The sequence below is a fragment of the Leptosomus discolor genome, chromosome 1, assembly GCF_034619465.1.
Source record: "Leptosomus discolor isolate bLepDis1 chromosome 1, bLepDis1.hap2, whole genome shotgun sequence".
NCBI lineage: Eukaryota > Metazoa > Chordata > Aves > Leptosomiformes > Leptosomidae > Leptosomus > Leptosomus discolor.
Genome location: NC_141391.1, coordinates 110,729,038 through 110,801,126, shown reverse-complemented (window position 1 = coordinate 110,801,126; position 72,089 = coordinate 110,729,038). Strand labels below are relative to the sequence as shown.

The 72,089-nt window shown below is 40.5% G+C and overlaps 1 protein-coding gene across 1 annotated transcript; it reads right to left on the bottom strand.

Moving 5' to 3' along the window:
* Positions 1-23,609: 23,609 nt before the first annotated feature.
* Positions 23,610-57,631, bottom strand: SAMSN1 (SAM domain, SH3 domain and nuclear localization signals 1). Its single transcript, XM_009961802.2, has 8 exons — positions 57,575-57,631; positions 39,603-39,674; positions 38,875-39,030; positions 36,709-36,829; positions 35,143-35,294; positions 32,624-32,830; positions 31,441-31,591; positions 23,610-24,108 (listed from the first exon to the last, which is right to left on the bottom strand). The coding sequence occupies exons 1-8, from the start codon at positions 57,629-57,631 to the stop codon at positions 23,903-23,905; spliced, it is 1,122 nt and encodes a 373-aa protein (XP_009960104.1). The 3' UTR covers positions 23,610-23,902.
* Positions 57,632-72,089: the final 14,458 nt, after the last annotated feature.

Here is a 72,089-nt window from a genome sequence, read left to right as displayed (position 1 = left end):
AATTGTAGGGACGGAGAATGCATCTCTTCATACATGCTGGAGAAGCCCCAAATGTTTCCCGCCTCAGTATAATAGCTCTTTTCTTGCTGTCAGTCAGTCCCAAAGTGAGCAGAGCTGACAGATGTCGATTCTTTCAGATTTTCCCTTTCCTCAGGATCTTGACAGCTTCAGCTGCAGGAACAACAAACTTACTGCTTTTTTCTTCCTTACCTGTTTATTTCTGCCGTAGTTGTCCTCTCTCTCACAAGGAGACAGATTCAGTTTGTATCATACGACATCAATACTTTACCCTCACTTTGTTGAAAAGGATCCAGGGAACAGTACAGCATGTTACCTGTCCTCTGTCTGCCGTATGCTGCGGTAACCATCTTCCATGCTTTCATTTCAGCAGCAGTTAGGTGTGACAGAAGAGCTGTAGGACAGATACAGGAATATAACATCTACAATACCTGCAATATGAATATCAGCAAAATAAAACGAAAACAAATGGTAAAGAAAGGGTTTGCAGTTTCAGTGGTAATAAATAATCCCAACTGAAAGATCTGTGTCCGCATCCTTGTTGCTGTTACATTCATTTAAAGCAAAACAATAGCTGTATGTCATTCTGCGTATGGACACAGTAACATGCAGATTTTGAAGTTGGATTACACATTCTTGCTCAATATGGGGAAAATATGGCATGTCCGGATAGTTCCAAGGGGTGTGTGATTGGAAGCCAAATAGTTAAACCTCTTTGGTGGTTTGATTTCGCACAGTAGATCTCCCATAAAAGAACATTGAGTTGACTGTTACCTGCAGTCACTGAGGGCTAGTAATTCATTGCCGTTCCATTTCTCCCTTCTGATTTCTGTGTGTGGGCTAGAATGCTATGGATAAGTCTGTTTCTGTGTGACTGGTTTATATATTTTAGTTTTGAATTGTGTGGCCCTAAAATCTGATCAGGACAAGCAAAGCCTATTTATTTTTTCTGGAAAGTTCATTAGACAAAAAGCTTTACTAGCTGAAACCTTTCCCTGGTTATCAGAAGAACTCTTTAATTTTTTTAGTGCAGATTGATAGACTTTAGCTCAAATGTGTGATAAACAGGCGCAGAGCTCTTCCTGTAAAAGGCAGTCCTAAGAAAAATGTAGTTTAGTTTGCAGCCTACGATAATCTCAACAAGATAATTCATGGAGGGCCTGTCAGGAAAATCAGCTTACCATCTCTCTGTCATTTTTAAACAACATATATTATATATCTTTTTTTCCTCTTTTGACAGAAACATGAAGCTTTCTCTGTCCTATACTAAAGGATGGCAAAAGAAATGTCTTTTTAGACACGAAACATTTTAAATGACTTGGGGGAAGTGATTGCTTCTGGGAAACTGATCCACCTCTCTGCTCCTCCTGCTGCTGGTCTCCATCCAGCTGGGTGCTTTGCAGCCTCCCTTGCACCCGCGCTGTGTGGCACTGCTGGCTTTTCCAGCTTGTGGAGCGTCAGAGGAGCCCTACACACAGAACATGGTGAATCACGTACCTTTCCCTTGGCGGGGAGCACGCAGTCCGATAATGCCGTCTGGTGACATAGTCTTCCTGATTCCTTTTCAGCAGTTAACCAAAAAATCCATTGCAAACCCATCTATGCAACAATATTGACAGCTAAACAAAATGGAGAAAGTCAGGATCGGGGAGAAAACTGTTCATGACGATAGAAGGCTGCATTTGTTGAATAGTGCTTTCACCAGCCGAACTGCCTGGTTCAACCTGCTCTCAAAACTGTTTGCATGTCTATTTTCCAGCCCTTATTTTTTGAATATAGAATAAATGTTCTGTCTGCCATTGCATTTAAGTTATTCTATGTGACTTTAACATTCTGCTTTTCCATCTGAGCAGGCTCTGTTCCATCTGAATGGCAAAATGGATAGAGATGTGCGGTAGTTAGAGAAGGAAAAGCCATATTAGACTGGAGTCCATCATCCTGTAAGGGTATGATATAATACCATGACAGAGGCCATATCAGATATTAAATTGATATAATACAGAAGTGTTTTACACTATCTGAAATTATAATGAGAGAGAGCAGCCCAGGAGTGGATTTCCTCTAGGTGCATTAGCCGGGTTACCCCAGGAGCCAGCGGTAATGCACAGACTATTAAAAGAAACCAGCAGCTGGGTTAGTTCATGCAGTTAAGTCTTCTCCAGCATCAGCCCTGTGCGTTTGGGACTCCGAGGTCTCCAGCGACATGCTCGTGCACCACCGACAGCATGCTGTGGTCCTGTCGGCTCTCGCTAGCCAAGTGGGAAGGGGCTGATGCAGTCCTTAGGGCTTGAAACAAAATCCGTCAAAGCCAAGGGGAGTCTTGCCTGTGATTTCAGAGCAAAGTGATGCCAGGCTCTGCAGAGCCTGGAGGGAAGGACGGGGCTCGGTGCCACGGTAGGTGGCACTCTGTCCCCAGTCAGCCCAGCCGCCGTCCCCGCACCCTCGCAGGAGGCACTGGGCAGCTGGAGGTGGTAGATTTTTGCTTAGTATCTGAAGGCAACTCTGATGTCTTGCTAGGAGGATGAAAAATCCCATGGCATGTTTGCCAAACAAGGGATATAAATGTTTTGGCTTCCTGGCTGGAGCCAAAATTAAATGCATCTATTCTGCTTAATTTCTCCTGCATTTTAACTGATGCAGCTGTAACTGATGCCTGGCTTCTCCCAGGCTGTAGCAGGCTTTGAAATAGCCCTTTAAATGTATATTCCCTCACCCACCTTCCCCCGAAATGTCAGATGAAACAGCATTTAACAGTGCTTGTTACATTTGTGCTGCACATTAATACAGTTGTGGAAACTGGCACTGTAGAAATATCCTCTTTCATAACTATTTTTTGTAGATTTTTCATCAGAATGTGAAACCGTGGAATAGAAATGCTTTTACACTCTTCTGCGGCTTGAGATATAATTGTGAGACAAGGAATGTCTTTAGTGCAGTGCTTTAAACTCTCACAACAGTTTTTTTCTCTCAAAATACTTGTAACAAAAATACATTGCACCAGGTGCCCTGGTTTCATTTCTGCCTGCTCTCTTCTCAGAGGTTTCACATAACTCAGAAATAAGTCAAACCACACAGCATGCATTTGCTGATGATGGGCACATACACAGGAGCAGACTAATAAAAATACCACATTTCTTCTCAATACAGCATACATTTCCAGTGCTGAGTAAATACTAAACACAATGCCTCAAAGATCCTGTTACTAAGGCAACCAACTCCCATGTTATCTTTAAATATATATACATGCTCCCTATGCTACTTGAAAAAAAATTCTTGTCGAGATTTGGTGAATTGAATCCTTGATGAGATCTGTCTTATAAAAGGCTAAATGTTGTGGGTGCCTCAGACTGAACTTTTGGGTTGACAATAAGAGTAAGAACAGAAGCTGATGGCAGGGACAGTGATTTTCAAGTTGCAGAGTGTTGGCCAACTTGTACAAAATAGGGGTTAGGACAAAACTTTTCTAAGGCCTATGTATGCTGTGAGTGCCTTCACAGAATTAATATATGTGGATATTTCAGAGCGCCTCCTTCTGAGACAGCTCTTTTTGCTTGCTATATTAGGCAGACCAATGTGTTGCTCTGATGTGGCAATTCTTGTTACTAATGAGCCTAAGCAAAGGAATGCCCAACAGCATGGAGTATGGTGTGTGTAGTCTCTACACCTTGCTGTATTTATTTCCACGTATGCATTTTCAGTATTAGAACACATCATATACTGTAGCAAGCAAGTGTGCATAACTCAGTGCTACTCCAAAAGTGAAGAGTGTAGCTGAGTCACTACTCGCACAGTAGTTCTCATCCAGCTATCTCAGCCACAACTGACTGGGTTTTGCCATAAATGTTTATTTTGAGGGCCAGTCAGCTGTACTTTATATCCAATGAAAAAAGAAAGAGTCCCCTCAATGGGGCTGTAGTGCTCCTGCTTATGCTGGTGCAGTGTCACTTTAACTCAGGATTGAAAATTAACTTGGCAACAACACCCCTGCAGGGAGGGTGTCTGAAAGCCCAGAACTTCATGGGCTGACCTAAACCATCCTTGGAGGCAATCTTTGGTTTCATGGCATGTGGCCTGGGGAGTATACATATACTTGAGTGGACCTGGGGCTGGGCAAGTTTGCGGCTTCTTACAACTCACCATGCTTTCAGTGAAACGCTACAGGTAGTAATAAGGTCTATATTCAAGTTTTTAGGAGTTACTTTTTTTCTTAAAGAATATTTAAATAACCAGCTTAGTGCCCTGTCCCAGCAGCTTGGGACACTAAATTAAGTTCTTTTTGAAGGTGTAATTCAGGCCCGCATATTCACTGGCAGTGACTGTCTCTGAAAAGCCCATTATCAGCAGGTGTAAAAGGGGTCACAGAATAAGCTTGAGAAACAGTGAAATGTTATTAGGTGAGACTCCCTCCTCCTAGTGAAGTCTTAACCCCAGGGCTGTCTCTCACAGCTGTAAGTACTGAGGCAATTCGGAAATTCCTTTTCCATCTTCTCTGTCTAAAAATTTGTTGTCCAGAATTGGGGAAACTCACCTGTGGTGCACAAAGGTCATTCACTACTTTTTTTTTTTTTTTTTTTTTTTTCCTTTTTAACCCTGAGAGAGGTGTCTGTCCCTGCTCTCGGATCATGTAATAATGCTAGGAGGTCCTTATCCATGTCCCTCAGTTAGGTTGCTCTCTCTCCGTGGCTTGAGTCCAAGTTCTTTCAGCTCTTTTTGACATCTCAGAAGTGACACTGTTCTGTTCCCATTTTTAGAAAATACCAGTGATACACCGAGGCCGAGAAAAATCCTTGCTCCTAAATAAGCTGTTCTGGAAGAAACTTTTCTTGCTTCATTTTTTCCCCAGTCTTTTCAGAGGTTTCCCTTGTGTGGTCGTAAAGGCGGTGCTTGTAATTAGAGAAACTCTTCGTTCCAAGCACAATTGATACAGTCCTTTTGCCAATTATCCCCCAATAGGGATAATAGTATTTTATTATCCTTAAATCCAAAGGTTAAATGCGTTTTAACCAAAGTGCCCAAACCCAATGCTTCTCTGCAATGTAAATGAGGTCTGTCCCATACAGCTGATTTCCTGGCTCACCAGCAGATGCTGGAGGAACGCACTCTCCTCTTGGAGGCCTCTGTCCATCTGGAGTTCCCGAGCAGCCCTTAGGCTGCACTTCTCCCTTTTCATCAGCAATAAGCTCCTTGCTCTCAAAACCTTCAGGGAACGTGGATTACACACGCATGGAAATGGGATTTTTAGTAACAAGTGGCCAAATGTTCAGATGTCTCCTCTAAAGACATTTGTGCTTCTAGTGGGAAAAAGAGCCTGATCCCAATAAGGAATCTATTTCTAAATTAATAACAATTTAAAAAACCCCTCAAGTCTGAGATACATTAAAATACAAGGTGACATTTGAATATGTACTGTGGGTCAGACTCTGATGCTCTAAGGCACTTTGAGTACTATTTTACTTGCAAGCAGTTCCATTAATTTCAGTGACCCAGTTATGGAGTAAGACACCACTCAGCAAGAGAAAAGATGTTAAAAATCTGCCCACAGTATTTGATGATAATTTGATTTCCGTACTGCCTCCCAGACCCAGTCAGCTCGTTCTGCTTTCACCACAGTGCTGCATCTCTTTCATAGATGCTGACATCTCTAGACGGCTGTCAGCCTTTGTGATGAAGAATATTAGAATAACATTGTAGCTGTGTCAATAAAGCAGATATGCATCCATTCATGAGGAGGATATTTTTTCAGTGATTCTGGTAAAATTCCTTTGATTTTTTTCTTTTAAGTTTGATATTCAGGTTTCTGTGACTATGGTAACTTCTGTGCATTTGTGTATTGTAGGCTGTGCAGCCACAAAACTGCATTGGAGATAATTGATTTTCTCCCTGAAGTAATTTGGTGCTCTTCACTTCAGAGATCATCCTTTAGATTATTGACTCATTATTAGTCATTTGCAAAATTATTGCTGTGGCTATGATGTTCACAGCCCTGTCAGACTTTTGGCTTCTTTTCCTCAGAGTTTGCTTCCTGACCAGGAAGGTTTTAATCCTCCTGTACTTGTTAAAAAAAAAAAAAAGAAAAAAAAAAAAGTCCAGCTAGCTCTGCTGGCACTTCCCCCCATAAAGCTGACATTTCAAGTTGGTTCTTTATCAACACATGCTTCTTGCTTGCCTTTACGATAGCCTCAAAAAATGTTACGAAGAGCTTGGTCAATGATGATAACCTCTGCAACACGCTGACCTACAGCAAAGAGAGGAGTGTTTCCAGATGTCTACAGTATATTAGCAAATAAGTGGTTTGTGCTTGCACTTGACTACATTGTCACCCTTTTCTGTGTTTCACAGTTGGACTAGCACTTTGTTTATAATGACTCCATCACATTTTTTTTTTCTATTTCAAATGAATGTATAACTTCAGCATAAAACCTTGCTCTGGCTAAACGATACCCAAACTACCTGCCTGCAATTAATTGTATTATTTAGTCCAAAATTTTCAAAATTATCAGAATAGCCTTTGAAGATTCAGAGTCTTTTTGTTCAGCTTGGACATTCTCTTAATGACAAAAGGTGAAATTCATGTTTTAGAAAAATTTTACTGAATGTATTGATAGCTATTAAACTTCTAAAACACAGTAGTTGCTTATGTTGATTTTCAAAGCATTTAGGACTTCACAGAAGTGATAGTGACAATCTAAATATAAGGGAAAGTTTGAGTTTCAGGTGCTGCTATTTCTCTGTTTGCATTCTATGTTCATAGCAAGAAAATGGCATTTATCAGACTGTACAGTGTTCAGACAGTGCAAGTAGTAGTAGGAGTGACTCAGTGCTTCCATTACCATTTGCCCGCTTACGCCTTTGATGATTTCTGGCTTGCAGTTAAGGTAATCATTGAGTAGGAAGAACCTGGTTTTAGTTGTGCAGTTGTATCTGAACTAGGCGTAGCGGTGAAAATGATGGAGCTGTCATAATGGCATCCATGGCAGTAGCAAGGTAACTTCTACATCTATGTTCTTTTGGTTGTAAATCAAGCTTTGTGAGCTTCCTGCTGATCTCATCATCCTGTGGGAAAATAGTGCAGAACTAGGACCCAAAAATGTATATACATTTTTACTGATGTTCCAGTCATGGTTTCCTTAGTGATGGAGAAAGACTGATGTGGAGGCATGGCATTTTGGGACAAAACATAGGATAACAATAAAGGCTGTAACTACTGATAACATTTCTTTCATTGAATAGTGTTAATTTCAGCAGTATTCATATCCATGCATGCACGTGTGTGTATACACAAACCTCTTATTTTCCTCTGAATTGACAGATTGTCGTTTATTAGGAGCCCTCGTCATCTGCCCATGGGGGGGCTCAGGAACATCCCCGTGCATTGGAGAAGGATTCTGAATTTCATTAGTCTTAGCCTAGCCCTGACAGACAAGTCTCTAATCTCAGCCACATATTTCTCTGGTAAGGGCGATTCCACAATCTTCTCTGTGAACCTGTTCCATTGCCTAACTTGCCCAATAGTTATAACATTTGCCTAATAATAAATCTGAATTCCCCCTTGCTGCATCTTAATCCCATTACTTCTTGTTCTGTCCTTGTTCTCTAATGACAATAATTGGTCTACATCCTCTCCATAACAGCCCTTTGCATATTTGTAGACAGTAATGCTTCCCCTCAGTCCTCTTTCCTCCAGACCGAGCAGGCCCTGCTCTCGTAACCTTTTCTCAGAGGTCTTATTTACTAACTCTTTAATCATTTTTGTTGCTCTCATCTGAACTCTCTCCAATTTCTCTGTCTGTTTTAAAATGCCGTGCCCCAAAATGAATGCCGTTCTCCGCACGAGGCCTAGCCGATGCTAAGTAGAGCAGAATAATTATCTTGCTTGTTTAACATGAGGTATTCCTCAGCACAGCTCTCGCCTGGTCTGCCAGAGCTTGGTCCTCTGGCCTCTCTGTCCATTTGTTATCTTTTATAACCCCACAGAAAACAGGAGATTTCTAATGCAATGTTTTTAGGGCAAAGACAAATAAATTAAGTCCTGGTGTCTTAATTATCCCCCTTTCCAAAGGAGAGGCACTCCGCTCCTCATCTACTTACAACGTGGAGGAGCACCTGGTGGCCAAGCTGTCAGGTCTTGGGGAGGTCCAGGAGGCCCTGAGGTCCCTCATCCCACCCCACAGGTGCTCCTCGCTGCAAGCTGTCATGCTACGGCCCGGCGCTCCCCTTCCCCACGCCCGCCATGGGGCCATGACCTCCCACGGCTTCCCCTCCCGTGTCCCCATGTGCCGCTCACGGCGGCCCCCGCAGCTGGGATGCTTTCCCCATGTGCCATTAATGGGGAAAAGCGCTGCCGTGACCGGGAGCAGTGAGAGCCCCCAGCCCCCAGGAGGTTTTGCTTGGCGAGGGGGTGTCAGCTTGGCTGTCCTTCTCACGCAGGCATGAGACTGGCAGTTTCACCGCTGTCTCCCCATATCGCTACGCAGTTCCGCATTGCTTCTCAGGTAAAACCAAGCACTGAGACCAGGATGGCTGCTGCAAGCCCATGGCACAGAGTGGTGCATGGGCAGCGCTGACTGAGGGCTTGCCTTTGGGTGAGACGGCACCCCACCAATTTTAGTGAGGATTTGCTGTTGCCCTTCTGGCCTGCAGGGAGACAAGCCTCGCGGCTTGGCCATTGGGTTTCTCCAGCCCACTGCAGCTCTGGAGACCTGCATGGGGAGCCTCGCATGGATGGGAAGGACAGGCCTGGGGAGGGGGGTGAATGGCTGCTGCCAGCACGCTGGTGACAGAAACAGCAGGGTCAGAGGAGGACGAGCACATTGATTTTGTCAGTCACACCCGGTGAGCGGAGGATATATTCATCTTAATTCGGAAACGGTTATTGAGGCAAGGGTTTTTATTTTGTTTGTGTGCCGTGAATGGTTTTCTCGAGCATCATTCCTGATGTTTGTGGGGGCCCTTGGAGCAGAAGATTTGAGGGGTGGCACTGCTCCACAAGGGCTGCCCGGCTGGCTGGGAGCTGCTCAAGCAGCATGGCCTCGCAGCTGGTGGCTCACTGCCCCTGGCAGGCAGGCACCGTTTCAAAGCTCCCTCGCAGGTGACAGCTAAGAGGTTATTTCCAATGGTCATGTCTCACCTCACACCAGTGAGAGCTGACGTGGTGATATCCTTGGAGGTACATGATCCGGGAAGAACGTAGGGAAACACCAAGTCATGCTCATAATAGCAGCCACCACTGTTTTGTGTAGGAGCCTTTAGCAACATTTGGGTCTCTTTATGTTACATTATGTTACCCATAATACAGGGACAGTGATACTTTCCAAGGAGTGCCATGTGGCATACTTAAAATGTCTGACAGTCCTGAATCCTAAGCTGAATCCTTAGCCCTCTCTTTCAAACATCACCTTTGACTTTGCAGAGCTTGGAGTCAGCTCTGGAGACCCTCTGACCGGAAGCGCTGCTGAAGATGATTACTTCTTTCAGAGAGCAAGACAATACCTGCTGACACACTGTTTTGCCTGCAAAGAATTAAAAACTCAGCAAATTAATTCTGCATAAATGTTCCAGTCTCAGACTTTGAGAGAGAATGCAAGTGATAGAAATACACCCGCATCCCAGGCTCTGTGTTCAGCAAAGGTGCTGGGCCAAAGCTTCAGCTTTGCTGAGTCCATGTTTGATGAAGCAGAGTGAGGAACAGGTTATGGCTTCCTGACTCCTTGCCTGGCTGCCAGCCTACAGCCAGGTTGGGGCAGTCAGGGAGCTGCTCTGACGTGTGGCACCTAGCAGCATCTCCAAGGCCTTAGTCACCATGAATATGGATAGACAGTGGTAGAACCTGGGCGCATCTCCTGCGCCCTTTTTCTCCTTCTCTTCTCTGCCTCCCCTACTGACATGCCTCTTGAGGCAAAGGTGGCAAAGGAGCAGCGGTGCACTCTGAGGGAACGTTTTGGTGCTGGCAATCAGCCATTTATGCAGGTAGCACAGCTTCTCTCTTTTACCTCAGCACCTCTTAAGCGATGCTGAGAACGTGCCCACGATTTACAAGGCTCATGCTGAATGCAGCCAGTGTCATTGACTGCTACATTTTTCCAGATCGGTGCACCAGTATGCTGCTTAATAGACCTCTGGCATAATGCGCAACAGTACTGAGCTCTATACCTTAGAGCTAAAAATGAGGAGACAGGAAGAGATGAACAGCATAGTTGTTTTTCATGCTGCACAGTGAAATTACACAGGAAGTAAGTCACCTCCTGAAGAGACTAGACAAAAAAGGCGTTATCTTTCTCAGTTAAATTAAAAATAATGCTTAAATGCCAGATAGAGCATGTATAGCAGATACTACACAAGCACTTTTCTTGCTAAGAAAGTGACCACATAAGTTACCAACCGACTTCAAAACAACTGAGAAAGTGTAGTTGTAAAAATCCCTACTGCTAATTTACCTTCTAGCAGAAGTAGGAGAAACCAGCTTTGGCTGGGTGTATATAGTATTAAAATACTGTGGCTTGTAAAGAGCACCTGAACACGTGAGGACATGGTGTCTGGGTTGCTCCATGCTTGACTGATGAGCTTGCTTGGCCCTCACAAAAGCTTGACATATTGAGCAAAGAGCTGTGAAACCCAAACCCAGCTGACTGCACAGTCTGCTGTCTCTTTTGGCTTTGCAAAAGTATGGGGCACTGGGTTCACATAAGCTGACTGAGGGAGGGGACACTGGAGCAAAGTCTTCTCAAACCTCTTCTCAAATCCAGCATCTCTTTGGCTTTTCTTGCTAGCCAGCATCAATACACCTGCCAGAGGAAATCCTTTTCCCAGGGAATTTCTCTTGCTGTCCCAACACTAACCTTGTTCTGTCTCAGTCACAGTAGGTAAGCAGGACCAGAATGGTCCCTCCAAAGCATCAGAGGGTTTTCAGCACAGCCTACATAGCAAATATCTCTGTATCAGACCTTGTACCCAAGGAAAGATATTTTTTTTTCATCTTTCTGATTTCATCTGTTTCACTTCTCACCAGCTAGCACATTACTCATATTTAGAGGAACAGTACAATTAATTTTAAAGACCATCCCACTCTGTATCGAAACTTTTCCATTCATCTCAGCAAATGTTGGCAAATTGTAAACCTAACTACTAAGGGACAGCCCTGTAGGGAGAGGGACTCATCCCATCTTTAAGCTCTCTGATTCTGGAGCTTAGCAAATTTCTCTTTGTGAAGATTTGCCTCCTGCAAGAAGTATGTGCATGATTATTGTAGTTGTTTGGAGCTTAGTTGGAACTGTTGTCCTGTACAAAACCTTCCCCCAGAACCCTAGTTTCTTCATAAAGAGGAAAGAATTGCTGTATCACAGCAGAATAAAATTGTCTGCACAGAGACCTGGCACGATATTACTGCCCTACATGGACTATTCCATGCAATTAAGCCTTGACTTAGGACCTAACACCTACGGGCCTTTCGGCTCCCCAGCCAGTGGGAAGTTTGGGGGAATTTCTTCATAGGCTCCTGCTCTTTCAAACTCCCAGCATTACCACAAATTCCACTGACTCAGTGGAATAGTAGTTAAAAATAAAGGAGGGGAGTGTGAACTCGTCTCTCTGGTGTCCTAGGCCAGAGAAAGAAGTGGAAAAACTTCATTATTCAGATGAGCAGTGGATAAACTCAGTTCTTCCCTGCTTGTCTTTGGTTACTTCTCTGATTGCCGTCTAAGGGCGATAGGGGAAAGAGAACACCACAGCCTAACATTTCCAGTTCACATCAAAAGCTTACCAAGCCAACTTAGCCTTCTCCCCTCCCCTTGTAAATGTCAGCAATAGCTTTTATAGGATGGGATAGGAAGGGATCAAACTGTTGTTATTATACCTTGCTCCTTTGAAACATATACTTCTAGTTGTCCATATCTACTTTGCTACTCAGCTCCTAACAATGTGATAGGCTGTCTATAACCTTTTTTAAAAATAATCTTTAAAGGGTGAGTCGGATGGGAAGCCACTTTTAGAGACCAACTTTAAAAGCAGATTCCTTCTAAATCCACCTATTCCAGTTAATAGGGCTTGGCACAGCCACTATGTCTGCTATCCCAGACCTTAAAAGATAATTTATAACAGAACTTTGAATGTTTCCTGGCTCGATGCATTTTTTAATATACTGGATCATTTGCATCAGTGTGTCTGTTCACCTTATATTTCATGAGTAAGTAAATTGTGGAAGGTTAACCTTTTCTATAAAAAAATAGGACTTTATGTGGAAGTCAATATTGGCACAGTCTGTAGAAGAGCTGTGGCTCAGCTGACTGGGTGAGTGTTTTGTCTGTGCTTCCTTGCAATTCTTTTGGTTTTCCTCAGTCTGTCTTTCTTTGTCTCTCTCTTTTCTTTCTTTCTTTCTTTCTTTCTTTCTTTGTCTCCTTTCTTTTTTTTTATTTTTTTTTTTTTTTTTCCCTAAAGCTACAAAAAGAAATTTAATAAACTAACATTAGTTTCAAATTCTTTAAATTGTCAAGTCATACTCTGGCTAGCTTTTCCCCCTATATAGGGCTTTGCGCCATGGTGAACATTTATGCTTATGGCACGTCCCTTCTTGAGTAATTTATAGCAATTAAAAGCTTAGATGATCTTGTGGGCTTCTTGGTTCCTTGGTGCTTAAGTGGACTCTTGGCTCTGTAGCAGCGATTCCAGATCTAGCAGTAAGCAGTGTGCCACCGCAGTGCTTGATTGCTACCATACTCATCCAAGGACATAACTAGCAGTATGAAAGATTTCTCCGAAGACTGATGCTCGCAATTAACTGAATTACTTCAACAGGGTGTAGATAGGATAGATTTAAAGTGGAACCTGTTGCTGTGCCAGTGGCTGGATGAGGATCCTGCTGTGCCAGTCGAGGGGGAAGAAAATCCTTCTCTGCCAGTTCTCAATGCAGAAGTTCTTGCTGTGACAGCAGATCTAGCTCACACGCTTGATTTAATGCACTCAATTACCATATCTTTGTAATTATCGTCCATGTCTGATAAGTCTTGTGGAAACTATCAGGTCTTGAGTAGAGGATCTAGGAGTCTTGTAAGAATATAATGTCTTGAATTGATCTTTCTGTTTAATGTTTCATCACTCTGCTACCGATTGATCATTCCTTGAATAAAATGATAGCATAGCTGTATGCCAACACTTGTGATTCATTTTCACTTAGCTAATCAAAATGTTGTTTCACAAGACCCTGATGATGTTCAGGATGCCTTTTAGGAGGTATTACCTTACTCCAGGCTGGCTGACTCAGATGGTCTATTTCTTATAACGTTACCAGACCAAACCCCATGACTTATGAGGCACGCTTTCCTCTAGCAAATAGTTCTTTTGGGGATACAGAACTGTTTCATTGCAAAGTTTTTCAACTAGTGAGAAATCACAGTAAATATTTTTTTTTTTCAGTTGAAGGTACTACAGCATCTCAGAGTATCCTGGATCAATAACTGCACATTTTCTCTTTTTACATGAAACTTAGGGATTAGCATAAGATTTCTAGCCTGGTCCATACAGATCAACCGTTCATTGTTAGCTAGCCAAGCCAAACATCTGTTTTCACTCCTATCTCGCGCTGAAACCATAATGCTAAGGTTCAGACACTGACTTGTTTTTACAAGGGCTTCTTTTAGCAATGTGAACAATATAAAAGAAAATTTTTCACTTCCTCTGTAGTCATGAACTGTGTTCATGTTTGCAGCTGGATTTTGAAAGCGCATACCCATCAGCCAGCGATGTGAGACTTATTTTTGGTGAATAGCACTTGCTCTTTTTACTGATGTAATCCTAATAAGTTAAACAGTGTAATGGAGTTTGATGTTTTCTATAGCAATGAAGTGATGAGTAAAGATCACCTTTAGGAAGACTTAAACACTGAAGTAGGATGAAGCGGTGAGTCAGGATGCTCTGATGTAGTTAAGAGACTGTAGTTCTCAGACTGCAATACTAAGCAAGTGTTTCATAGGCCTTAGGGGCACAGGTGAATTTTACTCAGAAAACTAAGCATTTTCTTACAGTTTTATATCTGGTATAATTATGTTCTCAAATTTTAGAGTATTTTTTTTATATTCCATGATCCTCAGTAGCAGTAGCATCGGGAAAACTGCACTGAACGCTGTCTGCCTACAGCAAAGGCGAAGATCATAAAGGGCACAGAAAGCACAGAACCCGTGTTAACCTTCCGTGAATGAAGGTTTGTTAGTACACTGAGAAAGCAATCTTTTTTCTCTCTAGGTCTTTGTACAATCTCGTATGTTTTATGTCATTTTAAAACTATCATCAGCTTCACAAAGACTCTAGAAGCATCTGGTAGGGCCAGAATTGTGATTCATGATGTCAGTCACCTCCTTTCACGTTACTTTTTAAGTAAGTTAAACAGCCTCTCAGACACTGACAGATTTGATATAAGCCTGACTCCATGGTTGGAGTGGGCAGCAGCTGGAATGGCCACTGGATGATGTCCTACAAAATGCGATCAGTAGTCCATATTGGTTTTTTGTTTTGTTGTTTGTTTTTAATCAGAAATGTATTTATTAACATCTGAGAAAACAAGTGTTTCTCTAAGTCCAGTGATTCACCTGTATTTTCCTAAGTGTGGTTACAAATGTTCTCATTTAAAGTGTCATGAATATGTCTCTCTCACAGAGCAATATGTCAGACTTCTAACCACTTGCTATTGCTTGCTACAACATTGATGGTCCTTTGAGTTAGTGATGCCTGTGCAATTCCAGATGAGAGCTCCCAGTACTCACGTGGTACCATTTCTTCCTGATTAAGCAGAATAAGTGTGCACCTGATTGACTTTTACCATAAATGCTGACATTCTGCAGCCAAAGGGGAGAGGGGAAAAAAAAATCTTTGATAGTGTTTAAAGCACACAGGCCATTTTCAGCAAGGATTTCCATTTCAAGAGATTTGTTAGTTTAGGCTTGGATTAGTGTATGCATTGAAAGCTTTACTTAGGAAGATTTCCATCCTTTGAGGCACACACGTATCAAAGCTCTTTGTTGTTGCAAATCTGTATGATTATATGCTGAATAATAAATATTTTTTAAAAGCTTTATGCAGCCACACTGTGACATCTTACCAATTTCAGCCAATCTCACTCTGTCTTTTTATTTTTTTGACGTTTCCTAGCACAAAACTTTTACCAAAGACTTTTAGCAATTTCGGAGTTCTTCAGTGCCAGGCAACTGAATTGCTGAGATGCTGATTTTAAAAAAACAAAGGTATCTTATGCTGATTTTGTTTTGGAACAAGCTGACTAGCTGCAATTGAGGTTAATTGACCTTTATAATGGATACACAGGACAGTACTAAAGCTGTATACATAAACTGCAAGTTTATTTGAAAGCAAATTGTGTTAATTGACATTCATTGTGCATCTTTCTGTTGTTTCTTGCTAGTTGCTCATGTGAATAGTTTGTTGATATAGATAGGACAAACATTTGTTTCAGATAAATAGGATTTTCAGTTGAATAGGTTTTAATTAAATGATCCCCGGTACTCAATTTTGAAACTGTGAAGTACTGTACAGTATGTAGCTAATCCTGTTATCTAGGACCTTAAATTGTGAATCGCATTTCACACAAATTTGTTTATTTTGGGGAAATAATGTCTAAATTCTGTGCCAGTTGTGCAAGATTTAGGTCTTTCTCCCAAGTAAAACATGAAATTACGGTGCTACAGAGACTGAGTTTATGCAAGAATTATGGGTGGTTGGTCTGCCTCACAGGGCAAACTGGTGTTACAGTAAACACATGTTCACTGCTATGTTGAAAGTGTTAAGTCAGAGTATATACAGTTTCTCATACACGGCTCCTGTTCAGCTAGATACTTGTCTTGCATTTCAAAGACCTCACTAACCACCTGTAGGGCCTGGCCCCTATAGCCACAATCTTAACGCTTTTCACAACACTCAGGATTTTTGATCCCTTAAGTAAGTTCTATGTATGTCCACAAATTCAGTCCAAAACAATCAATTTTCTCATTTTTTTGCTCTAGTGAAGGGAAGCCGTAACTGACAGTCACTGGTCACACAACCACTTCTACTAAGATGGCTTTCCCTTCACTCAGAAAGCAAAATGAGAAAGCAACCCCTCCAAAGCTCCAGATGGAAGCCCTTTCAAGGTTATAAAGCACGTTTTGCTTAACAAAATTAAAATGAGCAAGGATTGCTAATACGTTTTGCCTAAAAATAAAGGAGAGCTGAGAAGACAGGTTGATGTCCTGTAGGCATGTTCAGAGCATTTATTGAGTGGTGCAGAGCTATCAGTTACGCTAATAATCTTCTAGCTCCTTCTGATACTTCATTGCTGTCTTTAAATAGCCATGTAGCTAGACAGATAGGTAAGGAAATAGAGTAAGTATTTACTGTGTATTTTTGCCACAGAAGTATTTAAAGAGAAATAACTGTTCTTCCAGTAGGTTACATTTTATTTTAATATGCCAGTGTAAAGAATGGTGCTAGTCATTCACCTCTTATGTTAAAGATGAGAGCAAACTTAGGAGGCAAAGTAGTTAGGTAATACACAGAGCGATTTCTTCGAAAGCATGCAAGTTCCTCAGTTTTGCTGTATTCATTTTTCCCCACATGAGTGGCTTTCTCCTTCTATTTCTTTTACATTTGTACTCAGTAAAGTGTAAGGTTGTTGCTGATAGTATTTTAAGAAGTACTTTCCTTGGAGGATGTTTTTTTTTTCTTTTCTGATAGCCAGCAAGGGACTGCTCTCTAATATGATGGTGAAAATTTTAGAGATTTGTGGTATAATGTGTGTCACAGGCACAACTTGCAAGTACCTTGTTTCTTTTCACAGAAAAGTGGCAAAAGGCTGGGGCCTGATTTTAAACTCTGGCTGAGCTAACCAGCTCCAAGAGCAGTCACTGAGACCTGCACTGAGTAGTGGGCATCCAAGAAAAGCAGATCAGTAGTGTCCAGGTGAGAATGCTTCAAAAACTGAGAGAACAGAAGCAGCAGAGGCTGTCTGTCATGACAGTGCAGTATATACTGCTGTATTCAAACTTGATCCCAAGTCACCGAGTAACTCTTGATGCTTCTATTTTAGTATCTTAGTATTTTAATATCTTAACACTTGCTGTTAGGGTAGCTATGATTCACACAGTTTGGCTCTTTCTGCAGGAAGGCTAAGGCTTGGGAATGATTCAGACTGAAGTCCTCCCACATCTTCTGTCGGCCATATGGACATAACTGGTAGCCAGTGTCAACCGGCTTGCCCACAGTCTGTCAAAACTACCCCATGGCCTCACACACTCTTGACTTGTCTCCGTGTCCTAGTTGTACAACATGTCTACACCTTTGATGTTCCACCCTAAAAACCTGCGTATGGCACACAACAAGAGAGCCCTTCCATATGTGGAGAACACCTCCAGAAACTGTGACTGAGAAAGGGAGACAGATACTCTGGAAAACCTGGGTTGCACAGCTTCTATAACGGGAAAGTAATAGGACAGTAGTAAGGGTCCATCTAGCCTTCACTCACAGTGAGCACAGAGAAGCTGTGCAAAATCAGACTTTAAAATCTGAGATCTCTGAATGTGGATCATTTGAGAAAGCCCAAGGTTTCCCATAGCCCCATGTCAGAGCACCAGTGAGTAGGAGGGCATTAATGTAGTTGGTTGGAATGGGGAATGGGCCTTAGGAGGTGAGGGCATGTTGGCTCTGCCCAGGGAATACGTGCATTGTGGGACACTGGCCAGGTTTAAATTAAGCATCCAAGGTATGTGAACTGTTAACACCATTTGCCTTCCAGCCCTCTTCTCCCTCGTTTGTGCATGACTTCCTGGCGCAGGCGGATTTTCTGTGCTCTTGCTGTCAACAGACAGATCTCATGTCTAGCAGAAATTACTAGTCATGTCAGACCAAATTGTGCCTAGCCACAATGAAATGAAATTACCGTCTTAGATCCCTCTAGCCTATTGTGGACCTCCTCCCACCTGTTCTCTCCTTCCAGAGAATATATATTTCCTAAGAAATTCAGGTTCATTGCAATGACTGTTGTTTATTATGCATACATGACGTGACTCTAGATTTAGCAGCTGTGTTTCCCTAAGTGTATTACTATCCCTCAGTCCCTTTTGCCAAATGCTGCTACAGTGGCATTTCTTGGCCTTTCTTAGGCAGGAATAAATAGAAGATTTGACATTGCTTTTATTGGTCTTCCAGTGAACAGACAAGCCCTTCTTCTAGGGCCACGTAAAATATAGAGCTTGACAAAATCACCAGCTGGTTGTCAGTCTGTGGCAAGGATGCTAGCTAGTGCCGGCCCTCTGGGCAGCCCTCAGGACTTCAGAGGCAGATAAGGAGCTACCAGCTGATGGGTTCATCAGGTAAGAGACAAACACTAGAGAAATACAAACAGAATGCTCTACACAGCTGTTTTGTAGCCTCTTCCACGTTCTTCCCTGAGCTGTAGGGAAAAATCTGCTCATTGCCTACCAGGAACCAAAGATTAGTTATGCAAATGAACACCTCATACAGGAACTCTTAGACCAAAAGAAGGTGCTTGTACTGTGTAACATATTCCTGGAACTGACCAAAGAGTGTCGTTGCACACAGCAGTAGTACAACATACACAGATAGCAGACATCAGAGCATGATGCAAATAGTCTCTTCAGTGGCTAACATAACCCAAAACCTCAGCTTCAAGCTGTGAAAAAGAGGCAGAGGGTTTGCCATGCTGTTACTAGACATGACGAAACTACTTCCTTCTGACATGAAGGAAGGCAGGAAGGCTCAGTCATCTATGATGACATGTGGCTCAGTTGCAAAACTGCCATTGAGGCTGTCTTAGGACAGACGCCAAGCTGCTAATGTGACCCAAGGCACTGAAAGAGTCTATTGCATGTCTTGCTTTAACTGGTGACACCACAGATTTGGGTGTGTATACGTGTGTGTATCTGTGGGCAGAAAGAAATGTACTGACCTTGACTTGATGAAACAGCTAATTTCCAGGGAAAGGGGCAGGTTGTACTCATCCTGTGAACCTAGTGACATTTAGAAACTGGCCTGTCTGGTTCACAGCACCCGAGATATCTTTTTTTTTTCTTTCAATGTTGCCTTGTGCTCTCTGCACCAGCTTTCTTTTCTAATGGCTCCACCAGTGTGATGTGGATCCCCTGACAATGTCAAAAATTATTTTAATTGCACTACCTGGGAGCAAGCGCTATGGTTTTATACCCTTTTATATCACAGCGAGTGAGCTGTGGGCTTCCTCACATCACAGGAGAGACTGGCCACTCAGTGGTAGGACTGGTGAAGTATGGGATGGATAACTGGGTGGTCAGGTGGGTGGAAAATTGGCTGGACTGTTGGCCTCAGTCCAGCTGGCAGCCAGTAATTAATTGAGTCCCTTGGAGATCAATCTCCTCCAGAATTTCCACAGGTATGCCCATGTTCTGCCTCATGCTTCATGTGCTCATTCACAGCTCAGCAAGATGAATGCAAATCCTTCCTTGTTGGTAGCCTCTATGCTGATGCATTTATGCCCACTGGCTTTCAGAAGTTTTGTTAGAAAACCTGCAGAGCAGGATGCTGACTCTGGGGATCTGCAGACCAGTCCGCGTGGATCACAGGGCTGTGATCTGGCACTCTTTGACAGTAGAGTGGCCCTCCTTTGACGCCATGCCAGGTGTGAATGGCGGTCAAATGGGGCTGAGCATGAGGCAACGCTGCTAAAAGTGACGTTAACTTTGACCAGAGGTGGTCCTTCCCTGGGCACAAGGGCTCCCACCGCCACCTGAATGATTCTGTGGGTCACCTAAGTCTTTCCTGGTTACCATCTTTCAGCCACAGGCTGACGGCAGTACACTTGCCAGCAGCTGGCCCAGCACCGCAGCCCCAGGGGAAATCTGCTGCACCTGCACCGCGGCCCGCTGCGGCAGGGGAAATCCCCACTGACTGAAGGCTAGTAGAGCTAGCCTTGTTAGCTTTGCCTCTGCTGTTACTGATTGGGTTTGCATCTTTTTGTACGCTGTGTAACCACAGGGAACAGTGGACCCTCAGGTATCTCCAAGTAACAGACTTACAAACCTCGTAGTCCTCCTTAATTGTAGAGGAAGGTTAATAAAAATGAGGAGGGACATGACACCATTGAGGAAGTGACAGAGAGGAACAAAACTTCTGCTGCTTGCTTCTCTTCCCTGTCTCTGGGACATTTTAAAGATTCCTCAAAAGTAGCTCAGATGGCCACCTGACTTTCTCCAACGGTTCCTAGAATTATCTTTTATTCCGTTTACCCAGCACTAAAGCCAGGCAGAGAGCTGTTTGTGCTATTACAAACAGTTTAGTCCATGATCAGTGTGATTAATGAGACCACTGAGACGCAAAAGAAGGCTGGGTATACTTCTTGTAGGAAACATGCAATTTTTTTCTCTGTCATACGAAATATCCTCGTTCTTTTTCTCAGAATAGCTTGAGAGAACAGAAGTTTCTCAGTTTGAGATCTAATCTGCTCTGCCTTCGCAGGAAGTTACAAATGTCTTGAACAAGCTTTCAGTTGACACAGCCTTGCTGTTTAGAGACAGGAGTGGTTAAACCACAGCTCATGCCCATAGTTGCCAACTAGTTAACCTTACATCTTTATCCTCTTGCCACCAGCCCAAGTTGTGCAGGGTTTGATATCTGTAAAATAATAGCAGCTGTTGGGTATTTTGCTCTGTTGAAAGCCTTGCCTGTCTCACTGTAACTAGTTAGGGAGGCCTATTTTCATTTGCAAGCCTATGCAAATAAACACTTCTCAGAGTATTTATGTCATGGTAGATCTCTGCTCTCTGTGGTTGTTAGTCCTTGACCCAGCTAACTGAGCTGTTTCTTGACAGTCATAATCATATTTAAGCTCACCTCAACATATTTTTACAGGTCAGCAATTTTACAGATGTCTAGATAGAACTAACCTCAAGGCTAAGCACCTCTGCTGCAAAAGCCGGAAGATAAGCCCCTGTTAGAGGAATTCAAGCTGACTTTGGTCTTTCTCTAGAATAAGGAGATAGTAGCAGCCAGTCCAAATACATTATTTCAGAAGTTATTAAAGTCACGTTAAGCAAAGTCAGCACTCTGTGTTGTGACACACTACTGGTTAGAAGAGCATTAAGAAACAAATAGAGCTGCTTGATACAAGCTGTCACATACTTCATCCCATCAAGGGATTCTGCACCCCCACCATGCCTTGCAAGACGGGGTCAGTGCTGCTAAATGATCATAGAATCATAGAATCATTTTGGTTGGAAAAGACCTTTAAGATCACCAGGTCCAACCGTTATCCTAACATTGCTGAGCCCACCACTAAACCATGTCCCTAAGCACCACATCTATACGTTTTTTTAACACCTCCAGGGATGGTGAGTTAACCACCCCCCTGGGCAGCCTGTTGCAATGTCTCACTACTCTTTCAGTAAAGAAATTTTTCCTGATATCCAATCTAAATCTCCCCTGGCGCAGCTTGAGGCCATTACCTCTTGTCCTGTCATTAGTTACTTGGGAGAAGAGACCAACAACAGCCTCACTACAACTTTCTTTTAGGTAGTTGTAGAGAGCAGTAAGGTCTCCTCTCAGCCTTCTCTTTGCTAGGCTAAACAATCCCAGTTCCCTCAGCCTCTCCTCATAAGACCTTTTTTCCAGGCCCTTCACCAGCTTCATTGCCCTTCTCTGGACTCGCTCCAGGACCTCAACATCTTTCCTACACTGTGGCCCACAAAACCGCACACAGTACTCAAGATGCAGCCTCACCAGTGCCGAGTACAGGGGCATGATCACCTCCCGATGCCTGCTGGCCACACTGTTTCTGATACAGGCCAGGATGCTGTTGGCCCTCTTGGCCACCTGGGCACACTGCTGGCTCATGTTCAGCCGTCTGTCAACCAGCACCCCCAGGTCCTTTTCCACCGGGCAGCTTCCCAGCCACTCATCCCCAAACCTGCAGCGCTGCATGGGGTTGTTGTGACCCAAGTGCAGGACCCGGCACTTGGCCTTGTTAAACCTCATACAGTTGGCCTCAGCCCATCGGTCCAGCCTGTCCAGATCCTTCTGCAGAGCCTTCCTAGCCTCGAGTAGATCAACACTCCTGCCCAATTTAGTGTCATCTGCAAACTTACTGAGGGTGCGCTTGATCCCCTCATGCAGATCATCAATAAGGATATTAATACTCCCAATACTGAGCCCTGGGGAACACTGCTTGTGACCGGTCATCAACTGGGTTTAACTCCATTTACCACGAATCTCTGGGTTCAGCCACCTAGCCAGTTTTTTACCCAGCAAAGAGTACACCTGTCTAAGCCCTGACAATTGTTGTCAGCGTAAAAAGTACGTTAAAACCAGAAACAAATCTTAGCATCTCCCATTCCTGATTATTTTTCTAAACAGTGTTTATTTACTCCAAATCTTTGAAATCTAGTTAATGCAATTTTCTAAAATCGCCATTTTTATGCTATAGCTTCAAAGCAGGTCTGTGTATTAGGAGTCTGGCAGCAGTAGCCATTTGAGGGGTCATGAAAACTACAGAAAGCATTTCCATTGGGAAAAAAAAAATAGAAAGGAAGAAAAGCTTGTCATTTGTTTATAGCTTCTTCAGAAATGCTCTTTTTGGAGCTTCTGTGTTTCATCTCTTCTGAAGGTGTTTTTCTTTTAAGCTGTCAGCAATATGTGGAAAGTTTTTAATACAAATGCAAAATGCCTTAAATTATGAAAATTGTGTGACTAATTAGTGAGCAAAAAGTTTCTCTGTTGATTTGATACACAGATTATTATGCACACTAAAAATGCTCAGTGGAGTTGCTATTTACTGTGTTAGTCTTAGAACAGAGCAGTCTTTGAAATGTAATGACCACATTAAAAATCAAGTAGTTTTTAAAGGGCTCAAACACGTTATTCTGTTTATTATTGAAGGAAGTACTCTAAAAGAAGACAGGCAGTTAAAATTTGAATTCCAGTGTAAAATATACTGGGAAATGACAATAAAATCTCATATGAAAGACAATAGTGCACAATAACCATATTAGCTTCCGAGTTTTGTATACAAATACTCTGTTAACAAACTTCACACCACATACAAAAGGCAAGAGCTGCACAAAAAATGATCATAAAAGCATAGCATTGATACTGATTTTTTTTTCTTCTCTAAGTTTGCATTCTTTGTGAAATGCTTGGGAAGAATGAGAACAGGTGTGAAAATAACAATAAAGAAATTGCCAGTGCATAAGCCATTCAGATGGCTGTGTTCTCTAAAAGATAAGAAACATAGAGAGCTTGATTCAGATTCACACTACAGTTCTTTCGTACCTCCAGGATAAAGTGTAGGAGACTATAGTCTACTTTAGAGCCCATTTTGGAGAAGAATGGTATGAAACATCTTTAATATTAATGAGAATTAGCTTGGTACTTTTCAAAGTAGGATGTGAATGTATCCAGCTTTTTATTATGAAGATATATCAATGAAAATACGTTCTGTACAAATATCAGCAAAACACATCTAAAAATAGAGACAATGTGATTAATCCACATCTTTTAAAAGTGAATATTTACAATATTTACATTTTGGACAGTTCCAGAAATTAACATGTCCATATCATGTACCACTACCTAAAACAACTCTGTTATTGTAGAAAATGCATTTGCTGTACAAATATTTATAAATACATATGTATAAACTTTTTCAGTGGAATGTCTGTGGGCTCATTGAAAAGAAAAGCCTGAGATATTCTTAGTATCAGCTAACATTAAGCTATCAGTTATCCACATATTAAACAGTCTAGAGCATCATATATCGGACAGAAGGAGATTTTCGGTGTTGAGAGTATTTTGTGTTCTGCTTCTGTGCCATCATACCGGCAAATCTGATGGTCTTTTCTGAAAATCTGCAGAAAGCAGCAGGACTGAATCAGTTTGACTCAGTGATTGTTATTGACTGCACCATGTCAGACAGGGTTTCTGTGTCTACTTCTTCTTTACCATTATCTGAATTTTCTGATGAGATGTAACAACCAGAATCTCGTGGACAGTCATTTAACTGTGATTTGTCAAAGCTGTGGTGAGGGCTTAAGCTCCGTGTCTCCTGACCACCCTCGCTTTTCTGCTGTTGTTCAACTGTAAAGAACAGAAAAAGAAAGAAAAAAATAAGTAGCCTGTCAAAATAAGTATCCTGGGAAAGAGTTTGAGATAGCAACGTGACTGATCTTGAAGAACTGTAGAAACAGAGCTGGTAATATACCCATGACCAGATCAATATATTTTGTCTATCAGAAACAGAAACTTCAGCCACAAAAAAGTAAAAATGCGATTACATAACAACATCTAAGTTGATGTTGAGTTTGGGTTTGGTCCTGCAGTGCGTTGCGCAGACATGAATGCCAGAGACTTTGGCCTCATCCTTTAGGCTGAGGTCCTTTAGGCTGTCCACAGGTGCAACAGTCACCATGCAGGGGCAGCTTTTCCCCTCCCACATTTATGTATTCCAGTGCCTACTCATGCAATTAACCATGTAGCCTACTGCGCCATGTTTGTAACACATTAAATTATAGATGTTGTGTCTTTTGAAGGTAACCCCCACCATTTTACACCTCCATGCACTGTGTAGTGAGATGTAATGTGCTGGTCTTCAGAAGTGCTCAGCGTGAAGATGTGGTAATCAGGTTTTCTAAAGCACTGGACTTTTCAGTGGGAGTGGGTGGAAACTTCCTAAGCTTAGCTCAATATCCACAAGGTTATTTTTCAAAACACAGAGGCCTCAGAGAAAGCTAAGGTGCCTGACTCCTGCTCTATGGTCTTTGAACACTGTTCCAAAACTTAGTAGAAGCAAATTATTGTGGAAATAGCTTGTCCTGCTTTACCTGCTGTATAGCTAGTCTATTCAAAGTCACAAGTCCGCAACTCAGGGAGAGTATCGACAGACCGCTCAAAAAAAGCTCAACAAGCTGGTACCTTGCAGACAGGATATTCCTGTATATCATGAATCTAATGTATGTTGTGGTTAAAGTTCATGTTCGTATTTTCTGGTTGTGAAATACATGATGTTTACTCACAGTAAATATTCTTCAGGAAACGAGCTATAAATTACAAAATCTTTCCTTTTCTTACTTTTCTTTTTCCTTATTGCCCGCCTGTAACTTTATTTTTACTTCAGACTGTATCTTGCTTTCCAAACAAGGATTGAGGAACAAATCTCACAGGAAACAGATGGTTCTACCCCTGATTGTAGCCTTTCAGAAAAATGGTACCTTTTTTTTCTTTTGCAAAGAAAGTTCCCTTATTTCACTTGACTTGTTACTCAATGGTTAAATAGTTAGCTTTGAATCTTTAGTCAGATTTAAGCTGTCTCAATTCAAGTACAGGCAGAATGGAAAAAAAAATTTTCTCATTAAATACTTTCCAAGGAATAGAAGTCCCACTTTGTTCCCAAATTAATGGTTAATTGCACTTGTGTGAAAGAGTACATCTTTCATCAGATTTAATTGATAACTGTAACTGTTTGATGTCCTTCTCACCTTACAGAACATAGTTTGTCATGTCAAATGTTATCTCCCTTTGCAGGGAAAATATTTGATCACGTAGGGTCCAATTGATTTCTGATTTAAGTCAGGAAGGAATTACAAAAGGCATTACAGCAGTGAAGGTATTACTGCTGCTATTAGTAGCAACAGAAGTAGTTTAGCACAAATAACAGCAGATGCCCCAGTAAAGCCTCTTCTAAACTGTGTCATTAGCTCCTTGCACCCATCCCACTGCCGCTGAGACAACCCAGGTCGTGGTTGCTGTGGGCTGACAGAGCTCAGCCTGTGGCTGGGTGAAGTCCTCCTGTGCGGCTGCAGGCAGGGCTCCCCTGCCCTCCGCTGTAATCCCCTCATCAGCCTAATGCTGCTTGCTGGTTCTTTTATCAGCTTCTATAGCATCATCTGCTGCCCTGGCAAGCAGTGACCTAAAAAGTGTTAATCCTGTTTACATTTTCAAGGTCAAAGAGGAACCTCCATCCACTTTGTTTGTTTTACAATGGAAAGAAGACCAAGTAACTAGAGGATTAAGAAGAAAATGCAGTTTCAGTCAGTGTATTAGTGTCCTGTAACTAGTTGTGATAATCTGAGGAGTTCCTATGTGAAAAACAGATCCTAAATTCTTTTGTAGCAATGTCTTTCCCTTGCATGTTTCAGGGGAAAATACACTGACAAGCCTGGAACTGAGATTTTTTTAAAATATGAATGTAGGAGAATAAGAAATTTCTATTTAGAAAACATACAGAAATGTAAAACTTCTGTCTTTTCCCATAACACTAGATTTTTTTTACATGCAAAACTGAAAACCAAAAATGTTCAGGTGTTTGAGACAGTAAAAATATTACATTTTCTATTTTTCATTCTTAGTAGAAAAAGATTAAGAAACCCCATCCCCCATATTTAAGAAGAAAAGACTGAAAGCAAAATTTGGCACTTTTTTTTTTCCTCTCTCTTTAAAGCAGCCTTAAATATTATGCAGTAGCTACTAAACCACTCGAACAGGATACTATATAAATATATATAGCATGCAACTTTAGAGGTTGCTTCACGAAAAAAGAAGCTATGCTTTTTTTTTTTTTCTTTTTAGCCTTTGGCTCTTACATTCAGTTCTGCTTAATTCCTTCCTCTAACACGTACACATTCAAGTTCCATATTAGTAAAGGTAAGTTTGCCATCTTAATCTTTTGGACATCAGAAGAAAGATACAATGCATAGGAAAGAGGAATTGATAAAATTAAACTGCCTTTAGATGTTGCAGAATCATCAGAAATAACTATCTTATCAACGAATGGAAGTCCTATCATTTTTCTGCAGTAAAGCAGTTTCATATAAGATAAATAGTTTTCAGTCACTGTTGTCTATGGTATGGCCAGAAGAGTCCAAGATATGCATCATTTTGACACATATATTCTAATACTACTTTAGACGGTAGGATTATATTCAGACTTCTGAAAAAAAGTGAGGCCTTTAGCCTTGGTAATAGATGTGTGATGCATACTTATCTTCCTCACTATTTAGAGCTTTGAAATGAATATTTGTTTTTCAATGACATAGATGTGCGTGACACATGCAGGCATAGATCTTTTTTTCCTTCACCAGCTTTCTTCCCTTTTTTAATGATTTTAAAGTCCTGATTAGGAAAGCACTTTAAACTTAGGTTTAAGGCAGTTCAGCTCAAGAATGTACAGAAGTCACACTGACTCCTGTTATGTTGGTTTAAACCAGGTGAGTGGCAGGAGGCTTGGATTTTGTCTTGGAAAAAAAGGTCACCCAGCAGCAAGCCATTCGTCATGAGTGTGCCCTCTGCGAGTTTACCTTCATGAGTTTTGCCCAGAAGGAGGAGTTTAGGCTGAGTCACTTGTGTGATTTCTGGAAGGTGGAGCAGTGACATACAGAGCAGCACCACAGAACAAGTAGAACAAGCGTGTCTTCAAGGCAGATATTAGACCTCCTAGGTACGTATGAAGGCCATGTATCAACCTGTAGTGCCTGTACCAGCTGGACCACCTAAGTGTTACAGTGAAATGAAAACTCACAAAGCATCAGATTCAGAAAGGATCATTTTGAAGCAGTAAGTGGCGATACTTCTTGGAAAAGAAGCAGAGAAACCTGAAGCGGTTCTGTACACACATGCGATACTTCAGGGGCTTAAAGGAGTAAACCTTTTCTGGATATTTACAGACATGCAACTTAAAAAATTGCACTCACTGAAGTCAGTGGCATAGCTTTTCTGGGAGGGATGCTGAACTGATGTGAGAGGAGAATCTATGGTGAAAATAGAAATGAGAAGCTTCTTTTTTCTCTAAAATCTGGAAGCAAACAGATGTGCCTGAAAAAAGGTGAAAAATACAAATACTCATGCAAGGATGAGCTTCCTTGGGAAATCTGGAAATATTATGTCCAAGTCAATGAGTTGTACCACAGTACAGAAGAGGAGATTGTCCTTGAGCAGTATTTGACCTTGACATGATATTGTGTAATCCCACACACTTAAAGGGACTGCCCAGTGTAAAATGGTACTCTTGATGCTAGGTCCTCGTGTAAGGAATGCAACTGAAAACTGAAAGTCATGTCCTCAGCCATCTGCTGTCTTGCTGTCCAAGTAAAATAAATAAGGAACAAACCTTATGTGGTACTGGCAGTGGGACTTAGAGTATGATCTGTCACTGAAATATGAAAAGTCAGCTAAAGAAGTGGATTTAGGGAGATGAATGTAAAATATTATCCCCCAAATTGCACATGTGGACTTTTTTTTTTTTTTCTATAAAATGAACTGTATGCATGCGTCCAATGAAGTCAAATTCTTCTTTAACTCTGAATACCTTCGGACTAATGTAACCCACTGGATTTCAGGAACGAACCTCTTGACTTACATTAACTAAGTGAGAAGAGAATCAGGGCTATTTTGCACACACAAAAATGTGTGTCCTGGGAAGCGGTCAAGAAAAAAGTTCCAAACTTCTTTTATTACTTTATTCATTAACCATCCAGCAACTACTTCACTTTAAAAATAGCATCCTACAAAAGCACAGACATCCATCTCCTGTCTAGAAGCCATCTGGGAGAAGAATGGAAAGCCATTAAGAAATACTTTATGAAAAAGCTTTTTTTTCTTCCCTAGCCATGAATTCATGGAAACCAATCATTTTGTACCAAATATATAGGTCCGATCAACTTATAGAAAATCTAAAAAGAGATCGAGGAAGGAGGGGAAGGTCGTGAGGAACTTACAAGACTTTGCAATTCTAGGATAGCCTGGCTACGTGAAGTACTTGAAAGTGGTGAATTTAGGCCTGGACTCCCAGGAAGGGTAGAAAGAAGATAGTGCAGTACCAGGAAGCAAAATCTGCTTAAACCCACTACATGTTAGCATTTGCTAAATGAAACTTACTTTTAAATTCATGGTATAAGATGGGTAAAGCTTTTCCTTTCAAATTCATTCAGGTCTAAATTAAATGTAAGGTAAAAAAAGTTCTCATTGTCAGAAATTCTACATATTGGACAGCTTTAAGAAGCATATGATGTGGAAACTATCGCTGCAGGTCTTTTGGTAAGAAAATTCAAGAACTGTTTATTCTGCAACATGAAATATATAGTCACAAGTAGGCAGCATGAAGAAATCACTTAGTATAACATACAATAAATGTCAAGGAAAGAAAAAGAAATTAAAATCCCTGTAAAAACACCTGGACATTTCACAATATTGATATCACATTAAAGAAATATTAAATCTTGTTTTACTACATTTATAGTAGAATCTGGTAAAATAAGGCTATGTTCCAGCACGCTTGGCTGTTCTGAATAATAGCAGAGTCACAAAAACTCAGAAATCCTTGCGTTTCAACTCTGGACCATACCCGATACTCCATCCATTAATCAAACACATGCTTCATGGAAACACGAATGTAATGCAAAGCCACAGAATTCTTCCGTGAGAAGGATGGGCTTAGAACAGAAAATACCATCTATGGCCTTAGTTTATTTTTTCACAAAGCTTACAAAAAAAGTAAACTTTGATGTAGGAAAGTGCTGAACTTATATCTAAAATACTCTTGGTCAGTAAACAGGTTACCTTGTAGTTGTGGGTAATTAATGCTGCTCACTTCTAAGCAATGCAGAAAATCAATTTTAATTAAAAAATCATTTATGCTGGACTGACTGAGTCATGCCCACTTAGGAAAAAAAAAATATTGACCTGGGAAAGTTCAGAACAGATGCAGAATTCACTTTCACAGTAGCACCCAGCTCTTTCAACACAATTTTCCAATTGGATTGACAGAAGGACAAAGAGGTCAAATGATTCAGGCAAATTCAGACTTATGCCAAGCTTATCCCCAAGATCATCTTTACTCCCCATCTTTCGTTATAACGACTTAACAGATAGCTTCTATCAGTTTCAGTCTTTAGTATCTTCCTTTTTAGAGCAGGTTGTTAAATTCTGTTCTGTCCTTACCGGTCACGTGACAAATGCTACGAACCTTTGGCAACCAGACAAGGCAAGGATTTGATTCAGTCCTGATTCAATACAGTATCCCAAACCAGGAAAGTGTTTATGCGTGGCTTACCTTAAAATATGCATGAGTCTTATGAAACTCAACTAGACTTAAACAAATGCTTATAGCTGGCGTGGTATATAAAGGTGCCTTTGTTCTGGTCCCTGTGAGTATTCCTAAATTCTGGGAATACTATTTTATTGAATTTGAGTACTAGAAAGATTGGCTATGCCTATGTAAAGTGGATGTGAAGCAAATATTCATTTCATCTCTTGATTTAAGACTACAGTGTCACCACTGATCTTGAAGCATGGGCCACTTTATAAGATTTGCATAAGATGTGCATGCAGGTATGTGCATACATATGTACATGTGCTGCAGTGAGAACTGGAAAACTGCCTACCTACTGAGGAGGTAAAAAGTGGACACCTGACAAGAACTGATATTAAAATACCCCAGGAAGACATTGCTTTTCTAGGTCTCCTTTTCTTTCTTTCTCAATTGTGAGTGCACTTTTGATGAAATGACTGCTCAGCATAAGGGTGAATATGCACAAATATTAATGAAGAGGAAAACATCTCCTGTTTTGGCTGAGTGTTTAATTAAGTAGATGCTTAGCTGTAGTTTCTAGGAATTTGACATAAATTATTTAAAATTAGAAGTCAGCCTGGAACTGTAATTAAAATATCATAAGAACAGTAATTTCTGTTCTATAACCTAGCTTTTCCACTCCCAGTGAAAGGAACAAGGAAAGAAAACACAATGGTGAGCAATACACATACATGTATACACACACTGTATGATCAGCTTTAGGAAGCTTGCCGGAAATGAATCAGATTCATTTTGAGAAAAGAATGCAAACCAGCTATTAGTATATATATATATATATTTTTTTTTTACAAAACCTTCCTACAAAAGAAGATGATTTGGATAAGGATTTAAGTGTGGGATGAAGTGAGGGAAGAAAAAGCTGTATTCTTCTGCAGAATGTTGATTAAGAAAATGTAAAGAAAATTCTTTACTGTGGCTATTTGAAATAAGCTCTATTTTGGTTAAGATACTAGCGCAGAGTTTGGGAGGTTTTATTTTCAGCTCTTGCACAGACCTTGTGACTTTTGGGAAGTCACTTAACCTCTCGGGGGGTTGGGTCCCCAACCATAAATAGGGTTGTTCTTAAGCAATAGTCCCTACCAATCTTTAGTGTTGGACATATAAATAAGGAATTTTAAATCATTCATGCATTACTAGTATATTAGTTATATACATATCTAGAAGAGATGTACGATCTGCTGCCTGAACAAATAAGAAAACTATCTGACTCCAGTTTCATATTTAAAAGAAAAACCATTTAACAGATCAGTGTGAGAATCACTATTTCTTTGAATGTATTTCTTCAGTTAAAACTTTCACATGACTCTTAACAAAGCTTAAACACTTACTGTCATAGTCCTGTAAATTTTCAATTGCTGATAACAATCTTGCCCTGTCTTCTGGGTTTGAAATATTTAATTCAATCAGGTGGCTCTCTTGTAGATCCTTTAAGTCCTCTAGAGTTTCATAGCCATTTAGCAAGAGGGTTGAGGCATATTCCTACAAAAAGAAACAAGCAAATCCTCTCATGTAAACAAGCACTCTCTTTAGTAGAGGAATAGGCACAATTTCTCCTTTACTTTTTTGTCAGGTTGAAATGGGCTCCATTCTCCAGTCTGATTGACCAGCCTTTGGCATAAAACCAGAGCTGAAGAGCATGAGAGGACAAGAGATGGAGGTGCCTGGGGGTCCTCCTGGCTGTCCCAGCATCTGTGCCTGAGTTGTCTAACAGAGTCCGGTAGAAAATTGGACCAGGACAGAGCTCTGCCAGGAATGTGTTAATCTGCTGGGTGTCAGGACTTCTGTGGGTCACTCACTTGGTGAGTGCCTTCCATATGCTGGGTCCAGGAGGGCCCCTGAGGTAGGGTGTGCTCTGTCTTTGCACAGAAGGAGCCCTTCGATATAAGCAAAGGTGAGAAGCTGGGGAGTCTTCAGCTGTGCTGTGTCACACATGGTCCCCCTTGAGCTGTGTGTCGACGGAGTATGAAACTGCACGTACTCCAGGGAAAGAAATGTTTGCATCAGCACCAAAGCAATAACCGTTATTAAAACTGTTACCTGTAAATCATGACCGAATTACTCTTTGACACTCAGTCAAGAACTAGGGTTGCAGAGGGGGAGAGGGGCACAACATGAGCATAGTGCAAAAAGACTATTGCTTCCTAAAGATGAGAAATTAGAAACCCAGCTTCTAAATGCTGGCACTGGAGTCAGACTGCAGTCCTGTCCCTGGGGTGTCCACAGTCACACACCTCCCGTGCTTAGGCACACAATTGCAGTCAGGTTACGGTGACTTGACAAGTCACCACCGTGCCTCTTTGTGTGGAGTCTCTTCGCCTAACCAAATGGTGTGGTAAAATGCAGTCATATAAGCCAGTCACATCAGATAAAAGGCAGCCACAAAGCTGCTTTGCTTTGCTGACATCAAAACTGCTGAAATCTACCTTTCTACTTCTGCCTGTAAATGACATCCAAACCCAAGCGCACAGAAATGAAACTTTTCAAATACAGCTGGGAAATGCATTGGCTGACCTGCAGGTGGACACAGTCCAGGAGCTCTTGCAACGTTTTAGGCTTGGTCCTTTTGCTTCCTCTGTGCGGCTTTATCTTTCTGGGTGCAGCTTCCTCTTCCAAGATAATATCCACGTAAATGAACTTGAAGTTTCCTACTTTGTTGTTCAGCATGCCTGTCCATATGCCCATGGGGGTTTTACAGATGATATCTATAATGTCTCCTTTCTAGAGCAATAAAAAAGAGCACACCACTGCTTACACATCTGGTTTGTTATAGGTAGCTTTTCCTCTATGGACCAAGACCAGCACAGACAGCACAGAATCTTAACTAGTCAGTGTGAAGTAACTTTTTGAAATTACCTAGATTTAGCTCCTTTCTTTTATAAAATCCCAGGGGAAAAACAAAAAAACCAAAACCCACAAACAAACAAAAAACCCCCCAGAAAATTGAGTTAGTCCTTATCTTCAAAGCTTTGTGAAGGAAGGGTGAGCATAAGCAGCCCCTCTCACCATTTTTGTGCTCCACTTGGTCCCTGAAAAGGGATAGGGTTGCATCAGCAATCAACTTTTGCTGTGAATAGTGGGTGTAGCTTTGGCAAAAAGCAAGGAACCACTGTGAGGTTATTTTTCCAATGTGTGTCAAACCATTTACACAGTAATCATCTTACCCAGCATCTCAAGGGTCTTCCAAAACTGATAGCTCACCTATGTGAAAGATGGACTCTTACCAGTTTTACAGTAAAAAACTATAGCTACATTTCTCAAAGGCAATAAAGAACAAATAACTCCCTTAATATCTTCCTGTCTGTCCTTCCCAAAGGACTGACAAATTTTCCCACTATTATTAACACAGTTGACTGAGAAAATAGTGGAAGATGCCTTAGCAGACAGATCTAAAGGCTTCAGCTCTCCACACTTGTGCATTCACACACAAATGTGAGTGCAAAAAAGACTGACAACACCGCTACTTCAAGAGGGCTTTTTGGTAAAGGTGTTCACAGCCACACTGTGGGAACCAAGGTCTCAACTCAGCAAAACAGTCATTCTGAGTAATTCTCACAGTAAAAAGGCTCCCTTGTAAGTCATATCCCCTACACAGCTTGCTCCCATGACCTTATTAAGTCCTGTCTTCTGGGTAGGTACCACAGAACTTATAAAAATGTTGAAAATCTTTGAAGAGTTATCCAACAAATCCTCATGTACACACTTTTTTTGGCATTCTGTTACAAAGTTAAAAATAAAACTCAGTTTGTTAAAATATCTGTTATCAACTCCAGGACTTTAGAATCTTCTCTGGTCTGGTCAAGAAACTGCAAGTAAAGCAGTCACTGAGGTTTTGGTACAAACCCAAGTATGAAATTAACTGTGGAGTTCCAGTGACCTGGTTTTGTTAGAATATGGAGCTCAGAGCTATGAGTAGGTTTGACATGGAAACTAAACAAGCATTTGTTTAAAGCTCTGTAAGCACACATATTATTCTACACACTCATGGAGGCTCAGGAACTTCAGACGTGGATGCAGATCAGGATTAGGCAGTGGCTCTAAGCCAAGCTGCAGACACATTTTGAATTCAGATCCAAGGTACTGAAACTGTGTGAGATAAATTTAGGGGATTTCAACCCTACGTATTAGTTTATAATTCTAAAATACACAGCCCCAGTGACTAACAAAAGAACCTATGTGAGCCAGTAGACATTTGCCGTTTTGTGGCCAGTTAAACTGTTCTGAAAGAAATGCTCTAGGTGTGGATGGAAGTGGAGGGCAAGTGGTGAAGACTGTGTGTACTGGCAGAGCAATGGCTGTAAGGTAGCCCAGAGAGGAGGAAAGGGAGGCTGCAGTGAGATACAGATGAGGATTTTCACAAAAAAAAGGAGAGGCTGTGAAGTGTGAATATATTCTCGATATGAAGGTATTTACAAAGAAGGAAAAGAAATTACAGACATGAGTAGTCTGAAGAATGATGATATTGAATGTATCTGTGCATGAAGGGAGAAGAAAAGGGCTGGTCTCTTTTAGAGATGTTTCAACTGGGCCCGTGTCTGGAGCTCCTTTTTCTCACTCACACAGCCTGGGCACACCGTCCATGTCATCAGGACCAGAGTTCAAATCTATGCTTAAAGAAAAACTTAATGGAAAGGCGAACTGTTTTCATTAAAGACAATGGGTGCCACTAAGCTTTTGATATATCCTAGTTGTGATGAAAAAGTTGGGGATGCAACTTCACATCCCAAGAGACTCAAGTTTTTTTTAGTCCAGATCTAGTGTGCTGGAAGCAACATGTACTTTTCTCTGAGGAAAGGTGTGGTATCCAGATAGATACCACAATGAGGTACCTACCTGGAGTCTATGCCTTAAAAAGCCTTTAACAGCAGTTTGCTTTGCAGCATTGTCTAAACTAAGTCCTTATAGAAGCATTGCAAAACTGGATTGGTCTTGCTTAACAGTTAAAAATACATCAGTAAACATATTCTTCACATGTAAGAAATGCCCCCCTGGCATTTTTACTGGAAAATAATAAATCCTGGTGGTCATCTTACCTTGATTTTCAGAGAATCGGTGTCATAAGGACTTGGTGTGAAGTCAGTGTGAACTTTGGCTCGACCACAGAAGGGCCCACTGTAAGGGACTTCGTCATCAAACCGGAGGCTGTCCCTGTTGCTCGTTCCATCTGAGCAGCTGGTCACCCCACCTTAAAGAGAATCAAGTTGAGAGATTTCCTGCATCAAATGCCCAGACATGCAATTCTGCAGAGCAGCTGAGAGGAAAGTATTCAAAAGCACAGAATTAGAGAAAGAGTGTACTCTGTATGGTTTTGACACATTCCAGGAAATATACGTTCAATAAAAAGCACACTTCAAGAAACCGAAGAAAACAGGTAGGAGATCTTTCATTAATATCTTCCCTACAATAGCCTTTTTCTGGTGATGATACTAATAGACCACGCATTTTACTTACAGACTTTTTGAAATATTACCTCTGCAGATTAATAAAATGTACTCTAAAAGTGCAATTTAGTGAATTAAATCTGCTGAACTTCTCCTGTTTATTCAGAGAAATGAAAACAAGTACTGTAGAAGTTATTTTATTTCATTACAGAGCTAGCTGAAACATCAAAGGAACCTGCATTGCAGAGGGAAATTTTAATCTTATCAACATTTCTGCCTGTCATTTTATCCAAGTTGAGCAATAAAGTATCAGCAGAGTAATTCAAGCAAATTTGAGCAAGCTCTGCAATATCCCATCCAAATATGTTTTTAGATAAGAGCAGCCGTGTGTTGGAAGTAAACTCCCGTATACAATTTTCACAAATCACATCATAGAAAATGATCATAAAAATGGTTTTGTTTGAGGTGATTGCTTAAGTGCACAGCTCCATCTCAGGGCCAGATTAACTACTAAGTGCAAATGCTCTGGACTGCAGCTCTAGTCCCCACTTAGGGTTCACGAGATGCCTGCAGTGATGGCACACCAACGTCGTCATGGACAGCTGTGGCCTGCTGCCCAGCGAATGTCCACAGCAGAGGAACTGGTAGAGAAGGGGAGGCAAACTCCACTTCTCATCAGAGATTCATCTGCCCTCTGACTGAGACTACCTGTTGGGGGAGGGTTTTCTGTGGGTTTGTGGAGAAGCAGACTGTCTCGCTGCATCGTGACCTGAAGCCGCCAGGTCAGGCCCCCATCACCCATCATCTCAGAGAGACCTCTCACTTTATCTGCCTCACATCTGCAGGGTGAAGCATGAACTCACAGCCACTACCCCCAGAGATGATGCTTGTGTGGCTGCACCCAGTGATTGCAACCCTATGGGTGCCAGCAGCATAGCAGTGATGATAACTCCGAAAAACATCTATAGCATATATACCAGCAACATTCCCTATAATCCATTTTATTTTTTACTTTAGTAAATATTCCACTCTTAAAAACACTCAGCTCATTTCTGGAGAGACTTATATCTAGTCTAGCTGCCACCCATTTAATCAAATTACACTTTTGTCTGCCAGCTTGAAGAGCTCTCTACTATTACCAGCTCTGATACCTCAGTCTCAAACAATAGCACTATTGATCCAGTGACTGAGTAAGAAGTATGGATATCTTGTACTTACTAGATGAGCTTTGGCCACTGTTCAGACTATAGAGACTTTCCATAGAGTCACTGGCTTTTAGAGAGACCTTCTCAGTGTGTGTTCCACCACCAGGATCACTGTCATCTTTTCCTTCTTCATTCTTTAACACAAAAATCAGATGTTAACCACCAAGAGATGTATTTTAGACAAGCATTTGTTTTTTTTCTTTTAAATCATCATTGGAGATTAACTCATCATTACACTTTATTGAGAACCACTCTAAGAGAGAAAGCATTTTAGAAGTTGATGCCTGATACTAAGGATGCCCAGCACCACACCTGGCACCTAATGATCTTGGAGAAATCCCCTATCTCTTCTCTGCCTCACTCACTTGATTCCACTCGTGCTGAAGCAGCTAAACTAATTCTCCATCTCAGAAGACTGCGATATACTACAGCAGCAATAAAGGCTTGTAATGGAAATTCAAAGGTAGCTAGATAAGGTGTTTCTTTCCAGTTATCTCAGAGGAGGAAATACAAAGTTTAATTCTGAAAGCAGACGGTGAAGTGCTAGCTGATACAGCTGTGTTTTTCATTGAACTTCTGAAAATCATGGGTGCTTGGCAGCAGGCTAGCACCCAAGCCAGGGCGTTCTGGAGACAGCTTGAACACATGTACAGCATTGGTGTGTTCTAGCACCATGCTCACCACATTGCCCAGCCTACACACTGGCCTCAAAATCCAGTGCATTTCAGAATTGACAGGTGCATGTTTCTCTCACAAAATCTAATGGTATATGAAATTGTCCCCTTGAGTATATAACATTAAATCACACCTCAGGAATCAAAGCCTGTTCAAACCAGTGAGATCCATATCTCAATCACAGGTAAGTTAGGGATGATGTAACAACTAAATGAAATAATGAAGAGATTTCAAAGGAATTTCCTCAGCAATTTCATCACGTTGTCAATGTGTGTGACATTCTGATGCAACTGAAACATCCTGCAGTACTTAGGATGTTACGATATGTTTGGGGAAATATTAATTATTCCTCAGTTGGCTGATGAAGTCAAGCAAAGATGATAGTGCGTGTATGAAGTAAAGACCCAAACAGGTACATATAAAGCATAGCATTGAAATGAAAGACTACACTGGTTTTTGACAAGGACAGTGCTGGGTACACCAGTCAGCAGCATAACCCATAGATTAATCAGTGGGCCGGTATTGATTGTCATCATCTCCTGCAGGAATGAAGATTATGCTACATGTGTGTCCAACCAGATAAGTCATTGAATTTCTGTCATGTGAATCGTTGCTGTAAATGTGCAGAAGGTAAATGCTGAAATTCTGATTTTTCTTTCTTATAATATAAAAATAATGGATTGCAGCCTCTCAGATTTTAGCAAAAAATGCAAACTAATGAAATAAGACTCCTTGTCTTTGACCTCCAAAACCTGTCTAAAGGTATCCTGTGAAACATTATTTTCTACTTGTGAAGTTTTTATTTTCCCTACTTATTTGATATTGACACGTGTGAGATAGGATGCAGACTAGCTGGATTTTTTAGGATCATTAAGTATGACAAGTCCCTTTTCCGTAAGGTTTTTAAAATTTGCAACTGACTGACACAATATATTGAGAAAATGGGGTTTGCAGTACGTGAAACATTATATGGTTTTTATGTTTAATAAGGATACGTTCACTAAGATTAGATAAGGTAAAAGCAGGTAAGGCATATGAGTTGTCATGCTCTAGGATGCTGGATGACCTCTACAGAATGGACTTTGGAAATGATTTTTGTATTGAAAGATAAATTCTTCTAATGAAGCATTTTGTACAGGTTGAATACCAGGCTGCCAATGGGGTTCATCCAATACTCCTTTGTGTCCACACCAGGAGATTTTTTTTGTGGTGCTTATACAAATGGTCCTTGATGACAAAGTAAAACTCAGTGATGTAAAACTCCTGCATCTATCTTGGGCCCTTACTGTGTGGTGGTTTCATTGTATATGTGCATGTGTGTGTACATTAACATACACATGAAAGAAAAGTACATACTAAAAGCTGTTTTAATTCAGTATGTGCTACCCTGTTGTTATGGATTGTCATAACTGATGACAACTGAAAAATGAACAGGAAAAATGCACATAACATTTTTACTTCATGTGTATTATCATCAAACACAAGATTCTTAAGCTGTATTTACCATCTCCTCAGAGAGTGCCTTGATGTACTTTTTACCCATCTTTTTCTTCATGGTAAGGGAAATGGCTCTCATCTTCTTACCCAAACTTCCTCCATTATTTGCTGCTTTAGTTTGTACTGCATCTCCAACATCACTGATAGTCTCCAACTCAGATATCTGATTTGAAATAAAAAAGTAAGCAACAATTCACCATGAAAATGGAATTCAGTGTAGTGGAATAGGAATTACAGAAAAATATTAAGGACACCAATGCAGTTAGGATGAAAAAAGTCAGTCATAGCAATTTTCCTGGGGAATTGTGTACCTAAACATCTTTGCAGCACACCACTGTATGCGTGAATGACAGAAAGAAAATATATTTTATGCTAGAAAATATTGTTTCCCATTGTTTATTGTCCTTAATCCAAACAAGAATTGCGGGTATTTATGCAGGTTCTTAAAAATAACACATCTGTGGGTTGCCTACATGTGCCGGTTACTTTGTGCATGTACCAACCTGAAATGCACATTTTCTCTTTGAAAAATTGTTTCTAATCTTCCCATCAAAGTACCAAAGTTGAGGTGTGATTCTCTTGTTCATTTTGGCAAGGGCTCACTCACCCAGACAGATGCAGGTAAGCTAGCAAAGTTCTCACCAGCGTAAAATTCACACAATAGTTTCCCAATGTTTTTGCATAACTGTTGTGGGAAAGTGAACTGAAGAAAGTAAAACTCTGTGTTATACAGACCTCAGCTGAATCATCTGTCTTTGATATTGAGTGATGCCTGAAACGGTCAAAGGTTCCAAAGCTGCTTGTGCGCTGTAAAAAAAGAGAAGACAAACCTTGACTCATTGCTGGTGTTTTGTTCCGTTATTAAGACTTAAATACAACTGTCAAGTCACCTGTTTGTGTTTAAAAAATCCTCCCAGATCATTGGACCATGAACTGCTACATCCAGCTAGAAACAAACTAGGAGGTGACTACAGGGAAAAAAAATTGTGACTGTACAGCCAGATGCAGAAAAATGAATGAGAACCAATACTGCTTCAAATGCTAACTAGATCATGGATATGATTGAGTTCTTCTACATCAGTTTCACATTAATTATACACAGATGTCTAGGAGTTACTTCTAGGTAAGATTGCTGTCTGTGAGTTCAGAAAAAAAAGGCATTTCCATGAATATTATACGAGCTATGGAGTTGGTTACGGTGGTGTAAACTGTGGCATTTTATACTGATTGCTTTTGCAGCTGGAGAGACTGTTTATGATTATTTACCAACAGGAATCACTATGGACTGCCGAGGATTATGAATACTTTTTTCCAGAAATGCATGTGTTGTGGATGGAGTAAGTTACAGAATAATCAGGCAGGCCTGGTGTTTTTCTTCTCAGTCCCCCAGTTTGAAGATCTGATTTTTAAACATACACAGGTATAATTGTTCCCTGTGCCACAGCACATAAGAAAGGCTGCACCACTGCATTAAGAGAGTGTGAATGGACTGCTTTTACTTACTTCTACTTATCACCCTTTCTATGTGTGTGGATAATTGACATGGTAAGGAGGGAAGTGGCACAGCAGCTTTCTGTGAGAGGCGTCACAGAAATGCCTGCCAGACATGCCCAGGTAAAATTGGCTGACACTGCACTACCCATGCTGGCATACTGCATGAAATTGGCCTTGATGACAAGTCAGATGTGTGTCCCTAATAACAGCCAGAATTTGGACATTTATCAGCTCTACAGTGTACTTGAGAACTTGTTTTTATATCTTCACCAATACTTAAGGCTAAATCCAGAATGGCTCCTTTTTTTAAAGTTCTTTACTCTTCCATACTAGATGAAAGTTTTTAAATGCAGTATCAGATTTCTTGAAGCAGGGTTTACTATTATGTACTATGCAATATCATCTCAGTATCTTTCTGAGTCTTCAAAATCCCCTCTGGAGGGAAAAAACACGTAAGTGATTTCAGACTACCTGGTTGCAGGTTTTCCTGTATTTATTCATCCATTTTCCTTGCCCACGTGATTTCAGCCAAACTGGTTCCTTGCTCCATTGCTTTCTTCCTCCCAAGCCACACAAGCTGTCTTTTCAACTCCCCCTAGGTTTCCAAAGCACTCATAATGCCCCCTTCCCCTGGCATCTCTAGCTACCTCCTTTTACTCTCCACTCGGGAGTGCCACAAGCCTCAAAAGGACCTGCAAGCTCCTGGCTCTGCTCTACCATACAGCTTTCCAAACTTCTCTGCCAGGTAGGAGTTTTCACAAAGTAGCCTCAGAGGCAACTGAGGTAGATCATGCTTTGGGCAACAAAAGAGGAGGAGAAAAGGACTGGTTTAATAGCCAGTCTCATTGCCTGCCTTCGTGTTGCAAACATGCTTAATGCCAGCATGAACCTGCTTCCAGAGAAGCTAAGGAGAAATCTCTCGGTGATGGCAAAAGCAGCAGAACACAGCCCTTGCTGCGCCTGCCCTCTGGTTCCCTACCTGGGCCGCAGGGTGAATAACGCTGCGGGAGTTAATCTGGAAAGCTGGAAAACTGAAGACATGTTTGAGCCAAGACCCAAGTACTGATTTCAGCTGCTGGCAAGTTTCTGAGTGCTGGTAGGGCCCCGTTCCTGTTCTCCCACAGCTACCAAGATGCTGTTTGCTGCTCTGTCTCCTTACACTCGCCTTTCCTGGCAGCAATTAGTCCTCTGCGGGACTCATCAGTAACAGTGTCGGGCTCCTGATGCCACACAGGGTGGTGAGGTGGCATTCAGGCTTCGCAAACGTGATCTTAAAGAAGGAGTTCATCAAAATGATACCAGCTATGTGAGTACACACATACCTCCCCTGGGTGTTTCCATCCAGGAAGGACCCCATCTTGTTCTGTCCTTGCTCATAAATCACAAGGTTACTATCCATATTAGCTCCTTTATCTCTTACATGCAGTCACTTTTAAACTAAAAATACTTTGCAGAGGAAAAAAAGATATGACAAAGAAAAGCTACAGGAAACCGTTGTGAAAAAGTTTCCATTTGAAAAGAAGAAAATCAGCATCTCCTGGAACACAACTGAAAATAAAAGCTCCTTGCTGTTTCGTTTCCCTGTTTTCCCACACTTATTTATTAACCAGTTCTGCCCTCCACCGCCCCAGCAAAAAAAAAAAAAAAAAAAAAAAAAAAGGGAGACATAGCAATGGGAGAGACCTGAGCGCAGCCAGATGGAAGAGAAAAGTGTACCCACATTTGAGGGCCATGTTCTAAGCACTGCAGCTTAAGAGAAAAAGAAATAACATTTTTTTCCACTACATTTCTGGGCACATCTAACCTGAAAAATATTTCCAGCCAAAGGTTATTTGAAGCAGCTGACCCAGATTTGTGAATATTTTTGAACAAGTAAAATGACATTTACTATTCACTGAGGGGGAAAAAAAAAAAAAAAATCACAAAGCTCTCCTCATAATTGATTGTAATCTCTCAGAAAATCTCTGTTGGCTAAACAGTGGTTTGTTTGTTTGTTTTTACCTTGTGAAATTGAAAAGGACAACTTGGATTGTACGCTTTAATTTTATCTAAAATTCCCATAAAGAACTTTGCTATTAAGTAGATGAACAATATCCTGTGACAAGGGGTTAGCTCAATAGTATGATATAAAAACACAGCCCCAAGGATTATGGTTCTATTAGATGGGATTAACACCTTTCACTGGCTTGTCAACCCAGCCAAATGTGCCCTGCAGCATGGAGCGGGAGGGATAGAAAGAGGGAGGCTGGGATTCACAGCAATCTTGGGGAAGTATGAAATAGTCTCGCACAGCGATCTCTAAACATACACTGACCTTTCTGTTGCATTCAATCACTTCAAGATGTCTAGTAGGAATAACTGTATATTAAAGTGCAGATGTGCTGCAAATACTATAAAAGGAACAAGAGGAAAACCAATGTTTGTTGTTGGTCTTACCTATAAACAACTTGGGCACAGGGAAATCAGTTATTCTTTTTCGACCCTTGAAACAACCTTATATCCTACAGAAGCCTTGGGCTATTTTGTAGTGTACTTCAATGTTGCTTCATCTCTATTAAATATTAATAAGGGTTACAGGATGATTTCCACTATTCTAGATAATGGTCTTGTTGCACTGGAGAGCTCTAAATAGGGCTGCTTCAGCAATTCTCTATACTAACTTTTTCCATTAAGTAATCAATAACTACCACCTTTTAAAAATGTATTCAACCCCATTATACTGATAACGAAAAGCAGATTTAGGAGCTCTGGGCTGCAAGGGGAACAGGAGTATTACTTTCAGTAGTGTCAGTCACTGCATTAGTGTCAGGGAACACCTACTTTGTGAAGATACAGACAGGACTTATTTCCAGGAGAAGGGAAGCTTTTAAAGTAAATGCAAAGCTACTAGGAGAAAATATGCTATTGACTTTTGATACCAGGATTCAGCATCCTATAAAGTTAAGTGATTTTTCTGGATGGATTCACGCAAAAACTACCAGTGGATATGTTAAGCAAATATGAATTCACTCAGTAAAATCTAATGGGGGCATGAGCAAGGGAGAAACACTTTTATTTTCCCATGCAAGGACCGATCAAACAATTTCTGCAAAACAATGCATTAACTTTCATCCCTTCTCCTTTGGTATACCAAATTAACATAATAGAAAATATCAAAGATATTTTTAAATCCTTCTTCCGTCTTTTCCTATATCTTCAATTCCCTGAAATCCAGGAACTTTAAATAATCATTTTAAAGGAGTAAGTGCTGTGTAATTGCTGTTTATTTTAATTTGGACAGTGTGCAGTTGGTGATCTGGTTTGTCTGTAAATAGACTATTATTTTCCCCAGAAAATGGTATGGTATACAAATAGAGAAAAAAAACCCAACCAACAACCGAACAAGAAGAGGTTCTGCAATCCATGTCTTTCTGTTATAAAACATCCTTCCCTTGTAGGGTGTAACATCGGAGAAGTCAGTTAGTTCTTATGATAAACTAGTCAGAGCTTCTTCATGTCTAAAGACAACCTTTGAGCCAAAACTGACGGCAGTTATCCTGCTAAATAATCATTATGAGTGATATTAAGCTCCTATTTTCCTTTGTACGATTCACACTACTCAGAGATCTGGTTCCCTGCTGTGAGAAATTCTGGCCCATTATGTTTTGCTTCAAGTCCTATTCAAAACAGCTTTTAAGTCCAGCATGACGCAATGGCTTTGTACTGCCCCTCTCACACAAGTACATCTCTTCAAATTCCTCTGTGCATTTCCATTTTTAGCTTCCATTCATCCTTAGACTACCCAGACCACATAAGCCGTATAGAGGCAAATGCAGTCACCATGAGTAACAAAAAGGGAGCTCAGCATGTTGCCCAATTTCCTTGCCTGCCACAGACACTTGTATTCTTCCCCGTCTGCTTGGAAGAAGCCACAGCAGCTCCCAAGAGGACAGTCTGTGCGTGCTGCTTTGATCAATGGAGATAAGTGGAGCTCAGGATTTGATTCATTTCTTCTATTCTCTGATGCTCCTAGTCCCTTCAGAAGGAGGAGACTACTCTGAGAATGAAATTAAGAGTTAACAAAGTAGGGATGAATATTGCCACTCTGCTATCTTATCTTGTTGCATAGATAATCAAAGAAACATTCTCCTACTTTCCCAGAAGGCGAGACAGCCATTTTTAGCTTTTGGGATGTTCTGTGAAAAACAACAGGAACAACAAAACTCCCCTCACTTCTGTATAAAGATTGAGAATTTGCATACAAGATTCAGTAACTCTCCAAGGAGTAATACAGAAGTTAAAAAAAAGAAGGCATCGTGACCTCCCTACCTCAGGGATTTTTTCCTGTTTACACATTAGTTACACATATAGAACTTCTGACCACTAACCAAGCTATTAATGTAACTTTATAGCCCACACAAAACATGGCCTAAACCTTGTACTTCACCAGTCAAAAGCAATAAAAAAGATACAGCTTGTTCTTGCTAACTCAAATAGGGCAACCTACTGAAACGACATTTTTAACTGGCTTAAAAATGACTCTATAAAAGACTGGTTGTTATCGTGGTTTGGGATTCAGTAACTGCATGGAGGTGGGAAGAGAGGGGAGCAAATCTTTGAACAAAAGTGATACCATGAAGTATCAGAGCAAACACACTAATTTTAATGACAGAAAATGACTGGAAAAGGAAAGCTGTAAAAAATAAGGAGTTAATCATACTTAACACTCCTCCAGGTCAACATACTTTGCTCTTTAAAGTAAGCTGCTCAGTAACACTGAGCAGCTGTTTTATCAGTACTGCTATCTGGTACCAGCCTCAGTCTCTCAAGCCTGAACCAATGCTGACACAAAGCACGTGGTTCCCAATAACCCGGTCCGCACGTCAGAGTTTCCACCAGAAACTTGGTTCTCGAGTGCTTGTGAAGGGCACCTCATGCAAAGCAGACACAGACGCAACTGAGAGCAAGGGGGAAGCTACTTAACTTCATGAAGTTAAATAAGGGTGAGATGGTTTCCAAGATTTGTAAGTCTTCCTCAGGAAGAGGCAAGCCATGTAGGAAGTCTGAGCAAAAAGGCAATTTCAGCTGGCAAAAAAATGTGCTGAGTTGATTAAACAAGTTTGTGAGGAACTAAATAAGGAAGCAATTTAAGAAATTTCTATCTTAACACTAAGAAAGTTTTTTTTGCAACTGAGCGTTGCGAAATGTGCAAGGGGCAGGGGGGAATCTGACTCCTCTTCCTTTAAATGCCCATTGACCCTGAATTTTGAGCACCATTGTTCCTGGCCAGTTCCTGCAGAGCACTCTCAGTTCCCAGTGAGAAAAGTCACTCCAAGTGCTCTGCTGACAGTCTGTCCAATTCTGGGAGTGTGCACACAGGTATTTGCAATAATTATGTAATTAAGACTTTATTATTTATATGACATTTAATTAAAAGTGACTTTCAGTGGCACACAAAACCATGAAAAGAAAATGACTTTAAAAGAAGGTTAAGGATGTGTGACAAACTCCGAGGAGCTATGAAAATGACAGTTAAGGACTTGGCATGATGTGCACTTCTACCTCCCCTCTCTCCTTTTTTTACCCTTCATGTACACATGGGCAGAAACATTGAGGGACAAGCCTGGAAATCTACCCTCCACAGCACTGTGACTGCAGTAAAGGGGAGCACTGTCTGAGTAAAGATGGTTAAACACTGCATAAGCATTGCAGGCTTTGATCTTTAATCTCTTAAATACCAACATCTTTCCTCTCCTGAAACTTTCTCCTCTCTGAACCAGAGGGACTCACAGATGAATTCTCATATTTTAAAAATTAATCACCTTGCTTCAGTTAAAGTCCTTTCCCTGCTTATTTATACAGCATACTTTTATTAGTGTTGTGTGTTATCTAGGTCCTGACCTTGCACGGTTCAGCTGGATTTCTTGTGCAAGAGAAATTACTCACATGCGTGTTTGCAGAATGGGCTTCAAGTGAAGACAAAAATATACATGGCCGAAGACGAGCCGAGAAGCATGCAGCCCCCAAGGGCTCAGTTTTAAAGGGAGCCCCATGCCTGCCCAGCACACACAAGGTGGGGCAGCCAGTGTAATCCCCCTGAGGAGGTGGGAATGCGACTACCATGAGTGGTCCCACACCAGAGCAGAAGCAGCGATGAGGAGCCTACCGCCTCATCACGCTGTACATAGGCCGCACGCAGAATAGCTTGGGGAGATGCAGCATGTCCGAGGGCTTTGCTGTTCCTTTCGGTAAGCCTGAGAAGCGGCCACAGCTGCTGGCTGCAGCACGCTCACCTGCCCAGCCTGGAGCAGAGCAGCAGGGGATAGGCAGAAAATACTCCTGCCTGATGTGACAAACTTTTTGGTCAGTGTCTGTGCGACTCAACCATTGTACCACAGCTGTACAAGATCCTTTACAGCGGTTATTTCAATGGCAGAGAGCTTCCTTGCCTATCTTGCGCTTCGTTCATGCATGACATGGGAGCTGGTCCTGTTCCCAGGGAGTCACCGAGAATGAAAAGCAGCCTCTGCATTCCTTGCTAGGGAGAGGCACATTTTCAGTAAAAGGTATTCCTTAAAATGACCTTCCAGAGGGAAACAAGATTAAAAAATAACCTCTAAGTCGTGGTTAAAGCTGACCATCCCAAAAGGTTGTTTGGTTTTTCTGAAGAGTAAGCAAACTTTAGAAAACCCTTATGCAGGTTTTACTGCCGTCCTGCAGTCTTAGCCTTGACAATAGGTAATGACCAACAATAAGCTAATTCTAAGAAACTTGGGGGAAGGAGGGAGAAAGAGTTTTTATTACTTTTAAATGAGTATTTGATACATCATGTTGGTTCCTCTGATTAATGTTCACAGCAAACTCAGCCATTGGAGTTGTAATGTTTCTGCAAGCTTCCCTACAGCAAAGCTTAGCCATTAATTCAGTGGCATATGTCAGCTCAGCAGAGCAAGGTCACTCTTCTCTTTCAAGGGGAACCTTTTTAGAAATAATAAAACTGACAGAAAGTTCTTTTTTTCATGCTTTATGTCACCTGAGGTTGAGTGCTGCAGTTAATATCACGGAGCATATAAACATTCCCATATTGAGCAGCCTCCAACACCACTGGGCTCTTGGAATCTCAACATTTTTTGTTGTGGTTTTTTTTTTTTTCTTAAGTAATACAGTGACAGCTTTATGTGGGGCATATATACAGTATGTAATCCTAAATGAGTAAAAAATGAGTAAAAAATGAACAAATCTTTTCTTAGGGTCTTTAGAGGAGAAATTTTGGAAGGCACTAAGGACTGCTGATACTGCAGTATGCATTTAGGATGTTAGTGCTTAAAGAAACAGGTGTAGGATTAAGGACTTTGTCTCCATGGATGCTTGCACCTTTGCCTGAGGAAATCTTAGAATCCTGCTGGTCCACCTTGTTTCCATTTCTGTTATCTGATACGGCAGGCTGGAAATCTGTATAGGCATGCGATGTAAAGAGAACACAAAGATGAGTGATCTATTTACAGAATAATTTTGAACTTGTAAGTATATAAAGATGTGTTAGTCATCTATTATGATAACTAATTGCAACTGGAACTTATTTATCGGGATACAAATATTATGGAGCATGATAAACAAACTAATTAGCTGAAGAATAAGATCCAAACAATAGGCCAGCTTTTCCCCCCTCATTATCTTCCTTCAGACATCCTGACTACACTTGATTAATGAATCCATAGTGAGGTTAGCTGAAATTGCCTTAATGGAGATGCACTACAGTAGAGAAGTGAAATTCAGTGCAGTATCTATCATCAGTCACTGTGAATTTTAGTGTTTCATCATATTTGTATGTCCATTTATTTACATTTTTTACTCTTAGAAAAGAAAACAAAACAAAAGACTGTACTCATTACAGTGGGTTAACTTTTAACTCCTTTAAAATGATGACCAGTGGCATGCACCATTTTTTCCACTTAATGTATCGTCCCTTGTCAGAATGCTGGGTTCCAGTGTTGGCTTATTGCCATCAATGCGCCAAAGTTGTCCTTATTGTCCAATTGAAGAAAACACACATGGCACTTCACAGCCTCACAGGCTTCAAAAAACTAGACATGCTTGCACAACATATGCCTGGGAATCTAAAATATGCTCCTTCAAAATTTGAACTCGTAAAATAAATTCAATAAGCTTTTGCTTTTGGACCAATATGGAAGCTGAAAGGTTTCCAGCTCAGGGTTTCCAGCTCAGGAACTTATGACTCCCTACGGTTTAACACTGCGTAAGAATACTTCTTAGTGCAGAAATTATGATGTGTTAAATTCTGGGGTTTTGTAGCATAAGCTCTATAACTTCAATCCTAGGAAAAAGATCTAGTTGTCTGAAGACAAGATAGCATCTGATTCTGTTCAGGTCACTCTTACACCAGAAAGGAATGAATACAATCAACAGCTCACTGTTGGGTACAGCAAATGGTACTAAACTAGTGTGGGCACATTAATTCCCCTCTCTCCATGCGATTATCTCTGTGGCATGAGATTATTGCGATCACAGCTCAGTGGAAGACTACAGTTTCGTCTCATGAAAAACAAACGTACCAGACATTTGAAGTGTGTTTTCATTCTGACACACAACAAAATTGAGACTAACCTTTTCATTCCTCCCCTGCTCTTGCAACCTCCATGAAAACTACGTGTAGTTGAGAGGCACTCGCCAATGAAATGACGCTACAAGGCACAGTGAGGGCTTTGAGGTGTTATGTGAAGCCCAAATTCGAGGCCATACTCCAAATCCTACTCAAATCCGGCCTTTCATTGCAAAGGGGATTGTGCCAGCTACAAGGTTTTAAGCTTTCATGAACAACTAGGAACAGGTCTGCTCTTTCCATTCCCTCAGATACTAACCAAAATCCCAAACACATAGGTTTCAAATATTTTACAAATATAGACACAATTACCAAGACACATTAATCAAGTGAATATAGCCTTCATTCTAGAAAGAGAAAGAAAATCATGGAAACAGGCCAATAGACAATATCAGAAGAGCCTTGTCATGTACTTGTGAGTAGAGCTGACTGCCTGCTCTACCATTGCCAGTCATTTTATGCACCCTCTACACAGGCTCTGAGCTGCTCATCCATCAATGAACCATGTCCCCTTTCCAGCTCTGTGAAGCAGTTTTTGGATTATCATCTGACCTTAAAAAGGAGGCAGACAAATAGAAGTATAGGAGAAAAACAGAGCAGCTGTGGTGAGTGAAAGCATTTTGTGAGCAGTAAAGCTCAGTATTTACATTGCACAGGTGAAGGCAGCAGAGAGTCAAGCTGCGTGAACTCATTCAGCTGCCTTGGTCACTTTGTCATCTCATCATACATCTGCTTTTGGCTGTGCCATTGCTAAGGGAAGCTGATGTCTTTATCTCACAGCTGCAGGCTGTCAGTGACGAATCTCCATCTCGATCTCAAACAATGGTAAAGGGAAGACATGAAACTGCACCATAGCTTTTCATCTTTTCTGGTTGAACACCACTCTACTGTTTCTCTTCTCCCTGAAGAAGCCATGAGAAACCCTGCAGAAAAACCTAGAACCTAGTACTCAAGTATTCCAGTAGCCCCACATCTCACTTGCCTTTCAACATACCGGAAAGACCAGCACACCTACCACACCTTCTGAATGAGGTCAGCATGACCAAGTAGAGGAACTTATGACTCCCTGCGGTTCTCAAGGAAGTAACCATTCAGCATCCCATGGAAATCAAGGGCAGGAGTGTGAGCTTTCTTGGTCATTCTTGTGAAGATGATAAAAGAGATGAAGACAAAATCATAGAATTATTAAGGCTGGAAAAGACCTCTAAGATCATCAAGTCCAGCTGTCAACACAATGCCACCATGCCCAACCTGAATCATGTCCCAAAGTGCCACATCTACACATTTTTTGAACACCTCCAGAGATAGTGACTCCACCACTTCCCTGGGCAGCCTGTTCCAATGTTTGACCACTCTTTCAGTAAAGAAATTTTTCCTGACGTCCAATGTAAACCTCCCCTGGTGCAAACTGGGGCCATTTCCTCTTGTCCTATCACTGGTGCAAAACATTAGGAGGATTACTAGATCTTTTTCCCAGAGAAACCTTCTTGTCATCCTCAGTGCTAGGTGATGGTCAGAGATGAGAGACCCTTTGCTGTTGACATGCAGCCTACCAGAAAGATGCCAGTAGATCTTACGAGTGGCAGCTAAGCAGCCTGAAGACTGTGTACAGGTGAAGTCGTTATCCAGTTTTCTGTGTATCCATGGCATAAACGAAAGAGGTATGGGGGAAAAAGTGGCAGTATGGTGTACAATAAGTATAGTCAAAGAAGCAGCTTCCCTGAAGCAGTTCCAAATCTCCAGACTTTTCCCTAGTCTGGAATTTCAGTCTCAGGTTTGGAAAGAACAACAACAACAACAGAAGTAATAACACGCTCTTGGGTGCACTTTAAGTGGTATAAGATATGAAAAGCTAGAAAGGTAGGAGCAAGCAGATATACAGGAGAGATTTCACTTGGGGAAAAAAGCAGGTGGTCATTCATCTTTCTGTGGAATATCAACATGTGCACACAGATGCCTTTGTCTGGTATATGAAATAAAGATTTTCATTAGGATTGTTTAAAGGACATATGACTTGCTAAATATTCGGAGCCTATAAAATGTGTAGCCTGGAGCCAAGCAGCAAAATGAAAAACACTATCAAAGTGTATATAACTGTTTCTAAGAACAGAAGTAACTCTGCTATCTCTGTTGCAAGCTTTCAGAAGATAAACATTAAGGGGTATTGTGATTACAGAGGCCCAGAAGACTTCTTATTTTCCTTCTCCGCAGTGGTTATGGCCGGGGGTTTCTGCCCACACATCAAGGGGTTGAGTCTTCTGGCTAAAGTGTTTGTAGTCACCCATAAATTGCTTATACCAGCTGGCCAGTGATGGCTTTATAATGACTTCAGTCTGGATTTACGCTATGACACAGATTACTAGAAGTGTTGAAACCTGCAGAAAACTGTAGGCCACATCCTCTGCTTGTTCTGCCCATAAACATTTACTGGGTTTTTTCCAGCAATGACAGATATCTTGGCCAATGTTCAATTTGGGGTAGTTTGGGTTTCCTAGAAACACAGTATTGAAGTAAGTCACCTGCTCTATAAAGCTAATTAAAAAATTAGAAGGCAACTAATGCTGATTTATATACCTGTAGTTGTACTACAGTATTTATCAGAGTAGTTATAAATATTGTGGTTGATAGTCCAGTTACTAAAAGTGGCTGGAGAAGGTGGTTCAGACATCTTGAAATGCTCTTGCTTACTTAGGAAAATAAATGAACCAAACTGGGTTTGTTACTCTAAGCAAAATTCATATTAATGTGCAAATATTTCCTTCAGGAAATTTGCTCTCACTTATTTTAAAATATTCTGCTATTAAGGACTTAAACCTGCCTAGTGAAGGAAAACCAATACAGGTAAGAAATAAGAAATGACCTGAATTTTGCACAAGGCTGGTCAAAATTTAAAAGGTCCTGTAATCAAGGGAACACACAAAAGAGGCCAGGACTGGACCAGCCCACAGATGCCCATGTTTCCTTTGACACATGAGGTAGTCTAGAGCTGTGTGAGCCCTCAACAAGCCTGTGTGTTGATCTGAGCATTAAAATGTGGACATCCTAATCAGCCTCCTTGCAAGAGGCAGGAGAGAAACAGCTGTTCTTTCCCCACAAAGATCCTGGACCCTTACTTTCTGGTGAGAAAAAGAAATTCTTCAAATTTCAAAGCCTTTCTAGAAGAGATATGCTAACGTATATGCTAAGACACAAACAACTTTCTGAAAATGCTGTTGAAAAAAAAATAGTTGGCTGATGATCAAGAAGTAAGATGATAATATAAATGAAGAAGAAAAAATAACAGAGGTGAGAAAGAAGAGCAGTAATATGATTGTAGAGCCTTCCACTCACACAAGAAAAATAACCCAAGGTTAACTCTAACCTTGTTCTGTTTTTTTATGAAGCCTGAGGGAGACAGGAAACACCTTCTGAAGTGTCACCTGCAATCCCTTTTTTCCCCGTCTACACATGCATGGTTATTACAAGTATCATTTTTTCTTTCTCTGAACCCTCCCTGATAAAAGCCCACAGGTATTTCTGCTATAAACCACATTCTTAAAACTACTTCCCAGATGTTGTCATCCATTTCTGCTTATTTAACAGAGTCCAAATGGATTTTGACAAACAGTCTTTCTTCAAGAAGCAATGCAGTAAAGACCTTTAATGACAGAACTATGTGTCATCTTTGCCTATAAGCATAAATTTGCACAGCGGGCAGTACGGTGAAAACAGCTTATCATCAGCTCATCACCTCTCATCATTGTTAGAATGAAATGCAAATGGAAACGAACATCACTTCAGTCATGGTTGTGAAAATTAGCATCTGTGACATTAGCAGTGGCTCATTTATTATGCACTCAAAATTTCAGGGGGAAAGAAAAGAGTACAAAACTTGCTGTTTTCAGAACTCTACTGGTCTCTACCTTTGAAATAAAATGAAAACCCTTGGCTTTCCCCAGTCGAGGATAAATCCTAGTTAATATTCATTAACACTGAATGAGCAATCTCTTCACTGCAGATCTTGTCCAACAGAAGATCTAATTATGTCTTGAATTATTTTTGGTATTTAGGTTTGCTGTACCTATTTTCTGTTTTCTTTTCTTTGGCACATATTCCCCATTGGAGAGTCACAAGCCGCTGTGTAAGAAAAAAGCAGTACCAAAAAACTTTCTTATAGCATCTCTCTGCACTATAGGCTCCAATCACTTAGGCAAGCTTTAAACTTTACTCAGATGATGAATCCCATTGAAATCAATGGGATCAAAGCTAATTTATTCATTTAAGTGTTATCAGAGTCAGGATCAGGCCTTCTGTGAAGAATATATAAAAAGCGGAAATCCTGGCCTCAAGTCCATGGTAAAAATGTGCATTGATTTCCGTGGAGGCAGGGTTTCATTTAAAGCTTATAAAATAGGAAAAATATTGGTATGAAATAGTACTAGGGAACAAAGTTGTACATTAAAATATTTCCTTCTATTGGATTTACCACTATTTTCTCATAACCCTGAAAATAAATAATAGTTTATTACCTAAGTGAATATTGATTTAATTAGATACTTGGACATATTTTTGCCTAAAGAATGTGCACAGGCATTGACCCTGAATTGTCTTATACACCAGAAGTAAGCTGAGTTTCGAGCACCAAGCGCGTTTGGAAGCAGAATAAGGAAACAAAAATGTCTCAAACCTTTAGCATAAACATATATCAACTGTCATGTAGAATAATGACACAAGACTTCCTTCAGTCAAGCCAGAAAAAACGGCACAAAGTCGTCTTAGCTTCGGCTTGAAGTAAAGCCAAGAATCATCAGGCAGTTCTCAAGTTTGCTGTGTCCATAGGAATTTGAGAAAGAGAGAGAGAAAGGAATAGCCTCTGCGCACCCTGTGAAGTGGGCAGGGCAATGCAGGGATGTTCTACAGATTATTTGCACCTTCCACTGTCATTTGCACCTATGTAAAACAGTGCAAAGTGGAATGCAGAGTAGCTGCAAAATGCTTTAACAGTGTTTTATTTGTATGGTGCCAGGATATGGTGCTGCCTGAAGCATATACGAAAGAGAAGACTAGATCCTGTATAATTTCTTAGAATGTTTTTTTCTTATCATCTTTCTAAATCTGCTTCAGGCCACATTTGTAGTGTCCTAAGGGCCAAAGAGCCTAAAATGCAGGGTGATTTCTTTCATCCTCAACTGTTCTCCTTCTCCTCAGCTCTCTAAGGGGTGGTGGGACAGGCTGTACAAACTCATAGCTGAAACACATCTAAAAAGCAAAAAAATGTAAAAGCAGCCTTCCCTCCACTTACTACAGTACTTCCCCGCTCTGCAAATAAAACTCCAGCAATACTGGAGACACATGTTCTCCCTGCAGTGAGCTGACAGAGTTGAGGCCGACTCCGACCATCAGCATGACCACGAACCTCAGGGCTAGGTGCAAGACCTCGTTTCTTTGACCTCACCTGCCCACACATAACTCTGCAGCTCAGAACAGCTATTCCATATAAACCAAGCCCTGTCTCGTCTGAGAGAAAAGGGGACAGGTGAGGACTGAAAGGAAGCACTGAGAGAGAGCTGCCTCTTGGTGGATTCCCTGATGGAAAGTGCACAGGCTCTGTTGTGATAGAAAGTCATTTAAGGTCCTGGACAGACAGATAGGTTAGATTAAACAGGCTTGAAATAGAAAGCTTAGCCCTTCAGTTGGTTGAGTTTCTTCAATATTAAGCAGGGTATGTTTAAGCCTTAGGACTTTTCTGTTATAGTTCAACTACCTGGGTCTTCAGCTGATGTGCAAGCTATAAATGTACACTGCCATGGCGGTGTGTGCAGCTACAATGATAAACATTGTCAAAGGGTCAGAATCCTTCCAGTATGTCTTTTGTAAACATTTCTCTCACATTTCTCTCCCTATTTTCTCTGGGATGACACCAGGTATAGGGTTTTTTTTTGCCTAGCAATGAAAGTTTATTTATTTAGTTTACAAACAAAGCATACATTAGTTATATGTATATCCCTGCATAAGCAAAAGCTGCCGGATATGCAAAGAAGATATTAGCATGACTGCAGCACTACAGAAATCCTGCTGTATGACAAGACGAACTGGCAATACTATTTCATGGCAATGGACAAGTATCGACTCTTTCATAGCAGGCACTGGGAGTTGTAAGATGCTACTTTTTGTCTAGGCAGCACCGAATGCATCTGCAGAAGTCCCTTAAGCAAGACAGTAATCAGCAAAGTAAATGCATTGCACACAGACAACTGGCATTTTGATACCAAAAATCTATATTAGTTCTGCATTGGTCATTGACCTGCCCACCACTACTAGAGGCTTTATTTAGGGACAGCAAATTGCCTTGAGAAGGGTTTTAATGCCAGCCTTGCATGGTATTGTTTCGTCTTTATCAAAAGCTGTGACTAGGTGCTGATATTCTTCACATCAGAAAGTAACAAAAGCAAAAGGATTAAAAAGAAAATCCTGGTGAAACACTTGAATTAATGCACAGGAGTTCATCCAATTGTGATAAAGACAACTGGTCCCTATGGTAAGATTCAGTTACCTGAAAACATCTTTTTGATGTCCTCTTTGAGGGCATAAGTTAGAACCCTGATTTTCACGTAACACTCCAGACCTTATGGCACTCCCACAGGTCTTGTGTTAGCCCTGTGTGGATGTATTGGAGATGCTGGGACAACTAAGCTGCCTAAAGGCAAGGTGAGGTAGCCTAAGACCTCCACCATGACAACAGCATGCTGCCCTGCGAGTGTGAGGGGGTACCAAATGTTGCCTGTGAAGAGCAGGGGCAGCCAGGCAGTGACCTAGGGTAGTCACTTGTGAAATCCTGTAGCTTCTGTCGGGAGGTAAGGATGTGTGCCCCATGTTACCCAATTCAGTATTAAGCAACTTAAGTATTTGCATTGCTTCCACGGGGCATGTTTCGAAACTTGCTACAACAAGCTAAGATTTCTGTTCCATGAGATGGGGGGCTGTCTGCTCCCATGCCCTTTTTGTGAATAACACATTCGGCAAAAACTTTCTCACCATGGAAAGGTTACACAATTCTGTGCAAAAGCAGGACTGTAGTAGGTGAAATGTTTCAAAGCACACTACTGAGGCAGAGAGACATCCTGAGCCACTTCATCGAGACCTTTCCATTTTTGTAAACATTTACAATAAGACAGAGTCAGCACGGCAAAGTCAGCATGTTTGACACTCAGTCAAGTGGTTAGCCTCTTTTTATCCCTGCTTTGCACATACAGTGAATCAAATCCATGACCATGATGTTTATATATATTTTCGAAAAGCCACAATGCCAGCAATTTAATAGCACGGAGTGCATTCATGAATGAATAACTAACTCTGTAGAAAAAGAATGTTAGGAATGTATTATTCTAGAAGAAGACAGTGATCAAAACTTGCTTTTGGAATTATTTAACAGGAAAGAAAAGCCTATCCACAGAGTCTCTCATGATCATTTCTTGCTTAACCTATAATGTAATTAAATATTAATTATACTTCTGCCCTGTCTTTAAAAAAAAAGCATGATGAGCAAACAGAAGAAAATGCATACCATACCAACCAGTGAAATGCTTAAAAAAAATTCAAAACCATGGGAAAATGGATTCAGAATTGTTTCAGATCCATGGAAACCCAATTAATTTTAATTGTTAATGAGTCAAAGTCTAAAACTGCAAATGCAAAACACAAAAGCCAATGCTGAGTAAAACCAGAAGACATTCCTGCTGAAACAGTATCTGCAATAATATTTAGGACCCAGAAACCATGAAGTGTGGTGTATTCCCAAACAATGAGCAGATGGATCTGTAAACTAGGAGACAATGAGTTACTGAGAGCAGAGATATACTAAAAGGCTTTTCTAACCTCTTATTTAAATTTTCAGCACTGGCAAATTGAAATAAAAATGGATACTGCTATGCTCAGGTCTAGCAGTAGCCATTTCTCTTCAGGCTTACAGTACACTTGCAGAGGTCATTCTGCATCCAGTCCAGGGACTGAAAATAAATTTCTAGCACAGGACACATCCTTATGCATCTTCCAAAACTCTTGCTTTTTTTCTTGTTATTCCAGATGGTGGAAAGTGTCCAGTGTAGCATATTATCAATTTATTCAGAACATTTATTTCAGTCTGAAAAGATGTTAAGTCCCAGGAAAGTGAAGATGAGAAACACTGGTTGCCAAGTACCCTCTCCTCCTTTGGTTATGATGATGCAGAAGCAAATTTATTAACACAAGGAACAAATTTAATAGTTTTTCTAATTCTTCACTGATTCTCTCACTCTTTTGTGGGACATCATCAGTTCATTGTAGATGAAAGGGAGAGAGAGGATTTTTTATGAGCCCCTCTGTTAAAAGACTGATGCAGATCATATAATAATAGACAAAGTCCAGTACCAGGACCCTTTAGCACAGCTGTAGCAGCTTTACAATGTTAATTCCCTGAATTGGATCATTACTTTTATAAGGTGAGTATATACAAATAGATTCCTGAGATTATACCACTGAGGCACTTGCTAGCACATCAGGGAATCCTGAAGCTAGGACTGAAAAGGAAATCCTTCTTTTAAAAATGGTTAAGAATTCATGTTATTATGCACTGACAATAAAAATTGAACATTCTTACCTTTGGCTTTTGACTTTTCTCCTTATCAGACACATTAGATGGTTTTCTCTTCAACATTTTTATTTCAGGTTTATCCAGCTGATGTGCAACTGCTACCAGCTTGTAACCAAACTAAGTACAACGAAGCGTACTGTACAAGCGTACATCAGTTACACAGTTCCTTATTCTATCAGGATGTGACTTCACACCGTTGCTTTGCAGCATGGGTGAGCAAGCTGAAATCTTTGTTTGGGGAAGTAGTGAGGAAGGAGGGGAGGAAGTGACAGGGAAAAGAAAGAGAGAGATGAACTAAAGAGATGAGTTGAAAATGTGGAAAGGGTTCGGAGTGAGAAATGCTTTAAGACATGCTCCTTCTACGTCACCAGCAGGCCTGAGTAAGACCTTGAGCAACCTTAAGAAAATAATTGTCTTTTCCTCTCTCATTTTTCCCCACTCAGCTTTGTAGCACTAACTGCATCCGTCATTTCAATTTTTGCTGGGACTCAAATGTGAAGAAGGTATGCTGCTCTTCAGAGGACCAAGGGATGTTATTCCCCAGCAGATTTGCACTGCTCTGTGGTACGTGGTCTAGCTGGTCCCTAATACCTCCCTTTCTCTCTTAGCTCTACAGTAATGTAATAAAGGCAATGAGATTGAAGGTCACCGTTTGGCAGAGAAGAGAAGTTTTCTAAAGCCATCTTTTTCTTTTGCATGGTGGAATAAATTTTTGCCATTCATCACAGAATTTGGACTCACTGAAATAGCACTTTTCAGTCCTCTGTTGTCCTTGATTTTGTGACAGTCACAGGAAGAAAAAGCAAGTCTAACAGAAGGCTTACAACAAAGAGACAGAGGAGAATGAAAAAGGTCCTTCATATTCTCTTGAAAAACAGCCCAGAGGCTAAACGAAAGCAGAGGTATTAAGACAGCTTTGAATTTCTGCTTCATTTTGCTTGATATTATTTGCCAAAGTCAAACAAACAGAAGTCTTGTGTATCCTAAGTATAAAACTTAGTTGTTGTGAATCATAGGCCACAAAACCTGAAACCATGAAAAATTCCCACCTCTTTGCTGAAATGTGGTGGTAAATTCTCAATTTCAAACACGAAACTTTTGGGCCACCCACAGATCGTCTAATTAAATCTTAATTTAGCATTAATACAAATGGAAAAGAAATCTATTTCTAAACAAGCTGCAAGAAAAAGTTTCAAGAGTGTCAAGAAAAAACTTCGGTAAGTTTTTTTTTCAAAATTTTGTTCACATTTTTTTAATTATTTTTTTTTCTAAGCAACTTTTACTCATACGTTTTGCATAGGTAAAAGCTCTTTTAAAAAAGCAAGTCACTGTTGAGGTCTCTTGCACCAAATAAAAATTCAGAAGTCCTTGTCAATCCAAATACTCAGTCCGCAGAAGTTTCTTTCTCTATGTCATTATTTTAACATGGTTGAACTCAAAGTTCAAGGAAAGCTAAAACAAGAAACCATCCAACTGAGAACCAAAAGAACTGATGGTTGAAAGCGAGTAAGAAATGCACAGGTCTTATTTCTTAGAATTGCCTTTCCCAGTCCGATAGACACTTCTAAATTTTGAAGCATCTATGAGTAGACAATGCTAGATAAGCAGGTAGTCCTCTAACATAATACTCTGGGGAGGGATAAGACACTGCTCATCAGATGAATTCCCATTTTAGTTTGCTATCTGGACTTCTATTTAGATGTTTAAGAAAAGTTTGGGAGGCCTTCTTGGATTCTGATGGATGGACAACTGGATGGACCGAGACTGACTGATGAAAGAATAATTGTTATATGCTAATGGTATAATGAGGTTTTCATTTCCAGACCCTGTAAGAACTGGGTTGGTAAGAAGAGGAGAAGGAACTGGGGTTAAAGTGCTGAAATTCTGCCAAACATAATACAAGATTGTTCTTTCGGTTATTGGATTGCAGTGGAATACACGTTGAATCTCAACCCATTAACCAAGGTGTTTCAGTTCACATTTTAATATCAGAACTACAGTCATCTAGAACAGGGTTGAACTTATTAATGTTATTATTAATAGTAACATATCCATAAGAATTCATAATAATTGTTGTTATTAATACTCAATAATTAATTAATGATAATTATGAACTCTGAGATGTGTATTTCTTTCATATATATGATAACAACACCGGGAAAGTCCATTTAAGCTTCTAACCATAAGGAGGTTTTACCATGGATATTTAATCAGCCTTAGTAATTCAGTAGGGCCATATGTTGTTATAAAAGCTGTATATATGTTTAATAGTAATTAAACCTGATTATTTATCTACATAGATGTACATTGCAGTATATTGCTTTTCTTTTTAATCTGATCCAAATGTGAGGGTTAAATCAGACTCTGCTGATCATTAGACTGTGATTTCCTGTCTCAGGCCACTGTTAAAATCTTCATGATTAATAAAATGGGAACTCATCTGAAGAGTAATATATGAGCTTCCTTTCTGTAGAATATTTATTGTTAAACAGGAAGAAAGAGGCCATTTCAAGAGATATAGTACCCACCCATATCTATTTCCTATCCTCATCCACATTTCAGAAAAATTATAGCAGCTTGAAAGCTGACCTGATTATGTTCTTGCCCTTGGAAGGTTGACCCACACTAGTTTTAAAAAGTAACAAAGTGAAGAAAATCAAACATATATAACGTTAAGTTCATTTAATTTAGCTAACCAATACATTTCAAAATGAGCTCTTTTGAATTAAAAATTAAGCTTGGTGCTTATATCCTCTGTGTTTGAAGCTAATTTTTCAAAGGGGAATGGATATCTATGTAAAATTAAAAGGAAAAAAAATCTCATACTTAGTTTTCTGTTGAACATGACTGCAGGTAACTTATCCCATTTCCTTGCTGGTCTTTGAACCTGATCCAAACCCCAGTGAAATCAATATAAGTTTTTCAGGTGAATTTTATGGGGCCTGGATTGACTCCTCCATCCTGAAACACCCAGGCAATGTCACTCTTCTCTCTGGGAAGTCCTATGGGGAAAAAAGCTATCCACTTAAAAATAACTAAGATGACCCCATGCGAATGATTCCCACTGTCATTATATTTATAAAATGCAACATACTTTTTAGCTTATTATTATCATTATTCAGTTTTAATGGCTAGACCATAAGGAATGGTCCTGGATATTCAAGTGCTTTATGTGCCTCCCTCCCACATGATATCAAGTGCCGCAACAGCGCCGTATCCCCTCAGTGGCTCCATCCAGTTACCTTGCCCCAAAAGGAGAGATCACTTCCAGTCTAAACTACAAGTGTGAACTTATCCTTTTGATACTTGATTATTCTGATAAAACTAAAAAATAGAGTGTGAAGTAGGTTGAAGAGTTTAGCATACTGGCCACCTGTCAAAAAGCAAAAGTAATGAGACTTTTTTCGTCTTGTTTTTCATTATCCATCAGACAAATCTGGTCCAGGTTTAACTGGAGACTCAGAGATACCTTGGGGCTGTACTTTGCTTTCGCTAATGCTAAGCAATCCAAGAGCTTGTTAGTCTGTTTGTTTTAATTATAAAAACCCTTGGATTTTGTACAAGAAAGGAATCATGCCTTCAGCCTCTGCTTTTATGGCCATGCCTCTCCCTGTATGATCTAGCTCCCTTAGATATGGCAGAAATCTCAGAATAGGAAGTGGAGCTGAGTGAATAATTTGCAGTGAATAATTTACTTAATAATCTTTATTTCCCTGAGGAATGTTCTTGAGCAGAACACAATTTCCTCATATGTATTAATTATGGGCCAGAACATAGCTAGGTACTTCCCTCTCCTGGTCTAATCTGAGCAAGGGCCAGCCACAGTTACAGTCAATGCTACTCCTCGGCAGAGCTCTCTCCATAGACTGCCATGGCAAAGACTCTGTGGAAACTAAAAGCAACAAGTGTGAAAAAATGAAGTTAAGCGCCCTCTCCCTCCCCTGCCAACAGCCAATGAAAGAAGCCAGATGTTGCAGCCTGGGCTGTCTTTATAACTATTTAAGCTATACACTCACTTTTAATTTTAACTCCAAAGATTGAGGCTGTGATTGTCCATTGGGATGCTGGGGAATGGAGCTGAATGCTTAAGGTCCCATCTTCAAAACTTCCACACTCACTGCAAAGTCATCACTGTGAGCATCCAGAATTAGTACTGAAAATTGGTCCAAAATGCATAGAGGCTTCATGCAAAAGGGTGTATAATTTCCTATTGAAAAGGCTCCTGTGTGCTTTCCCTGAGGAATAAAAAATGAAGAAGCTACAGAAACTCAGAGCCTTCAAGTGACAAGACGAGATTAAAGAATATTTTTAGCTTACACCCTTGATTTGGCAGAGGGTTGACTCTGTATCAAGAACACTCCTATCCCGTACACAGTATAATTCTTATGAAGCCTGTGGAAACTGGCTGTTCAGCAAAGCTAATAACTAACATCTGAAGTTAGCTTCAAAAACTTGATCTTTGCTAAATAATTTATGTTGGGGGGATTTTTAGTGCCATCCATCCACTGAAACAGCATGAGGGAACAACAACAGAGCTGAGTCTAAGCTTGTTTAAACAACAAGCAGGAATATCCTCATCATGCCAAGCCCCAGGAATTGTGAATTCGGCCTGTCTCAGACTACTTGGCTTCTTTCTCTTCCTGAAAAAATATTTTTGTGATTCTTCCTTCTCTTATGCTAATCCTTTGCCACTAAGGTCAATGGAGTCACAAAGAAATATGGCAGGGAGAGGCTATAGAGCACCACTACCAGAGCTCCTACTGAATTTGAAGATGTGCCTGGTACAAAAAGTGGTTGCTACCCTGTGAGTAGGAAAAAGTGTCTCATTGCCAGGCCCTCAGACTGTGTCCTTGGCATGCTCCCAACACTGCCGGGCCTAAAGGAAAATGAAGTACCCAGAACTTATCTCAAACTTTGATCCCAACACTTTCTCTTGCATTAGCAGTAGATGAATAGGTCAGTCATACCTACACTATGTCAGGTTAACACTAACACTAATAAAAATCTATACTGTTGTGACAGAAGGATTCTCAAGGAGATTGGCTTTCACCTATGGAACAAATTCCTTTCTTATTACTTTGAAGAGTAAGAGCCAAAGCTGTATCTATATCTTCTAGGTATTCATGTTGGGAAAACTCAAAGTCAGCAAGGTTGGTGTCTTGTAAAATACAGCCACAGGCTTATCCAGCATCCGTGTAATCGTTTAAAACAGAAGTATGTGCGTCACTGGTGGTTTTCCTGTACGATTTATTGTAAGCAGAATACACTTTACTGTCTGTGGTGAATAACAGAAAGTAACTGGCAAGAGATGCTGCTGTGGGTTCAGGCGTGTAAGTCAACAGCACACTGTTTCTCAGAGTGAATGTTAAAATGTTCATGCCTAGAGCGTCTCAATGGATTCTGTTAGTGAACTTGGTGATTACTAATCAGCTACAAGGGCATTTTATCCCACGTAATTTGCAGGTTTGTATGACTGTTGTATAATAGTTATCCAGCTGAAGCTCAGCCTCCCAGAGATGCGTTTACAGATAGTGACGGTTGCCTTGCACATCTATTCAGAACACTCAAATATGAAATTTTCAATAAAGGGAACTGATATAAAAATAAATTTAAGCTCTCTGTTTTAATCTCATACACAAAACACGACATGCTTCATTTGGCATTTAGAAGACTGGCTTAATGCACAACCTCTGTCAGTGCAACAGGGGATTTTTTCAAGGTATGTACATGATGTCTGCCAGCCTATCTCTGATTAGAATCAAGATCAACTGAAGTAAATTCTGATTAACTGTACTGTGCAACCTGCTATCAGGAAACTCTTTGTAGTTTGAACCATCTTTCACCAGTAAACATCTCCTGCTGAATTTGTTCAGTGATGTCAGAGCGTCAAGTCTCTGTGCCATCACAGCATTAGGTCTGCTGTGCAAATGCTAACATGAGAAGGAATAAAGTGTGGTACATTGCATGTTCACTTGCAGGGCTTCCATTTCAGTTTGCTTCTAGAGGAAAACACTATTCTTCCTTTCTCCTTTAACATGGTTTCAAGTGGGTGAAAATCATAATTTGGAAGTGACAGAGAGGGGCAAGATGGCTTTATTTGGTTTTAAAACTTTCTCCCTGTCTAACTGATGTGATACCCGATCGATAGCCAGCAGAAACACAAGAAAGCTTCATCACAAAGAATAGGTGATCAGTTTCAATCTTACATTTTCTTTTCTTTTCTCAAAACAGTCTGTACCAGTCCTGTGGGCTTATCTATTGCAACACTTGATTCAGGTGCTAACATTAATGGCAATACCTTCAAAATCAAGGAGGATGTGGGTCAGGCTAGCTCCATCAGCAGACCTGCCAAATCACACCTACTGTGAATGAGACTTGAGTGGTTGATTTGCCCTCGTGCTCACTTCCAGGCCTGAACCTCGCAGCAGGGACGTCTGTCTCCTGCTCTGTATGTCTGTCTGGCAAATGTAGGTAGTTACCCCAGTCCATCAGCCACTTGGTGCAGGGCAGGGGTGATGGAGGGCAGGCAAGCTGCAGCTGTGCTGAGCTCCCCCATAAAGAGGAGGAGATATTTATCCTGCTGGATTTTGGCACTGAGTCCCTCACTGAGGAGGACTGACCAGGGGATGGCTGTGTCCTGTGCTGGTCATGGCTGGTGCCCTGTTTGCTTCATTCAGGGCTCCATGGGACACTTCCGGCTGTGGCTGAATGGTCACAATTGAGAAAGTTGACCTAGGTCATCTGAGCCTCGCTAACGGGGTGGGAACTTGCTGTGAGCCCATCAACAAAATGAAGTGAAGCACAGTTACATAAATTTATTTCATTAAGAATTTAAGATAGCATGCTTTATCTGAGGCTGTAGGCTAAAAGCACTCATAGGGACAGTCATGGTACTCAGTAGGAGTAAGGTAATTACTTCTGTATCAGTAACTTGACTTTGGGGAGAAAAGGGAATGGAAAGGAGAGGCTGTCTCCAAAACTGTGCTCTGTGGAAAGCGAGATGAATGCTTTGCCTCTTCACAAACACCCCACTTTTCTTCTGGATTCCTTCCACCAGTCTTGGTCCTTTTTTATTATATTATCAAACTCCTTCCCCTCTCACTTTCCCACAAAGTATATGAGCTTTTGACTCACACCTTGCATACCACTTCTCTAGAGAATCTTCTTTTACCTCCTATTTCCACCTATCTGATCCTTTTTAATTCTCTGACACATAATAGCTTTTGTGTTTTCTGTTTCCTTTGCCTGGCTGCTGCCACAGAAAGCAGAGGTTAATGAAAAGGCAACCAAACTTTTCCCTCCAACAGCTCCATGATCTGCTAAAAGTTCTGCTGAGCTACAGGCAACAAACTGGAGAGAAGTCATACTCCAGGAGCAGCAAAACGCTGAAAGCTAGATATAGGCCTGTTAGTTTACAGCAAGTAATTTTTTTAATATATGTGCTAACTAGTGAAGAGAAATGATAATATTATGCTCCTCTAGTTTGGGAGGTGAAAATTCACAAAAATCTTTGAAACATCTTTGGTTTCAAACACCCTTGTAAACCTAAATAATAATGTCTAAACCCCTGAAAAATAGCACCCTCAAATACTGTGCCCACACAAACTCATTAGATTAAGAAAACAAAGTTTTAAAGCCCAGAATTAATGCTATCTGTGATACCTGAATCTCACCCCTATGTGTGTATGTTTTATGATGCAGTTTTAATGATACCATATTTTAGTATTTACCACATTTTCTCTACTGAATATCTGTCCCATTCATTCAAGGGTGAATCTGAATGGGGGTGTCAGAGCCTGCAAATAAACTGTTTGAACTCCTGCCCTTCTGGTGATGAAGTTGGTATGTGTATTCTTGTTTGTGCAACAACCATCTGGTGTGTAAAATAACATACTATCCCCACTTTGCAAACGAAGCCTGAGACAGACAAGTTAGGTGATTTGTCTGATATCACACAAGAGGTCTGTAGAAGTGCAGGGAGTTTAATCTGCATTATCTACATCCTTAATCACTGGATCATGATTCACAGAGTTAAGGAAGCTATGCTGCTATGAAGAACTGGAATAAGGATTTATTTTGTCATTATAGTTCAGCAAAATGCAAAGAAATTTTGTTAAAACTTACTTACTTTGCAGTTGATCATTGACTGCACATAATACTCAGTTTCTAACCCTGTAGTTAGATGTGCAGAAAATTTGAGCAAATAGAGGTGCTCAAGCGTGAGTGAAGTTTTGAGAGTTTGACTTCCAGGCTTTCAGACTAAAAAGTTATGAATAATATCCTGCCTATCTTAAAATGGCCACCAGAATTAACTGATTTTGCACTTTTCCACCTGTACACATCTCACTGTAGGATTGTCATTTGCATTTGTCTGAGAACAAGAACTGTCTTGTGAGCTAGCATAGCAGCTAACACACTAGCCTCCCTGTCATAACTGAGGCCACACTTATTGCTGTATTTGCCATGCTGATTTATTTTTAGGGGAGTTGTAAGGAAGCAAGGATGATCTGTGAGGAAGGAAATCTAGATATTAAAACACCTACACAATCCAGAGCTAAAAATAGAAACCCTCAAAATATCTGCCAAAGTTTCTGTCTCATGATCTTAAACTATATGAACTCTTGATTTTCCCACTTCCCACACACTGTTTTTCGTCATTTCTTGTAGTATGCTATCAAACCTAAGTTGTAAGTAGAAGTGAATGAGAAGTTTCATGTCATTTAACCTAATTAATTTGGTCCTTTCATGAAAAATAATCAGCCAGATTTCTTCAAATGAATTGGAGTGTAAGCACTTCCAGCAAGAACTATATTATGTTCAAGTTTCCAATTTGCTTTGCTTATGTATTGGGGAAAGTGAATTTCTTTGATCAATTCAATGTCTACAGAAAGTCAGTCCAGAAATTTCGTTGCCATAGGTGAATCCCTTTCAAAATAAAAGAGAATACTCAGATAGAAATCATTGTCCAATTCTTTCTGAAAAGCCCTGGTCTTTGCCTTCTAATGATCTGCTCATATATCTGAAAGTATTTAAATAGCAGAATTAGAGTTGTGTCCACTGGATGTCCACTATTTCACTTCCAATTTTCTTTTTCAGGCCCTATTCTTGTACACTTTACCCACAATTATTTTTTCAAAGCTGTATGAAAACCCAGCATTCAAAATAAATTTTCAGTTTCTAAAAACAAGTTTGAAATTATGCAAGACATACCCGTCTCAATGTAAGTACTTCAATTACTGGACTTTGAAACACATTCATTATATATGAATGCTGCCGCCCTGGAAATCTTAATGCCTTTCTGGCACTGAAAAGCCTCACTCTTCCATTTATGCCTTTGCTGAGCACTGATATCATGTGACTTTTCCTACATTTCTCTGTGAGGGAGATGAAAACAGAACTAATTTCTTCTGATTAATGAAAGGTTTATTACACAAATAGGCTTTACAGGAACACTTTAAAGCGTACAAAAATGTCTTACCAAAGAGAATAACTGGCTCAATCTACACTTACAAAACAAGCAAGTAAACATAATCAGCTCCTGAGCCAGCTCAGAACTTCCAGAAAATTAATGTTCCCTAAAAGAGAAGTCATTTGAATTAGCTAGGGAAGAAGACAAGGAATATCAGGCATTATTGTATGCACTGCTACCTACCACCTACATATTCTTGTAACTTAAGGTCGGTAAGGATCCTTGAGTCATCTTGGGTTGTGGCTTCCTTACAGAAGCCTTAGCTCCAAAATCCTTACCGAATTAATCCTGTGGGTAGCATGTTAATGTCAGCTTCATCAGGGACACTGAAGAAATTTGAAGATAAGCTTGCTTGTTCTCCTGAATAAAGATGAGCACACATAAAAGTTATACTGAGCTAATGCAAGCACAGTGAAGATTAAACATTTTGACTACAAATGGGAAGCTTGTCGCCAACTCAACAAGCACAAGATTAGGCCAAAGTTTAGGTTTCAAAAGTGAATCTATGCAGAAGTAAAACTGCATTACTTTGTGTAAGGAGATAAATTGCACTTTAAAAGTTGCAGCCTTGGATGGGCAGATCCCAAGGCACTTGATGTCTTCATTGGTCAAAACATTCCTGCCAGCATCAGGAACTAATGCTTTAGCACAACACAAGGTGAAAACACAACCTATATTAGCAGATTCATTCAGCAGAGTAATGTATACTTTTTTTTTTTGCTTTGTATGGGAAGAAATTATAGCTTTTATAATTATTTTTTAAAAATAAAAAAGCAAAGAAGAAAAATGTGAATTATAAAATACAGGACTGACAGCAGATCCACAGAAGGATAAATTATCACAGTGTAGGTATATAAAGCAGCAGTCAGACAGTACAATCTATTTCTTTCGGTATGCAAAAGTGCCTCATTTTGGCAGTTCTAAAGGATGCTAACAGGAAGTTATCCTTTCATCAGATGGTTTGTTATCAACAACTGCATTTAGTTTAATTATATTTTGACTCTTAATCATGTTTCATGAAGCAGTTAGCATTCCTTTTTTCTATTAAAAAATCACCATTTACAAAGAATAAGTATATGAAATGCAGTTTTCCCTGCACTTTCAACAACTATATTCTCCTTCATACTACATTCATGACAGTAATCCAAAATAACCTTTCATTTCTCTCTCTAGCTGTAGCTCTGTAGTACCTAACAGATATGTCAGAAGCAAACCCATGAAATCTGCTGAGGTGAATTGGAATGTTCTTCTGCAGTTATCCGTAACCATATTAAAGATGTTATGGTATTTTAAAATGTCTTTTACTGCAAATAAATTAACTTAATTATCATTCTCCCTTATATATGCTAGGAAGTACTAACAATCCAACTTTACAGAACAGTCCAGCAATGTTTGGAGGGAAAAGTTTGGAATTGTTAAGCTTTTTAGTAGAGTTAGGTATACGTGCCTCTAAGATTAATGGAAAATGTGACATAATTCCCTATATAGCTATGAAAATTCTAATAAGGTGTTAAAAATGTAAAATAGGACAAGAGTTACCATAGAGAAGAGCAGCAGTACCAGATTTTTCATTTTTTTTAAAACCTGCTTTGAAACTGCATGGTCGAAGTCACAGCAGATGAAGACACTAAATTTCTAAATTTTCCACATTACTATGCAGGAAGTAGCCAAAATCACTGCAGGATGCAGAATGGCAGTGGCAGATATTTGCTATCAGCACAGTGCAATGGTGCAGCTATAGTGAGGCTGGATGCTCTCCCAGGCTTCTCTTTTCCAAGCACAAAGCTTGAGAGATGAAGCTTTGTGATTTAAGAGGTGATTTTTCTCTCACTTTTTGTGTTTAACTGAAGCAAGCCATACAGTATTTACCAACTTCCTGATCTAATAGTTTATTAAATAGAGCTCCCTGTGTCATGAGACAAAGTAAGACTCTACAGACACTGAAGCATCAGGAAAAGGAGTGCTCTTAAGTTCACTAGCATTTGTATCCTTTTGGCTCAGTCTATATTTTGCTTGGTATTTCCAGGAAAAGTCAACACTGAAAATTCAGCCATGGACATTGACTTTTCCCCAGTTTTAAAATCAAAGCCATTCAAATTTCACCAGCATTTGACTACAACAGACATGCATAAATATATCTCAATTCCCACTGCCTCACAAGGCTTAAAATTCAAAGTAAGCTTTCACAAGGTTCTGGGACAGGGTTTGAGCTGGGAAATAGTGAATGCCTTTGAATTTAACCATGTGCTAGATTTAGCTGTAGCACTGTTCCTTTTTTTTTTCCTATCAGTTTGTGTATCTTTGAAGACTCTGCAGTCTGGGGAGCATGGGGGCGTTTCTATCTATCTCTTTACCCTGCAGGAGAGGTGCTGAGTACACGGGGTGAAGGACTGAGCTGGTGGACTGATGGGGAGAGCAGGGCAACAGGTGAAATTAGCTAGAATGTTATAAAAAGCAACAGGAAACCTATCGGGGGCTTATAAATGCAGATATGATAAGACGAAAGAGAAGCAGCTGGGAACAGTTTCATATCTTAGAAGACAAATCTTGTTTTCATGTCTCAGCCACAGCTTATCACCTGAACACCAATCATCCTGGTCTTTGCTTTGTTTACTGCCACCCTTTCAGCTGCTCTTCATCTTTTCCCTGGGCAAAGACTTTGGGCCTCAGCTTGGGTGCAGCTCAGCAGGACTTCCTAACATGAGTAGAAAATAGATTTATACTTGGTGAGGATCTGGCTTCCTACCTTGTCACTGAAATAGGAACAAGTAAGAGCAACAGATTTTAAAAAGACCACTTATTACTGACACTGAAGCAGCTAGAGTGACCAGGGCAGTTGAAAATTGGTGTCTCAGAAAAGCAGTTTGGGGCTTTTCAGGCATTATTTTTAGTGCTATGTTTGTGCCAAATGAGGATTCAGAATGTAACTGAGAAAGCTCTTCTAAGGCATGTTCAGATGTCTCTCAACAGAAAGGCATTAGCTGAAGAAAAAAAAAAGTGCAGAAAACAGTCAAATTGCTTAAGGAAGTCCATAGCATTCTAGTGAGCAGGAGAAACTGCTGGCTGAAATTAAGTAGAAATCTTCCTGCAGCCATTCTCTGAGCTGTACAAACGGTCAAATGCAGCTTTCAGCTTTGAAGCACATTTTGCTAGAGGAGAGCACTCTGTCCTGTTTGTTTGTTACTGGCTCTCCATACTCTTCTTCCCCACTCCACTAACCTAGACAACAATGATCAGTCACTGATATCACAAGAGATCCAATAACCTGTGTAAACCTCAAGGCAATATACAGCACCTCTTTGAGAACCAAGATGATCAGGAGCAGCAGAGACAATACAGAGTGCAGGGTAAGAGCAATCATAGCAAGCAAGTAAGGTGGTTATGGGGCAACCAGGAACCAGAGCCAGTTAAGTAGAATATGTAAGGAAAACTTAGGACAAGAAAATGTCTGAAAATAGAGCTGAGAAGAAGAGTGTTTCTTCAACAAACAAATGAGTGTCAAACTAGACATGTCTAGTAAGGGTCAAAGGGAGATGCTGAGAAATGGCTTGTCTGGCGAGAAAGCAAGTCAGACCAGGAGGAAAGCAAAAAGCCACAAGGTCACTGAAAGAGACCATGGTCACAGCAGAGAACCATGGCCATAATAGGAGGGCTAATGTAACCACATTAAGACTGTAAGACATTCTGAGAGGAACATGGAGAGAATGAACACAGGCATTGGCATAGTCACTTGCAGTTTTCCCAAACTTATTGTTCATTCCACCACAATGTAATGCATTTATATTAAATAGAAACAAATCTTTTGAAGCCTTCTACTCTCCTCTTAACCTGAAAAGGGAAAGAAAAGATATCTTGCTCTGCAGCACCCTTGGATTTTTTATTTCTCCTCACTAAAATCTCAGGCCTTCTCTAGTCTTGGGAAACAGCCCTCGTCTTTTCATTCTCACTGAATACCAAACACAGGTTACAACAGACAAATATTCTTATGGTATCAATGACTAAATCCTTCTGTTAAACTTAACCATGCTTCTAAGGTACTGCAAGAAGAGAAATTCACTTCCAGTAGCACTCTGTTGATTTGTCTCCAAAATCAGATATTGTCTCCTCCTTGTTTCCTACCAAGGATGTCATCCTACAAACACAGCTTCCACATTGCAATTACTGGGAGAGTGGATGTGTCAGCCAGTGAAGCAACATGTTAAGGTATTGAGAGAGAGGAGAAAGAGTCTTATCAGCTTTTCTCTCTCTGTCTCAGACTGTCCAAGACAGTCTGGGAAGCCTTTTGTGAAAAGGACCCCTCAGTTGTGATCCCTTTATGTGCTCCGCTCTGCGCCTGTTTCAGGGCCAGTCAAGCCCATCAAGCTCCTGTACGTTCCAAGCTTCTGACTCTAGATTTTCCATGCCTTACATGAGGTTGCAAAAGTCTTATGCGATTGCATAGATTGAGAAAAAACAACAGAAGGCTGAAATGGCTTGTGTAAAAGTCATATGGACATGATGCTTCTAAGTACACTACTTTGTTAGAGGAGTAAAGATCATAGCATATGAATAGCAGAAGGGCAGCTTCTAGTAACCACAATTTAAAAAAAAAAAGAGAGAAAAAAAAAATCTGAGACAGCTGAACTGTTTTCTGCAGGGCTAAGCTTGAGGAATAAAAAAGAAGTATAAAACCCAATAACATTTCACATTAAGGTCAAGTGGTTCTTAAAGTGGTGCCTGGACAATCTTTTCTTCCATCCTCTGCCTGATTTTCAGCTGATTCATAACATTAAAACACCAGCCTGGATCACTCATTTCACTCCCCGATATACTTTGTGGTAATACGAAATTATGCAGCATAGTAGTTTCTTTATGCAGGTTTTTTTTTATTTTATTTTCTGCTGAAGTATTCAGTATTTTCTTAAATATATTCTTCCACTTTCTAATGAACAACCATTTACAAATTACACCTCCTTAGGAAGAGTATCAGTAACAGTAATTTCACATGGCAATCTTGACACACACAAAAAATGCAATGCTCTGTGTTGCCCCTAACAAAATTTTGACCAACCA

Coding starts and splice junctions, on each gene's coding strand:
- SAMSN1 (XM_009961802.2), bottom strand. CDS start 57,631: ATGTTGAAGAGAAAACCATCTAATGTGTCTGATAAGGAGAAAAGTCAA. Junction 35,295..36,708: donor CAGTGGCCAAAGCTCATCTA/GTAAGTACAAGA, acceptor ATTCTCTTTAAG/GTGGGGTGACCAGCTGCTCA. Junction 31,592..32,623: donor TGGACTGTGTCCACCTGCAG/GTCAGCCAATGC, acceptor TTCTTTTTGTAG/GAATATGCCTCAACCCTCTT.